Source organism: Brachyhypopomus gauderio, chromosome 20, assembly GCF_052324685.1.
Source record: "Brachyhypopomus gauderio isolate BG-103 chromosome 20, BGAUD_0.2, whole genome shotgun sequence".
NCBI classification, from domain to species: Eukaryota; Metazoa; Chordata; class Actinopteri; order Gymnotiformes; family Hypopomidae; genus Brachyhypopomus; species Brachyhypopomus gauderio.
In genome coordinates, this window is record NC_135230.1 from 4,374,544 (window position 1) to 4,434,693 (window position 60,150).

The following is a 60,150-nucleotide window of genomic DNA, read 5'->3' on the forward strand; positions in this document are numbered from 1 at the left end:
AATCTACACTGGAAAAATTATGATAATATAAAAATATATTTTATGTAATTAATTAATATTAATATTATACCCCAAAACAAAATTAAGTGAAAGGGATTTTCCTTTAACATGTTTATTTAACAGAAAATCAACAATATGCAACAAACGTGAATTAACAAATTAAAAGATTAGCGTCTTGCTGGTGCCAGGCGGAGGTAGTCCTTTAGGCATCGTTCGGCTTCTGCATAAAGACGCATAAGGGCTACACATTTATCAGCTGTATTACCCTGAATACATTAAACTGCATATAAGAAATAAGGTATTAAGCTGGGCGTACACTGCGATTTTTGGCCCATTTTCAGCCGATTTTTCACTCGTGCGACTTTTTTGTCGATCGGGCCGAGTTATACTTGCATCGTATAGTTTACACAGGTAAACGAGGAGCGATTCACACCTCACGACCAACTCCCGATCAGAAATCGCAGCGTCGCAAGAATATCAAACATGTTTGTAGCTGCCATCGAAGTCAGAACAAATAAATAAATAATAGATCAATAAATATAGGTTATGTATAAGTATGGAGTTCATAAATACATACGTTTCTAGTAAGATATTTAAATATTTTAAGCATAATTTCATATATTTCATGTATGTTGTTTGTTTTGATAAGGGGGAACCAAAGTTTGCTGCCGCGGGTTGATAGGGTGTTACTTTTGAGGGTTACACTTGTGAGATGCTAGCAGGCAGACACCTCGCTGATTCATCTGTTTAAGATCAGCGGTGATTAAGGAAGATTTAATTCTTTCTCAAGGGAAAGCGGCCAATGAGGTACATTTAATGTTTTCTGTTACTGTAATTTTGTAAGAGTTTACAGTACGGCAACAGTACGGTTGCGTTGTTCCTTTGAAGTCTTTGTGTGGAAATAAGTTGTTTTTTTCGTATATCAGTTCCTAACAGTTCTCACGGCACACTATCATACTTTGTGTGATTAAAGCCCGTAATACAAAGAACAACTTGGTTTTGTGATCTCGACTTGAGAATGAGTTACAATGTTTGAAATTCAAATCGCTCCTCGTGAGAGTATCGCACTGTTGAAGCAGCTCCACGAGCCAACTCTCTGCGATTAAACCCTGCGATTTAAGGCCCATTCACACCCTACGGTAATTACGGATACGGACCCTTTCGTCCGGTTCCGGAGGTCGTTTCATCCGTCATTGGGTCCGTTGCCAGAGCGCTTACGAATCCGTAGCAACGGAGCAATATAACCCGGAAATCAGGGGGCAGTAGAGAGTCAGAAGCATCGGAAGTACACCAAATTCAATTCGGGAAAATCAATGAAGAAGTCAATGAAGAAGAGTACTGGACTTTTAAAAATGGCGCTCGAGTTAGAGGAGAAACTTTGTGAATTGGTTAGAGGCTACATTCACCTCTATGATGCTACGGTGCCAGGTCATCGCGACAAACAGCGATGTAAAAACAGCTGGGAGGAGATCGCTGGTGCGCTTGGGTTGTCGGTGAAGGCAGCCCAAAACAAATGGAATCTTGCTCGGGATAGGTTTGTCAGAGCGCATCGAGATGCTATGGAAAAGAAGAGTGGAGATGCAGCTGGGGGGTCAGAACACCCTGTTTTACACCGTTTGGCGTGGCTGAAGGTGCACATCCGACACCGAAACACCTCGACAAACTTCGATGTAAGTGTCTTTGTAAAATTATCAATGTTGATGAGCTGTAATTAGGTGGTAAAGTAGCCCAATTCTTCAAATTTAGAATTTATAGTTAGGCTAACTTCATACTTAAGTTACTAACAAGTACTGTTACTTCAAAATAATACTTCTTAAGTAAATGTAAAAAGTATGGAGCATTAAAACTACTAAGAAGTACAATTTATTAAAAAGGTTACTCAACTAAATGTAACTGAGTAAAAGTTAACTATTTACTAGCTACCTCTGCTGTTGAATGCACAATCTTTGTCATAACAGTTCCTGGCAAAAATTTAGAGATGATGTGATTCACATGTCTTGAAGTGCATTGTGTTTATGCATATTTTATACTACTTAAATCATGCAGTGTTCTTAAACTGAAAACCATTTGTGTTGAGTGTTGAGTTAATTATATATTGCACTTCTAGAGTCAAGAGCGAGCAGAGGCACACATGGAGGAGATAGAGGGGACGGAGGATGATGTTTCATCAGCTACAGAGCATGGGTCTTGTTCATCATCACCACCACTCCCATCGCCACCACCAACAACTACTACTGATGTGGGCAGCCTACCCCCTTATCAGAGTCCCCGGTCTGGAGCGTCCAAGAAGAGGAAACGAAATGCAGAGGTGGATCCAGTAGATACTGCATTGCTGGAAACATTGAAGGAGTTGCGGCATAAGACCCAGCAAGGCAATAATATGTTCAGCACATTTACAGCTTACTTGAACACTTTTCTTCAGGACCTCCCACCAGCAGATGCCAAAAAACTCGTAAAAGAGATCCAGCAGTTGATGCTAACATATAGCTAGTTATTGAGACATGTTAGCTGCAGTTAATTGTTCAAGAATGTGTGTTTTTGCACTGTTTTGTTTATCGTTTTGTTTTAATCCTCCTCGATCCTACCCTTAGTTTCACTGCCCACATTAACTCTGTTGTAAAAACTTCATTCTTCCACCTGCGCAATATAGCAAAGATCCGGCGATGCCTCTCTCAGTCTGCTGCTGAGCGCCTCATTCATGCTTTCATTTCAAGCAGGATAGACTATTGTAATTCACTGTTGGCTGGTATTAGTTCTTCCTCTGTGCATAGGCTTCAAATGGTCCAAAACTCTGCTGCTCGTCTCCTCACTTTCACCCGTATGCATGATCACATTACACCTGTTCTCCAGGATCTTCACTGGCTCCCCGTTACATACCGGATTCAATTTAAGATACTCTTACTGACCTACAAAGCTCTAAACAACATGGCTCCTCCTTATCTGTCTGACCTCCTACTTCCCTACAGACCTTCTAGATCTCTTAGATCTTCTACTGTTGGACTACTAAAGGTACCATCATCTAAACTCTGTAGCTTTGGTGATCGGGCCTTTTCTAGACTCGCTCCTCGACTGTGGAACCCCCTTCCAACTGTGATCAAACAGTCTCCCTCTCTTTCCACATTTAAATCAAAACTTAAAACTCACCTCTTCTCTCTCGCCTATGATCTCCCTGCTCCATAATTTTCTTTGTACTGTTTTGTATGTTTTGTATTATATGTTTCTGCTTCCTTATGTATTGTAAGCGTCTTTGGGTCTCAGAAAAGTGCTATATAAAAATAAAGTAGTATTATTATTATTATTATTAATATTATATTTAATGTTGGGTTAGATTTCAATTTGCACATTAGTTAGATATTGAGTAATACAAATACAGCCAGAGCTAAGACATGCTTTAGGACCATATTAAGTCTGTGCATACATGTAGGTAGTTATGTATGAATGTTTGTATTTGTGTAGGTAGATAAGTTTTATTTATGTATTTATGCGTGATTCATTAGCTCTATAGATGGCCACATTAGTGAACATTGAAACATTTGAGGTTCGAAAGAGAAAGAGGCTACTTTACCTTGGTACGGACGCATGAGATTAACCTTCTGGGGAAAGGCCTCATTGGCCACAAAAACAGGCGGTGTCAGCACATTTGTCCCAGGAAGAGGTGCGTGTGGTGGCAGCGGGAGTTCTCCTTTGATGAGCTGCGTGCCAAACGCAGTCCGACCAAAAATCCCAGCATCACTTTCCTTTCCAAAAGCTCCGATGTCAACAAAAGTGAAGCGGTAATTGGCGTCACAGGCCGCCATCAGAACAAAACTGAAAAAGCCTTTATAGTTAAAAAAGCTGTTGCCACTGTTGGCTGGCGCTTTAATGCGGACGTGCTTTCCGTCAATCGCTCCAATACAATTTGGATAGTCCCACTGCATCCAAAACCCGCCACGGACAGCCTCCCATTCATCACCTTCTGGAAACTTCACCTCATCCTTCAGCGCAATCCACAAAGCTTGACACACTTCTTTAATGATGTTACTGACTGTGGCTGTCCCCAACTTGTAGCTGGCAGCCAGGGCTTGCTGGCTAATCCCTGCTGCCAGAAAACGCAGTGTGACTGCTAAACGCTCAGCATCACTTACGGGCGCTCTGTGGGATGCGGTGTGTTGAATCAATGGTGCTACCCGGCGTAGAAGATCATCAAAAGTTGCGGGCGACATCCTAAAATATTGAAAGTGTCTTTCGTCATCAATTTGCCGCATAGGCAAAACCAATGAGAAAAATTCTCCATTGATGTGGCGATTTTCATTAAGTGGTCGCACATGCCACCGCCGCATAGACCGTGTTTTTTTCTGCTTTTGTCTTTTTCTATTAATAAGACACAGCAAAACCAACTTGTTTACCGACGCCATTTTTCTGAAAACCGGTGCCGGAAAATTGACTATACTGCCCTCTAGAGGATGTATTTTAAAAAATCATAACGTTGGAACCGGAAAGAGGTATAGTGGCCCCCTACGGAAGCTACGTTTGGTACGGACAGACGAAATTCGTCCGTGTCCGGAGGTATAAAGCAGGCTTTGGTCGTACAGATTGAGCTGGAGCTGAGTACACGATTTAAAATATCGTAGTGTATGCCCAGCTTTAGGCTACAAGCATAGTAATTAATTGGAGGGGGACTAGTATTTTCCAAAATATACAAAGGTGTTATTTACCGGTCATTTCGTCATAAAACTTTTAAAACGCATGCAAACCACATGACCTATATGCGTCCATAAACGCTATGCACTTCATGTTCAAGCTAATAATGTAACATATGTAAGTCGTTCCGATATACTCACCAATAATAAGCTGTCCACAAGCTGTCTGTTTTAACCCTCGCTTGTGTCCCCTGCCACACCAGTTAAGGCTTTTTGCCAAATTTGGGGTGAAGACCTTGCTGGCAATCCGCCATATGGTTTTTTAAATTGTGTGGCCTCCACTTAGTGACAGCGTGTTAGTCTGAAATAATGCACAATAAGAATATAAATGGATAAACAGCAATCTCACTGCACTAACTGCACTTCATAACATATGTCCTAGGACATGTGCATTATGTTTTGCATTTAGTAATCAGGGTTCTTATTTAAAATCAGTTAATATCTTATTTATTGTATTGACTAAGTGATTAGACGTTTTTTTACTAATAATAAAACTGTATACAATCTTGGCTAAAAATATTTGCACTTTTTATAAAATGTTTAGATATTGACAGATATTCTGCAGAGATATAGAGATAGATAGATAGATAGATAGATAGATAGATAGATAGATAGATAGATAGATAGATAGATAGATAGTCAATTCAAATTTATTTATATAGCACTTTTTACAAAACATGTTACAAAGCAGCTTTACAATCGTATGGGTCCAATTCCCTAAATAGCAAGCCAAAAGTGACAAGGAAAAACTCCATATGATGGTGGGGATTAGGAAGAAACCTCGGGAGGACCAAGACTCAAAAGGTAATGCATTCTACATTGGACGGCCAGTTAGCACAAGTCCATATTTGTGGAGACAGAGAGTTGGTGGTAGCTAGATTTGATTTACAGTTTTTCTCAGTCAATATTCTGTGGTATATCAAATGAAACAATACATGTTACACAGAACACAAAAGTTACACATGACTGTATGTGGGAGACTGATAGAAAGAAATTGGCCTGGAATCAAGTTTGTATAGCAATATTGTTTGACTGTATAGTTTGCACTGCAATTTGTTGACAAAAACAAATCTGATTGAAATTCAGAAAAGACCGACAACTGAATGGAAAAACTGCAAAATTAGGAACTTACTCTACACATTCAAAACAACCTGAGCACATACAACCTCCAGAGAAAATACAGAAAATGGAACCTCTGTCACCCCTATGAGCTTATTTTGATGTCCTATATGGTATAAGAATGCAAAAATGCAATACACAAAATTTAATAATGTCGGAATTACTGTAATGTCAGTGCAGCATTACAGCAGAGCGCACATTTCTGAATTTACATACATTTTCTCTATGAAATGTTTGAACGATTGAACACAGATACAGTTGTTCTTCCAATATTCAGCTGCACCCAGCGACCAGCTTCAGCCATTGTGAGACCATGACTTACATGTACAACATGGTCCACAATTGTTGCCCTTATTTCACTGTTTTGTCCCCTCAGCCTTACACCACAGTCTTAGTCCTCTTTTTGGCTGTTCACCCTGCACATGGCCTTGTGTTTCCATTATGAGACTTTGTGATACTGCAGTGTTTAGCATCTATAAATGTTTGCCAATTACAGTAAAGGTTCATGAGACGCACCTCTGGCCTGTGGTTGAGACCATTGGTTGATCTAAACCTTCACAAATTCCCTTTCTTACTTTAACTGAATGTTCACACGCGAATCATTTAATCAAGTTAGGATAAAATTAACAAAATGTAACAACAAAAAAAAAGTTAAATGATGCCTTAGATTATGACAACATGTTCAGCACTTTTGCATGCAATGACCAAGGCAATGACCTAAAGATTAAATGTTTTGGAGAGTAAGACAATTCAACAGACAATCCGTACATTTTGATAAACATAACATAAGCAATTGATGATGTAAAAAAACAGTGTTTATTTATACATACTGACAAATATCTATACAAACTATACCATGCTCCAAAATGGAGCTGATAAAATAGACAGTAAGCATAGATACAAGGAGGTGCATGTGTGTATATGGCTTGTAAAGTTTAAGGTAAACTCACCATTTGTATGATAAAGAACATCCTGGCCTTGTCTTGTGTCCTGAGATGGCCATGTGTATGTATTGGGCATGTTCCACCTTGTTTGCCCTTGTTATGGTGTAGGTGCTGTTAACATGGAAATGAGAGAGATAGAGATAGAGATAGACATAGAGATATAGAGATACAGATAGAGAGAGATACAGATTAGATATAGATAGAGATGGATAGATAGGACACAATGGTTATAGATAGAAAGAGAGATGTAGGTAGATTAATAGGTAGATAGATGGTTAGAGTTATAGATAGGTTGGTAGATAGTTAAGGAATAAGGGTTACAGATGGAGAGATAGAACATGAAATGGAAAGGAACAATGACAACAACTTTTGAAACGCATTTAACATTTTATGAAACTTACTCTGTGACATATGATGGCCTGAGTGTTCCTCCCATGGAGAAAGTGGACTTCCTAAATATAATGTTAAATATATTGTTAGTAAGTAATATTTTTGTGACTACACTCCAAACATGTACAGATTAAAATTGATGATCTCAGTATTTCTAGTGTTACTTAATGATTGGTATTACCTTGCATATTTAACAAATCTGCATAAATATTGTCTCCCTGCTGATTGGGCTAAAGATGAAACAATTTTGGTAAGTTAACTGCCATACAATAAATTGACATTGTTTGCTTAGTTGTTTAAAGTGCTTTTTATAATTACAGGAAATTGTTTAAATGATTGTTCATGGCAATTGGCCATGTGCTATAGACGCTGTAGTATTTATTTAAATACATCCTGCATTATACCATCAACATCTGATGGTTTGTGCTATAGACGCTGTAGTATTTATTTAAATACATCCTGCATTATACCATGAACATCTGATGGTTTGTTGCACCACTCTTGCTCTGCTCTTGCTCCTGACTGGAAGGTGCTGCCCAATGCTGAGGATGCAGAATAAATTAAAAGTTGAAGACCTTCTGTAGTTGTTGCTTCCCAGTTCAAATGATCTCAAACAAATCAGATGTAATTAAAGTACACATTCCAGACTTACATTTCGGTTTCACTATGTTGAAATTAGAACTCTTTTTAACCCAGTCCCCCCTCATTTCAAGACACCATATTATTTTGGATAAATGGCAATGATAGATACATTAAAGCAGTCACATTCAGTATGTTGTTGCATATCTCTTGCATGTCATGCTCATTTGAAATCTGTGATTCATATTGTGAAGTCAAATGCAGTACCATTATGTGTTGGTCCAGACTGTCTACATGTCTGTGGTGGGGCTGGTGGTCTTGGGGCAGAAGGAATTTGTTTTCTCATAGGTGGCATTTCATCTTCGTCCGATGAAGAGTATATTTTTCTTCTACAAGTAAAAGTATGTTAATAATTGATTCTATCACAGAATTGTTTTAAAACATTAATTGTACAGAATGCATAGCTTACTTGCTGACTCTCTTTCCTAGAACCTCTGTGTCAGAGTTAAGATCTGATGTATAGCATGACTTTTTCCATTTAGAAAAAACCTTATCAAATGATTCTGGGGGGAAATAATGACAGCCATGAAAAAGAACCATCTGTCATGCTATGATAAGGTCATAATAATATTTTGTATTGTATATGTTAACATATGCATGTCTTTATTACCTGATTCATAAAGGATTCGCACACTGTGTTTTTTCCACCCTTTATCTGGCTGGGGAACCTCAGCTTTTTTAAACACTTTTAAAAGTCGGCTTTGATCTTTATAGGGAGACCAGGAGAACCCATCCATGTACCAGGACTTTGCCACTGGTCCAGTTTGCCCCTCCTTAACAAACTCCACTATGAGGTACATTGTAAGCTGTACTGTGAAGCCAGACCCCAGACCCGAAAATTAAATGTGTTCTGTCGGATAATACCTAAATAAATAATCTTCCATCTAGACAGCCATTCAAAAGCTTGAAATCAATGTTTTCATTTTAAAAAATGGATGTTCTAGATAATCATTATTCTTGATGCTCTACAGGGTATGGGCCCTCTGTACCGTGACATGTAGCGCATCAAGAATAATAATTATCTATAACATCAATTTTTCATTATCAGATATTGCGGCATAAAATTAGGTAATAAGAAAATTAGATTTATGATCTAATAAATTATTTTTGATCTCATTGTTTAGAACATATCAGAACCTTTTGATGTGTAGCTTGCAGTACTATCTACAAATAACCTTTAAAAAATGTGTATATATTATATATATATATATATATATATATATATATATATATATATATATATATATATATATATATATATGATTCCAAGTTCTGAAGGGTGATTTACTGCTTTTTTGCATGCAAAAGTGGAATTGACACAAATTTGTCTTTGTATGGAATAACAAAGGCTTTCCCCTCTATTTGATTTACTTTGCAGTAATTTATCATTCTTGTCTGTCCATGGACCAAATGTATGCCAAATGTCGATGATGACAGTGGATATTGAAAGAATGGTTCATGCTGCTCAAATGTACTGTATGCAACATATACTTCATTCCTGTAAGACACAATATTTTTAACCTTGACAACTTTTCCTCCCAAATAAAGATGACTGTTGGCTTGGTCAAGTTTGACAGTGAAGAGTGAGGTTGCCAGCTCTTTGTACTGTGTTGCACCACAGAAAGGTGGTGAAAGAGGACCAGAGGTGTGTTCTTTTGTCACCCTTGTCTTTTTCTCCATGCTGTCACTCCATGGCTTCTCTGATAGTCGCTTTACAATCTGACTCAGAGGGCAGCTAGGTTTCCTAATGAGCTTTTTAATTTTATTCAGGTGGTTTTCATATTGGAAAGCACTGAAGCTGTCGAGAGCGCCATGGTTTTTTACATCTTGTGCAAGATGCACTAAATTGTGAACATTGTAGGAGACAAATTTAGGGCCATACAGCTCTCCAAAATGAGACACAAAAAGACCCAATATGTCATTGGCGTAGCCCAAGTAGTCCTCGATCAGGCTATTATTGCTAAGTATGAGAATTCCCACAAACAGAAGCAGAAAATGTTCATACACTGCGGTGTGCAGTACATCTTTGAGCAGAACAGGACCTGTGTACAATAAAAATTGCCTAAATTCTGTGGCTTTCCATCTGTCAATTTCTCTGAGAGACCTTGGTCTACGTGCAAACTCTAGAGGCACGCAGCTCTGAGCATCCAGCAGTCGTTCTGTTAATAGATTTTGCTGAAACCCAGACAGCCTGCAAGTGAGAGGACCTAACTTCAGCCACAGGTGAAGAAGTCGACGCATGACACCTAGGCACACAAGGTGCATATAATCAAGAGGGAACCCAGATACCAGTCCTGAAGATGTTCTTTCTAAAGGTGAAATGCCAAGGTGGTGATCTGAATCTCTTATTTTTGAAACTTTCATCGGTTCTGAGTGGCATGTCTGTTCTTGGATATGTCATTCTGTTGTCCATGTAAACTCCGTCCTGTGTGCATTTCTCACACCCATGGTACCCTGTGTGACCTTTTACACACTTAACAAAAGCACGTGCTGGTGCATCGCAAACCACAGAGGAGACCTTTAAGCGTAGCCCTCAAAGTCAAACCCATCTTCCAGTTTAACTATCTCTGATACGAAGTCATCCAGAAACGCACTCGCAGAATCAGGCTTTCTTGCACCACAGAACAGTCCAATTGTGACAGGCTCATGGTGTGGTAAGTTTACAACAGTTACAAGAATCGGCCATAGTTGTGTTGGTGAACTTTTGAAAAGTGGCAGCCCATCAATGTTGATTTGAAGTTTTAAATGTTTGCTACTGATCAATAACCTCTTGTTTTTTTGTAGAATGTGCATTATTGAGTGAAGCACACCAAAGTAGCAGTACTGACCACCGGCTTTCTCCTGAATTGCAAATTCACCTGACCTCACTGTACCTAATAGTGTCCTAGCATCTCTAGGTAAAGTTGGGTGATGCTTGCCAAGGACAGATAGCAGGGCATTTATGGCATTGTGCGTAATGTGGTGCTCAGCTGCCCATTTCGCAAGTTCATCCTGTAAAAAGTCACACTCCGTTTCAGAGTCAGATCCAGAATTAAACTCAGATAAATCATTAGTACAGGAACCAAAGTCACTGTCACACACAGTACTTTGGCAGTCCATGAATTCCATGTTATCATCGCCATCTAGACCCATTGTATTGTTTTCTTTTTCTAAATTTTGCTCTGCCCCCACCCCGTTGTCTGAATTGACTGTATGTCTCTATCAACCCATTCTTTCGCTCTTCGTTTAATTGTCCAATAAGATGGTTTTCTGCAAGACATACTACACAATAAAGCAACATACAAAACATTGTCATATTCAGTCTGTTTTGTCATAACCATTTAAAGGAACTTTTGTATTTTCAATTCATACCTTTTTTGGATAAAGGTGGCACCTGTCTTGCAAGTCAACCTGCACAAAAAGAGACAATTATTGAGTGTTAGAAAAAAGTACTTTGAGACTTGTAGTTAATAATCTTGCCATGTTAGACTTGGTGATTACTTTAACTTTGAAAAAGAAATAATAAGTTTTATGCATCTTGATCTTCATTCTGAACATTTAGTCACTATAGCCTACCATGAAATGTTTGGAGTCAATTGTCATATGCCAGTTGTGATAATCTTGTTTATAGCTGTATTTTGAGAGGGATCCAGAATATTTATGGTAGAGATATATAAACAGTTTGATCATATACTTTTGTCATATCAGTTTGTCTGCCTCAATATTTAATATATGCCATTCTAGATAATGAACTTTAATATAATCATCTTTGATTGTTAACTACCTGACTGGCAGACCACAGTCTGCACAGTCAGGTAGTCTGCAGTCTGCAGCACTGTGTGTCAGACAGAGTGGTCAGCAACACGGGAGCCCCACAAGGAACTGTTCTGTCTCCCTTCCTCTTCACCCTCTACACCACTGATTTCAACAACTGCACAGAGACCTGCCACCTCCAGAAGTTTTCTGATGACTCTGCACTAGTTGGATGTATCAGCAGGGGTGATGAAGATGCTACTGGCCAAAATACTGGAACTGACTGAAAACCTTACATGAAAGACCACACACACAAAGCTAATCTCAGCATGTGATTTAGTTCTATGATCTAAATCATTTTGCCAATACAATTAATTTTGATCCTTTTGGCACTTTAGTGCCTCAATTGAGCCTGCATATTTGTATTCACGGCTGTTCAAACTTATTCACAACAGGCCAAGACAAGCCAAGTGTGTTTCCATGAGTATGTTTCCTAGCGTTAGCCAAAGCTAAAATGAGGCTAGGTTAATGGCTAGCCGGCGATAACCATTCTTGAGGCAGTATATAAACCAGGCTTAAACCAGGCTTAACAGTGACGCTAACGTTGTTATGAGTTACTTGACAGTAAATGTTAGCCAGTTAGCAAAGTTACTTACTTGTGTAAACGGAACAGGTCAGGAGTAGTCGGTGTCGTCGGCTGTAGCTCACAAAACCGTTGAGCGTCCTTTAATTGGTTAGCTCGCGCTACCTTTTTAAATTCGCCACGGAGATTCCAACAATCTTGTGGTGTTTCGCTGCTACAATACGAAAGTCGGCGGCGTGGTTCAATTCAAAATGGAACACGATGTTACGACCGTTTCCAGATGTATTGGAGACGTAAGTGTGCTAGCTGTCAAATTGCAGATCGGGTGAAGATGATAATAAGACCAATGTAAGATCAATCCAAATGGAATAGACGCATTTAAGATGTTACGACCTTTTCCAGACGTCTCTGAGACGTATATGTGCTATCAGGGATCTGTCTAACTGAACAGGGGTGAGTTTCCCAAAACGTTCGTAGCGCTAAGTACTTCGTAACCTCTTATGAAACGTACGAGGTTAAAAAGTACTTAGCGCTACGAACGATTCGGGAAACCCACCCCAGTTCTCTTGTATTAGGTTAACAAATACGAGCCTCGTAATTCCAGGACGAAACATGAGAGAACGTGAAGACATGAAGATTGGGCGTTTTGAAAATAAACAACCATTAAATAATGTGATTAAAAGCGAATTATTTCGAACCATTTCGAGTATATGTATAAATGTTTAACTTATTTAAGTTTATCGTGCTGGGAAATATTGAACTGGACCTTTAAAGTGATGTACAAGTGTTTGAATTCCATCTTATAAAGGTGTATGAACACTGCAAACATGACTTTGTTCATTGCGCTGAGGCGCGGCGCAAAGTTACAAAATTCGAGAGGCGCACGGGCGGAGCCACAGCGATTACGTCATTTTCGCCGCGCGGACCCTCAAGTATAAAGAGTCAGTGATCTCTACCAAGACGATATGCCATTAAGTAAGTAAGTAAAATTCATTTATATAGCACTTTTCACAGGCACAAGCCACAAAGTGCTTTACAATGGAAAATAAAATAAAATAAATCAAAAACACACACTATAAAACAGAAATAAAATACAGTGCACAAGGTCAACGGCTGCAACCTCCACCACTAACTAAACGCCTGCGTAAAAAGGAAAGTCTTTAGCTGTTTTTTAAAAGTATCCACAGTGTCAGCTGATCTTAAATGTGGAGGAAGTGTGTTCCACAGTTTTGGAGCAACCACCTCAAATGCTCGGTCTCCACGAGTCTTTAGACATGAGCATGGCACAGACAGTAAACTCAGGTTGTTTGACCTGAGTGATCGCGATGAAGTGTAGGGGTGGAGCAGGTCAGCGACATACACAGGAGCTGTGTTGTGTAGTGCTCTGTATGTTAAAGTTAAAATCTTGAACTGGATCCTGAATTCTACAGGAAGCCAGTGTAAGGATTTTAAAATGGGTGTTATGTGAGACCGTCTGCTTGACTTGGTCAGTAACCTCGCTGCAGCATTTTGAATTATCTGTAAACGACCACGAGCTGATACACTGAGAGATGAAAACAAGGCATTACAGTAGTCTATGTGAGATGAAATAAACGCATGGATCAGCATCTCTAGATCTGCTGTTGAAACCATAGATCTCAGTTTACTGATATTTCTCAAGTGGAAGAAACAGGATCTTGACAGCTGTTTAACATGAGAATCAAATGCTAAATTAAGTCTTAAGTCATTAAGTCTTCCAGAACCTTGAAGCTGGTCAACAAAGTCAATAACTTCCTCTATGTTAGCTATGTTATAAACCAGGCTTTATACTTGACGCGTCGCGAGTACTTTTCAAACCTGAAACACAAAGCAACATTAAAATTAGTCAAAAATGTTCATTAAAAGACTTAGAATTCGCTTCAGATGCCGTTTACTGATTGTGATTCCCCGTTGTGCAAGGGAAGCTACAATGTCCTCATGACGCATAAGCAAATAAGACCTAATAAACGTATCTCTGTTCATTGTGGCATAAATATAAACAACCAAAGTATATACAGTTTCAGGGAACTGTTACTGCCTCTCTCCTTGTATCTGCAATGTATGCGCTTAGGCCAGTAGGGTTTGCAAATGAATAAATGAAAACGTGCGCACGTTTTGTTTTAATCGTGCGCACATTTTCATTTATTCATTTGCAAACCGTGTTAATCGTGCTCACGAATTACTAAATCGTGAGCACGAGTTTAATTAAAACGTGCGCACAATTAAAACAAAACGTGCGCACAAATTGTTAATCCCTCGTTTAATTTTTATATTTTACCCATGTCCCCTCCCGGGCTCCGTATTCGGGGACCGTAACGTGACAAATATCTCATTGTTTTCTGATATAACTTGTTGTTAAATGGTAATATAGTTAACATCACTTCAAATTATATTATGATTATGAATAATTATTAATTATGATTAATTAGAATTAGATTATGTGAATTTCAGTCATATGACTTCTATTGTAATTAATGTATTATATTTTTATGTGATACATATTATAAATATCATAACTATATTATAAATATCATAATAATATCAATTCTCAACACACAGGTATCATTTCAGCTCTGTCTAGATATGTGATTCTTTTTAAGCTTGGGGCTGTTTGAAAATACCTATATTTTATCATCTTTATCTCTGACATGATAAACACATTCTTGACTGATCACTGGGAGATGAAGATAGATTTCCTTAAACTTCTCTTCCTTCTCATAGAGTGGGGGCTTCTTTACTTGATCTGTGTGTGAGAAAGGTGTCTCAATTTCTGTCGTCAGCCGTTCTGTTTCTCTTGCACTTTTTGCTATATCTTCTGCACTCCTTTCTCTTGTCCTTTGAAACTTTTATCATCTTCTGTCCTTCCTTTTCAAACAACTGGAGAAACTCAAGCTCTGCTTGTCTCTTCTCTTTTACCTTTTCTGCCCTTCTTTTGATTTGCCTTGTATGTGGACACAAGCACTTGCATTGTTTTAATCACATCCGGGTTAAGGGTCCCCTCCAGTGGCCATGGTTGATCTATATCAGGCCAACGCTTATTCCATTTCTCTTTGCAATACCTTTAACTAAATGATTATTCTTCTGCACTACATCAACAGGTGTAAGTACTTTTACCACTTTGCTGTCTTTATCTGACATTGTAATAGCTCCCTTAATTCCCTTATTATAGGTTAAACTAATTACAAATACTGAGACTCCTTTAAGACTTATTTAAAAATTTTGTGACTTCCTCCCTCTCTTTTTTTTCAAATTAATTTAATTTATTTTAATTTATTTATGTACTTATTTAAGAATCTTCCTTTTTGCAATAAGTATTTATAACTAATCAGTTAACCAATCAATATATTAAATTTATTTATTTACCACTATTTTGCTGCAATCAAAGAGAAAAAACACAATTTGCCAACTCCAGAGGAATCAAACCACATTAGTGTACATTTACAACACTGAGGCTTCCTACCACGGACGTAATTTTGGGGGGGGACGGGGGGGGGGGGGGGGGACATGTCCCCCCCACTTTTTCAAAAGCTGGTTTTGGTCCCCCCCAGTTTTTACGGTTAAAACCAAATATTTAAATAGCGACTAATCCATGTCCCCCCCACTTTTGAAATCAAAATTACGTCCATGCTTCCTACAATATTTATTAAACACCCAAGCACTCTATCAACCTGTAAATAAAAGTACTTAAATATCCTGGAAAGTAAAACAAAACCCAAGGGAAAAGCATAGACTCCAATTACAGACCAAGTATCACCTAGGGTATTCTTATCTGCTGCATGACAATCACCTACTGATTACCAATGCACAAACCCATACACTTCAAATCACCAAATAAACTCAAATGGATCTCCAATACAACTCAAATAAGAAGTAACCTGCATGCACAGAGATAATCTCTCACGTACAACTCCTTACAGAGTCTAAATCAGTGTTTCTCAACCTTTTTTCAGTTGTGGCACCCTTTATATGCATGCAAAATTTTAAGGCACCCCAGTTTACAATGCGTTAAAAACACAGGCTTTGGGGGGTGGGGGGGTGGAGACGTAAGTTGTTGACGGGGGGGGGGGGGGGGGGGGTGTGAACGTAAAATGGACACAAATTAAGTATTATATCGCAATCTATCGATCGCGGGTGGTTGGCGCCAAAGCGAACTAGTAACTCATTGAATCATAGATATGGATCAGATAAATAAACAAGATTTTTTTTTCGGATGTGAGATATCGGAAGTGTGCCGTGAGAGCGTGTGAAAACGGTCAAATGCGTGTGTCTCATGCTCAATGCGTGAGCGTTCGCAACCCTGAAAACATACTCTCTGCAACCATCTCCCGGCCAACATAACACAAAAAAAGTGATTATTAAGACAGAGAGCAGATAAATATTTATTTATTTTTTAAATAATCTAATCGCCGCACACCGCAGCATATTCAGCCAATCCATCGGTTGTATATTATAACAGGTTGAACCAATCAGAATATAGATCGCGCTGTTTCTTTGTAGACTTTAGCCAGCCCGCCAACCACACACACACACACACACACACACACAGCCGCTACACTAACCATCGCGACAGATTCCAATCCCCCCCGCCTGAAAAAAAGCTCACGCCCACCAAACTTGAGAGATCTGGTCATATGAAACACATTTTAATGATTTTTAAAGCGTATAATAACTTCAATTTTTAAAACTATAGTTTTTTATTTCACATCAGAATATTTTGACGGCACCCCCGATGAAGACAGACGGCACCCCGGTTGAGAAACGCTGGTCTAAATCAAAGTAGCCTCAAGTAACTAAACACATCAACTAGTCAATCTGTTGCCAAGGAGTGCTCTATAAAAGGACTACACAGCATGTAGTATCTTACACAGAGGCGGACGGAGTACTCAATTTCATTACTTGAGTCAAAGTACAGATACCACTGGTCAAATGCTACTCCGATACAAGTGAAAGTTGCATGTTCAAAATCTTACTTAAGTGAAAGTACTGAAGTACTTGCTTTTAAAAATACTTAAGTATTAAAGTACACCTTCCGTCACATTTGTAAAAAAGTTATAGTTTAAAAGTATTATACATCCTACCAAATCCTCTTTGGGCATAATATTCATACAGTCTTTGATAATAATCCATAAGGCATATTCCAATGATGTACATCATTCAGGTAGTGGTAGCAGAAAAGTTTAACCTACACTTTAGTTTAAGGAACAAAAACATTTTCTAAAACCACAATTCACTGATTAGCCTAGCCTAACCTGTTTAAGCAAATTATGTTACCATATTAAAAGTCAATAATAAAATGACGGTTTTCTCTCTTTGCTAGTTAGGTATTCAGTCATCCAATACAACATTATGCTACAGTCAATATAAACAAAGACAAAGTAAAATTAGCAGTGTGGCATCTTGGTAGTCTAACCTTGCTACAACCTTTTGCAGTATGGCTAAAGCCCACCAACTCCATGCCACCCAACATGCTAACAAACTCTTTTCAAACTAGAAATCACAGCCACATTAGAATTATTGACATTAATTCTACACTGACATTAGAATGGAAACATTATTTGACAAGATTCGATTAACCCACACGGTTTCCCTTATTGATGTTTCCGTAGTTTGAATTACTTGCCAATATAATGTTAACATTATTTATAGTGATCCTAGCAGACCTAGCAGTGGAGTGAGCAGGCAAAGTCATTTCACTAGCCTTACTGCAAAGCTCCTCTGACTACATAGTCACTTAACAAAACATTTAGGCTGCATACCGCAATATACTTCCTCAGGTGGGACGGTGAATTTTGGTATGCAGTGATATAGTTTGTTTTTGGCAAACAAAGCATGCATTTAAAACGATAGGAATGATTCATCCGTTCAGAAAACTGGAACATTTTGTCGAGATACGGCCATGGGTGCAAAAGAGCATGCCAGGTTTGCCAGCTCTCACGCATTGAGCGTGAGACACACGCATTTGACCGTTTTCACACGCTCTCACGCCACAGTTCCGATATCTCACGCCGAAAAAAAATCTAGTTTATTTACCTCTGATCTATATCTATCAACCACCGGCGATCGCGATATAATACTTAATTTGTGTCCATTTTTCACCGCCCCGGTAACGTTCGCCACCCCCAGATCAACAATTTACACTCGCCACCAAGTCCAGGTTCAAATCTCCCTCCAAGCGATCTTGAAAAGTTGGCAACCCTGGCATGCTCCATCACCGCCGTCTCCGCTCATGTTGCTGTTATTTAGGAAAAGAACGACTAGCGACACCGAACTTGATTTTACACCTCACAGACACATGATTGCTGATAGGCTGTCACCTGTGAAAATACTATCGGGGGAGGGGAGGAGAGTTGTGTGTGGAAGTAACGAGTAACGAGAGCTGGACAGAAATGTAGTGGAGTGATAAGTACTGTATTTGTTATTCAACTGTAGTGAAGTGAAAGTCATAAGTATTTAAAAAAAATCAACTTAAGTAAAGTACAAATACTCAAGAACTGTACTTAAGTACAGTACTTAAGTAAATGTACTTCGTTACTGCCCACCTCTGATCTTACACAGAAACAAGAGATGCATCTATTAAACTGAGAAATGTTCCTTTAACAGCTTAAATGTTAAACCGGACTAGATATATCAACATTAGTGACTTTATAGTGACATTATATTCAGGAAGCAGGTATTGGTCAAAAAGCAACATCACGGGAGGCAAGTGGGCAGTAGGCCAACCTCAGGCATTCATCCATGGCCTCTTAATTAGGGAAGGTTTTCACCTCACAACTGTAATGTTGGTATATGTGAGGTTATAGAGATATGAAAATGTGATGTTTGTAATTCATTTCTCAAAGTTGTTCTCAGATATAAGGTGTGTGTGTGTTTATACATTAGGATGTTTGAAGAAAGACGCAGTGCAGCAATAAACAGTAAATTCTTCTTTCAGGAGCTCTCCCCCTCTTTTCTCTCCTCTTTTCTCTCATCTCCTGTATGGTCCATGTCAGGAATGGCAATCACACCCGTGACCACCAGAGGGCGCCATCGCCAGAATATTGACCAGCACACCTGACTCCGATTTACCACTCACCATACCCTACTTAAGGACTCTGTGCACAACACACCAGTGTGAAGTATTGCCTCTCCGAGTGTCCCTGCCAAGCCTTATTCTTGTATACTCTGTGATTCTGGTTTTTTGATCCTTGCATTGGCCTTTTGATATTGTGTCAAAAAAGAAATTAAAAAATGTAAAACTAAACAGTAAATGGACCATCTGGGGCTCAGTTATACATGTACATTACAACATCAAGCATCTCATGGAACTGATTTGTAACAGACACGTTCACATTTATATAAATACACTCACGCATTTATATACTATCAGTCAAGTTCAGTGGGGTGAACATTCTCCAATAGTGAACTGTTATCATTCATGTTTGATCACTGGTCGGCATTGGTTACTGTAATACAATATGGAACACCTCTGTTAGGTCGGTCAATTATATTATTGTTTTTGAGATTTGTTCCTACTGTAACACCGTAGTTTTATTGTGCAGTAGGCTGCACATTTCAGCACGTATCGTGCGTGTACAGGTGCGTCCCACGTGTGTTTTAGTTCACGTCCCTCTTTTTTAATGCCGGCAGTAGGGTTGCAACGGTATGAGATTTTCACGGTATGAGAACCGTCTCAGAAAATATTGCAGTATCACGGTATCACAGATTGTTACATATATTATTAAAAGATACACTGACCCTTAAAGAAATTACAAAAAAAGTTTTTTTGTTCAATGATTTATTGTAAAAACCTCAACTATTGTATACAAAATGTCTCCTTTAAAAAAATAAGCTGTACACCTGTTTATATAAATACTGCAATTATTTAATTGTTTAAAATGTTTCGTCCTGGAATTACAAGAGGCTCGTATTTGTTAACGTAATACAAGAGAACTGTTCAGTCAGACAGATATTTGTTGTGAAACGAAGTAGTTACAATTTCAAGCATTTTCAAATATTTTAGCCTAAATTCCAACACTTTTCAAATCTGAAAAAGCAACATTAAAATTGTTTTTTCTTTATATTACCACATATCGTTTCGGATAACACTGCGCGGCAAGTATTTAGGAGAACCAAGTTAGCCTAACGGCTAATAAAATAATTTAAGCAACACCTGTGTAAGAGGTGAGTAACATTAAAGCAACGAAAAACCACAGTTAAGCAAATATTACCATGTGGAAGTCAGTTTAAACTCAGAAGAGTGTTTACCAGTATACCTGCCTTTCACTCACACTAACAGAACACATACAGAACTCAAAGAGCCAATCAGGAATAAGCAAGGAAATATCTTCACGCTATAATAATGACTTTGCATAATTGTTAGGTATCATATGACTTTCATCTAGTGGTTTTTCCAGCTTAGAGTACCTTGTGTTCAGGACTATCTATGGGTCATTCCAGGATTTTGGTACATTTCAGGGGTGGTAACTTCTGAAAATTTGATCTTCAGTTTGATCATTTTAAATCATATATTTATAATCTCCAGGGTATAAACTATCAAAAAGTTTGATTCGTCAAGCTCAGATATGGAAGAAGTTTTTTCTTTATTAGATTGGTGTGCAGTAAATTGGTATGAAGTAACAGGGTTGCGACTAACAGGGTTGCAAATTTAGGCTAAGTTGTGGTCTACCCCAGGAACAGATGCTCACTGTAAAATTTAGCTATGTATACAAGATCAAGGACAAATATGGTTATATAAGTATATAAAGTAAATTTTGACTCTACTCAATATTAGTCTTACAATATGAGGAACAGGGTTGCATTCACTGAGTGACACACACAACTTGGACAAACATATTTGGAAAAAAACCTTGAAAATTGTTAGAGCACTTACCATTTTTCTTGCCATGTGGGCAGGAAATGTCCTTGTGATGCAAATTCCTTTGTGCCAGTACACAAATATTTTTAACCCTTTCTCTGCCAGATAAAATTCCTTATGGTAACAGGGCTGTGCGCATGTTGTGGGACACAACTTAATAGTGTAAAAACTGTGACATGCAATACAATGTAGACCAAAGAAGTTGTTTTCATAAGTAAAGGAGATGCATATCAACAATATATAAGAGGAAGTAATTTATTTAGAGCTTATTTTAATTGTTAAATTTGGCAAAGGAGTTGGTCACCCAATGTGTGGGACAAGAGAAAATGGCCATTTTTTGAGGTGGTTCAAAGGTATTCGGTCTTTTGAATAATATCTAAGGCACTTATTTTTCCACCAAATTTTACAGTTTGTCTTATAACAAGTACAATGTTTAAAAAAAATAGTCATTTAGATATTTTGGATATGTACATTTGAAATTTAAGTGGTGGGACAGGAAATGTACCAAAATCCTGGAACTACCTTGGAGATTCCAAGTAACTACGTAACACCTTTGTAAGTCGCTCTGGATAATAGCGTCTGCTAAATGCCATAAATGTAAATGTAAACTAGAATTACCAAACCACTGCCATTTGGCGGTTATACCTTTAAATTTTATGGTGTACATGCGTGCGTGTGTGTCCAGGTTGTGTGGTGTTTGTGTAATGTTTGTCAGTTGTGGTGCACTGTGGGTTACTGTGACCAAACACAAATCCCTTGTATGTGTGAAATACTTGGCAAATAAACTCCGATTCCAACAGAGTCTCCAAAACGGACTCAATTTTCTCTCACGAATGGCAGTTTGAAGAGGCGGTGACGTCACCGCGCATGATCCTACGGAAGCCCCGCCCACCGTCAGCGTCATCCGGGTCTTTGGAACACAACTCCCCTGGACAGAGGAAGAGGTCTCCATGTTGCAGCATTCACACCCGGTTTGTGTGCGTCCGTACGATCAAAGTAAGTTCAGCGTTGACTGTAGTACTGGAGCGGACATTGTTGTGGTTGTATTTGATGTGAGAGATGTCGATGTTGAGATTGTTCGTCCTTTACTGGCTTGTAGTAAAATGCAGATGTGCACATGTAGCCTAGCCTGCTTTGTGCTGTGTTTACATGTAAGAGAATTGCATTAGATGTTCGTGAACGTGTGAGGAGGAAGTGTACGTTGTATATGCGTATCGGTGAATAATTCTCCTGGTTACCGATCATTCTCTGATAATCAGTAATTTACTACTCGGTTTCCTCAGCGGATTAGTCGCATATTGAATGTAAAAAGTGCCTCAGTTTGTTGATGTAAATCTGGTGGTGGTTTGAGGGTGTAATTGTGTTCCTCGTTTAAGGTGGAACAAAGCAGAAATATCCATCTCGTTCTCCTCTACAATGTTCTGCCCTAAAACTATGTGGATAAAACGCACATTTTTGTCCAAATTCTTGGAACGTTGTTGTTCACAGTCCAGCTCTCACCATCCCAGATACCTTTGTTTCTGTGGGGGTCAGAGATCCTGCCGGACAGTTTGTTACACACTTTGGGCCCTACCAGAGAGAACAGACCAGACGAGGTAGGTTTGTTTTGTAATGTTATCTATTAACACATTCAGAAGTGTCTTTGAAAGATATAGAGAGAGATGGCAACCAGCACGTGCTCAACACTCAGCTTCATACAAGTGCTACAACTCTGGTACATTGGTACGAACACATTTTGATGCCATTTCTGTACTGTTGTCAGGGACAACATGTCACCAGCACCAGTTGAATTTAAATGTTCAATCTTACTTTAATAGTAAATCACACTCGGCACAGTAGTTCTTGTGAACTTACTTTCATTTGAATGCATCTGTTGTACCGTATTTAAATGTTTGTATTTCCTTTTCTATTCATGCAATTACATTTTTTATCTTAATTTCATTCATTTTAAATTTATTTTTCATAGGTACACAAAAGATCTTGGCATCATATTCGACTTCCTCAGGAGGAAAAAGTGCTCTGCACAAGGTAAAGTCCAAACGTACTTTATTTCGCTGATTTAAGCTTTAAAATAATGTTAGTATTTAAACGAAAACGTTTCATATATCATTTTACATGACATACACTACCATTCAAAAGTTTGGGGTCACCTAGACAATTTGGTGTTTTCCCTGAAATCTCATACTTTTATTTATCAAATGAGTTGCAAAATGAATAGAAATATAGTCCAGATATTGACAGGGTAGAAATAATGTTTTTTTTTTATTTGAAATAATTTTCTACTTTAAACTTTGCTAAGAATGCTCCCTTAGCAGCAATTACAGCATTGCAGACCTTTGGCATTCTAGCTGTTAATTTGCTGAGGTAATCTGGAGAAATTTCACCCCATGCTTCCAGAAGCCGCTCCCACAAGTTTGATTGGGTTAATGGGCACTTTTTTTGTACCATACGGTCAAGCTGCTCCCACAACAGCTCAATGGGGTTGAGATCTGGTGACTGCGCTGGCCACTGCATTACCGATAAAACACCAGCTGCCTGCTTCTTCTCTAAATAGTTTGTGCATAATTTGGAGGTGTGCTTTGGGTCATTGTCCTGTTGCAGGGTGAAATTGGCTCCAATCAAGCGCTGTCCACAGGGTATGGCATGGTGTTGCAAAATGGAGTGATAGCCTTCCTTATTCAAAATCCCTTTTACCTTGTTCAAATCTCCCACTTTACCATCAGCAAAGCAACCCCAGACCATCACATTACCTCCACCGTGTTTGACAGATGGTGTCAGGCACTCATCCAGCATCTTTTCAGTTGTTCTGCGTCTCACAAATGTTCGTTTGTGTGATCCAAACACCTCAAACTTTGATTCGTCTCACTTTTTTCCAATCTTCCTCTGTCCAATGTCTGTGTTCTTTTGCCCATATTAATCTTTTTCTTTTATTAACCAGATATGGCTTTTTCTTTGCCACTCTGCCCTGAAGGCCAGCATCCCAGAGTCGCCTCTTCACTGTAGACGTTGACACTGGCGTTTTGCGGGTACTATTTAATGAAGCTGCCAGTTGAGGACCTGTGAGGCGTAGATTTCTCAAACTTGAGACTCTAATGTACTTGTCTTCTTGCTCAGTTGTGCAGCGGGGCTTTCCACTTCTCTTTCTACTCTGGTTAGGGCCTGTCTGTGCTCTCCTCTGAAGGGAGTAGTACACACCATTGTAGGAAATCTTCAGTTTCTTGGCAATGTCTCGCATGGAATAGCCTTCATTTCTCAGAACAAGAATAGACTGTCGAGTTTCAATTGAAAGTTGTATTTTTCTGGCCATTTTGTGAGTTTAATCGAACCAACAATTGTAGCGCTCTAGATTCTCAACTAGCTTAAAGGAAGGTCAGTTTTATAGCTTCTCTAATCAGCAAAACCTGCTAACCTACTTGCACAAGGGTTTTCAAGGGTTTTCTAAATAGCCAATAGTCTCCTTACACAGTTAGCAAACACAATGTACCATTAGAACACTGGAGTGATGGTTGTTGGAAATGGGTCTCCATACATCTATGTAGATATTGCATTAAAAACCAGACATTTGCAGCTAGAATAGTCATTTACCACATTAAATGCATCAAAAATACACTCTATACATTATTAATGTTAGCTACATTGAATAAAAACTACTTTTCTTTCAAAAATAAGAACATTTCTAAGTGACCCCAAACTTTTGAACGGTAGTGTATATACATATATCATGTGATGTATGACCCCCAGGGTCTCTGCGAGTTCTTAAAAAGTGTTACAAGTTGATCAATTGATTCAGGACTCAATCAGGAATTTACATAAACAACCTGGCTGCAAAAAGAATGGATGTTTTTATTTTCTTTCTCTGTCTTCTTATTTAACTTTTAAATTCATTTTCTGAAACCTTTATGTTAGTGAATCTGTTCTGCTGGTGACAATTAACACATTGCAGGCTGAACACATTTATAATGCTGCTTATTAAAGTTGGTGGCTATGATCTATTGGCGCATTTCCACTAGGGCCTACTTGGCGTGGTACGGTTCGATTCGCGACGGTTTGTGAGTGTTTCCATTAGTACCAGTTCCCAGTTAGCCGGCCCCTTCGGGTACTATTTTCGTACCGACTCGCTCGAGGTTCTAACCGTTCCGAAGCGGTACAGTTCTGTGACGTGGAGGAACAGCATGACACTGATTGGCCAGGGAGTGTCGTCACAGGTTGCGTCAGGAGAGCGACTCCTCCGCTATGCTATGGACTCCTCAGCCATTTTTAAAACCCAAGGAGCGAAGTCTGTTCCCTGGTCAAACGCCGAGGTACAAACCTTTCTGTTAATAATCAGCGATCAAAAAATCCAGGGCGAACTGGACGGGGCCACTAGAAATGTAAAGGTTTTTAGCGAGGTTTCCGCACTAATGGCCACTCATGGCTACCAGCGGTCCGTTCAGCAGTGCCGGTCGGTCCAAGCTAAAAAAGCTTAACGCGATTACCGGGCGGTGAAGGACCATAACGGACGCAGCGGAGCAAAACTGCAAAGACTGGAAATGGTTCCAGCAAATGGATGTCATATATGGTCACCGGCCAGCCAGTAACGGAAGAGAAAACGTGCTGGACAGACACGGCAATGTTGGTGCTGGAGGCCACGGAGAATGGTGAGTGTATTGTGATTTCAGTTTTACTACTAGGCTCGTAAAAGATGTAATATGAACGTAATATGAACGCATCTATTGTAAACGCAGGAATTTAGAGCTGTGTTTGTAGTTAATGTTACCACCACAGTCACTACTGTACAATAGCTAGCTCTTAGCCTTGCTAGTTGCTAGTTAGCTGTAGCCATAAACATGAGCAGCGATGACGTGCTACACATTTTGTGCAGTTACGCTATATCGTTGTTGCTTTCACGGGAATGCTTGTGTTTAATATTTGTTATTTTTTACGTTCAAGATTCCCCTTCCACTGACGAGGCGAGCAGAGTTGGCGGAAAATGTTTCCTTCAACCGGGCTTTCCTCGGGGTGCTTGGCGAACTTGTGAACACCATGCGAGACAGACGCCAGTAAAAGCACACAAAATGTTGCTTGTAGTACTATAAATATTTATTTCATATAAAGCTATACGTTATTTTTGAGTAATTTGCTTTTTTGCACTTTTTAAAACTATATATTATTTACATATGTTGTACTTTAAATATCTATATTTCATAATAAAGTTTGATTTCATTTGATTGTATGACTGATGCTTTTTATGCAGGGTGTGTTCAGCCTGTTTGAGTAATACCAAATTATTATCAATAATTAGAGCAACCACATACAATAATGAAGATAAGATACAATAATGCTATGTGTTAAGGGGCATCGACCGGTGTTGTGGTCGCATACAAATGATGTCACGACACTACAACCCGCGCGCCAACAGCGACTCCACCCACATTGTGTTGGTCCACCACTGTAATGGAAACATAACGCGACCATACCGTTCCGTTGCGAATCGATCCGTATCGAACCGTACCGCGCCAAGCAGGCCCTAGTGGAAATGCGCCATGTGTCTGAAAATGATTTCAAAACCTTTACGCTGTTCAACAATTCTTGTGAATAACACTGTAGGTTTCTAGCCAGAAAAAAATGTTATTATACAGCATCTCTTAAAATTTTTCAGGAAGGTTTTTAAAAAGGTATTGAAATGAACTTCAGTATTTCTGCATGTACCCTGGCCCCACACTGACACACCTGATTTCACTCTGTATTCTTCACTGGTGAAATACCAAGCGGAAGATGTGAGTTTGGGGCATTTGACCCAGAGAAGCTGTTCGTGTTCATCATCAGTTTGCATATATAAGCACAATTGAAAATGTACAAAATTAATATGTAAAACAAGCCACATTTTTGTTTGTTAAATATTTGATTTAACCTTAATATGAATATTGTTTCCAGTAGTTCTGCGTATTTGTATCTCACCCTGTTTTGTAATGTCTCTTTATTTAAGGAAAAAGACATGGAAAAGGAGGGACATCACTCAGATTGTGGAGAGAGTTTTATTAAGCAGAGGGATCTCCAGAAACACCAGCACAATCACACAGGAGAGAAGCTGTATGGCTGCTCAGAGTGTGGGAAGAGTTTTACTCAACAGAGTAATCTCCACCAGCACCAGTGCATTCACACAGGAGAGAAGCCCTATCACTGCTCAGAGTGTGGGAAGAGTTTTAGTACACGGAGTACTTTACAAAAGCACCAGCGCATTCACACAGGAATTAAGCCATATCACTGCTCAGAGTGTGGGAAAAATTATAGTTCTCTGAGGTATTTCCAAGTACACCAGCGCATACACACAGGAGAGAAGCCATATCTCTGCTCAGATTGTGGGAAAAGCTATAATTCTCAGAGTTATTTCCGAATACACCAGCGTATTCACACAGGAGAGAAGCCGTATCACTGCTCAGAGTGTGGGAAGAGTTTTAGTACACGGAGTACTTTACAAAAGCACCAGCGCATTCACACAGGAGAGAAGCCGTATCACTGCTCAGAGTGTGGGAAAAATTATAGTTCTCTGAGCTATTTCCAAGTACACCAGCGCATACACACAGGAGTGAACCCATATCACTGCTCAGATTGTGGGAAAAGTTATAGTTGTCAGAGTTATCTCCAAATACACCAGCGCATACACACAGAAGTGAACCCATATCACTGCTCAGATTGTGGGAAAAGTTATAGTTGTCAGAGTTTTCTCCAAATACACCAGCGCATTCACACAGAAGTGAACCCATATCACTGCTCAGATTGTGGGAAAAGCTATAGTTGTCAGAGTTATCTCAAAATACACCAGCGTATTCACACAGGAGAGAAGCCATATCACTGCTCAGAGTGTGGGAAGAGTTTTAGTACACGGAGTACTTTACAAAAGCACCAGCGCATTCACACAGGAATTAAGCCATATCACTGCTCAGAGTGTGGGAAGACTTTTAGTACATGGAGTATTTTACAAACCCACAAGCGCATTCACACAGGAATTAAGCCGTATCACTGCTCAGAATGTGGGAAGAGTTTTAGTTCTCAGGGGTATCTCCGAATACACCAGCACATTCACACAGGAGAGAAGCCCTATCTCTGCTCAGAGTGTGGCAAGAGTTTTCTGTGTCAGGGTGATCTCCGAAAGCACCAGCGTATTCACACAGGAGAGAAGCCGTATCACTGCTCAGAGTGTGGGAAGAGTTTTAGTACACGGAGTATTTTACAAAACCACAAGCGCATTCACACAGGAATTAAGCCGTATCACTGCTCAGAATGTGGGAAGAGTTTTAGTTCTCAGAGGTATCTCCAAATACACCAGCGCATTCACACAGGAGAGAAGCTGTATCACTGCTCAGTGTGTGGGAAGAGTTTTAGTACACGGAGTACTTTACAAAAGCACCACCGCATTCACACAGGAGAGAAGCCGTATCACTGCTCAGAGTGTGGGAAGAGTTTTAGTTCTAAGAGTTCTCTCCAAAATCACCAGCGAATTCATACAGGAGAGAAGCCGTATCACTGCTCAGATTGTGGGAAAAATTTTAGTAGTCAGGGTAATCTCCAAAAACACCAGCGAATTCACACAGGAGAGAAGCCGTATCACTGCTCAGAGTGTGGCAAGAGTTTTAGGAATCGGAGTAATCTCCGACTGCATCAACGTATTCACACAGGAGAGAAGCCATATTACTGTTCAGAGTGTGCAATGACTTTTTCTGATCGAGGCTGTCTCCGCCAACACCAGCGGATTCACACAGGAGAGAAGCCTTATCACTGTCCGGAGTGTGGGAAGAGTTTTCGTACTCGCAGTACTTTCCGAAGTCACCAGCACATTCACACATGAGAGAATCTGTATCACTGCTCAGAATCGATGGAACAGCACTCATTGGAGTGTTTAAGATGAATGTACTCACTAGCTATGAACAAAGTGACTGATATAAAATCAGTCATGGTTTGTGTCTACACTGTCTGTAGGTTTCTGATGCATGAAATTGTCAATTATGTTTTTCACAGACTTCATACGTGATGGATACTAATTGGAATTATATTATTATTAGTGGTGGGCTGTTATCTGTGTCAACGGCGTTTGATGCGAGAACGAGTTTTCAAACCTGTGAATTACAAAGACTAACCCAAAACAAATCGCACATGTGCTTACATGGATGCAGCCACAAAGCCGCCAGGTTTGCTTCATGGAAAATTCATTTTTAAGAAGTTTCCTAATGGAGACATTGACAAGACTAAAGTTGTTTGCACCTTATGCAATGCAGAATTAGTACTGATGCAGCCCAGGGGAAGAGTCGCCACTGCCGAAAACAGGTTAAATGTACTGAATGTTGGCTTACATTTCAAATCTCACGTTTAGCTGAATAAACATGTTATCAATCCCTTTATAATGTACAGTATGTAGGCTTACAGATTCATGTTTGACTGAATATGCCTTCTTATGGTATGTAGGCTTACAGTTATATTTTCATGTTTAATTGAATAAACCGTTGAACACGAGTAGCCTACATTTTATTGAGCATGTTTTTTTCTTCAAGTATCAAAGTTGTTAATGCATTTTGGAAACAGGAGATGAGCCCCTGGTTTAATGCACCCTTAGTATTAAGAAACCCTATCTCAAAGACTGACTTTTAGTCATTACTTGGGTAGCACACATATTCTGAATGAGCCATATTAATCTTGATTGATTTCAAGATTTCTGTGAGATTAATCTAGATTTAAAAAATATGTATGCCCACCCCTAATTATTATATTGTTATTTGTTTTCTTAATTCTTTTCATGTATATATTTTTATGGTATAATACTGAAAACATTGATGATAATCTGTGGCTCTGTTTTCGACTGCCAGACCTTTTCAGTGTTACATTCATACTTTTATATTCATAAAATCACATTCATCAAACAATTTAGTTCAGTTGGCTGAACATTCCACAATAATGAACAATTATGTTATCATTCATGGTTGATCAGTGGTGGGCTTTGGTTTTACCAAAGTAAAATATATTGCGTCCTACTTTCTTAATGCCGGCTGCAACGCGTCACAACATAAAACACCGCTTTTGGACATTAGCTAGTGATCCATGATTGTCCCTAATCAGTAAAGATTAGCCATTAAAACAGCAAAAGGTTAAAAGTGTCAAATGAATCTCAATATAGGTGAATTATAGTCCGCTGTCAGTGGATTTCTTTTTCATAGGCAAGGCAATTTTATTTATATAGCACCTTTCATATACACTGGCTGTGACGCCGGGGGCGTTGGGACAGAGGTAGCCGGAGGCACAGGTTGCAACGAAGGGAGTTTATTCTCCATGTCAGTGGCAATGAAAACAGACAAAGAAAATCAGGCAAACAAAACAAAGGACGTAGTCAGTTTGCAAAAGAACAGCTAGAGAGGTCCAGTGTGGCTTCCAGCGGGGCAATGTGCAGCACTGGACCGAACGACCTGCGGGCTTAAATAAGAGACACATAATTGTGTTCAGGTGTTAATACTCAGGAGAACGGGATGGTGGGAGTGGTTGAGTGCTCGGGGGTGTGTGCTGAGATCGGCTGCTGGCCGAGATATGCGCCCTCCGGTGGCGACCCGGCCCCCAAGGACCCCTCCCGTCGACTCCCACGTGGTCTTCCTCGTTGGAGTCAGGGAGCCGGCCGATCAGGATACTCCCTGTGGAAGTCGGCGATAAGGGAGGGGCCTACCACTTGAGAATCCGGGATCCAGGAACGCTCCTCCGGCCCGTATCCGACCCAATCCACCAAGTACTGTAATCCTCCTCTTCTGCGCCGCGAGTCCAGTAGCCTCTCCATGAGGTATGCTGGTCCATCCGATAACTGCAGCAGCGAGGGCGGCCTTGTGGTCGAGGCCTCCCCCAGCGCACCCTCTTTGTAGGGCTTGAGGACGGACACGTGAAAGGCGCGCCTGTCTTCGGGCGATAGGTAACTGGGTTTATGCGCTTCAATATGACGTACGGGCCCGCATATTGCTCCCCCAGCTTACCTCTCTTGCCCAAGCATCCGTCTCCGGTGGAAACCCACACCTTATCTCCCACCTGATAAGATGGGGTCTCTCACCTTCGACGGTCTGCCTTCAGTTTGAACCTCCTAATCGCCTCGTTCAGTCGCTGATGGGTGTCCTCCCACACCCGCTCACTTCTCCGACACCACTCCTCGACGATGGGCTGGTCTGAGGAGGCGACGTTCCAGGGGTAGAGTGGCGGCTGGCGACCGAGCACGCACTCGAACAGTGTCATCCCCATGCTGGAATGAGTAAGGGAGTTCTGTGCGTACTCGCCCCAAGGCAGAAGGGCGCACCACGTGTTTGCGTGCTCGCTGCAGTACGCGTGCAGGAACTTCCCCACCTCCTGGTTCACGCGCTCCACCTGTCAGTTAGCCTGCAGATGGTAACCAGAGGTTAGGCTAACTGTGATGTTGAGCTTGGACAGGAACTCCCGCCAGTAACTCACGGTCTCCCACCCCGTAGTTACGCTCGGCAGCGGTGAGCTTTTTAGAATAGAAGGCTATAGGGCGGAGGGAGCTATGTTTCTTTGGCCGTTGGGAAAGCACCGCACCTACTCCCACATTAGAGCCGTCCACCTCCACTATGAAGGGACGGTTTGGATCCGGTTGGTGTAAGACCGGCGCCTCTATGAACGCTTGCTTCAACTGGTTGAACGCTCTCGTAGATCTCTCTGTAGGTACCATGCTAAACTTGCAGGTGGCAGTACCACTGGCAACACATGGAACAAGCTTGCTTTGACGGAAGAAAGGGTGTGTCTAAAGTACGTGGTATCCAGGTACTTAAATACCCTGATCAGCCATCCATCTCTCTCTCTCTGGTTTGACTGACACCGAGGTTAGACCTATTAAAGAGAGGCTCCGCCTCCTAATTCCAGGAGAATTCAGGGAGGACGACGAAACCACCCAAAAATCCTCAACACGTGAGACTCTTACCGCTGGGCATAGTTTATCAAAGGGCATAGTTACTTGAACTGTAGACTTATCTAAGTTTAACTAAAACCTTTTCAGTGTTTTGTGTTTAACTTTTGTTTAGATAGTCTTCATCAAGATTTGTATATACAAAGTTCTCTTTGCTGTGCATGCCACCATCTTTTACTTATCTATAGTTATTAAGCCAGCGCCATTACTCTTTGTTCTGACCACATTGGAATAAATCAGCTGAGCTCATTAACATAGTCGCGCTGCTCTACTGTTTAAAGTCGGCGCTATTTTAGTTGCTTTGTTCTCCATAGGAGAACTGAAACTACAACCCCCGCCTCCTCACATGCGCACAAGCGCGTGCACACATTACTCTCCTCCCCTTTTTACACACACACACTCTAGATACCCAGTCTTCACTGTTACCAGTGTTGGGAAGTAACGGATTACATGTAACAGCGTTACGTAATCAGATTACAAATTATGAGTAACTGTAATCTGTTACAGTTACTGCTTCAGAAAGTGGTAATCAGATTACAGTTACTCTGCTAAAATAAAGGGATTACATCGCGGTACTTTCCTATTTTTGGTCTTCCAATCCAACACTGACAAAACGCAATCACATTCACATAAATCACGACATCAGAATATTCTATGATTCACAACCTCCTGGTCAGAATGTTGGTGAGGCGTCACTCACGTCAGACACCCTCACCTGTTTACCAGACAGTATTAGTCCGCGCAATGGAGCCTGATGAAGAGAGCCTGCCATTTATATTTAAAGAGAAGGATGGGCGGAATTTGATTGTGCAATGCAAACTCTGTTTGCCAACAAAGAATTTGCTTTCAATGTCCAAAGACTCTACTTCCAACCTACGGAAACATCTATTGGTAAGTACAGTGCAATATCTGTTTTTGGCGCCATCCCTTACCATTCCTTGTCCCGCCGGCGGGCCAGAATTCGTCATGATTAATATTTGCCAGTGTTTATGAATAATTACAGGTTCAATATAGACACCCAATATGTCATATGAAAGCTTAGAGCTTAGCTGCTTTCCAGCTATCTAGCCAGTTTAGCTGTATTTCCTTTCAGAAAAGAAACATAATCGGCGAAAATTATGTTTTATTAAAAATATGATTAATACATTTCATATTTGCAGTTTTTATAAATACATATTTTATCCAATGTGGACATATTATATACCATTCAAACCGTCTGACTCTCCAGATTACGATGCGATAATCCGTTTTACTGTAAACGGAAACCGGTGCCTGGCGACCGCTGACGCTATGATTTCAGGTGGAAAATGAATTATGAAATGTTTCTGTAAAGGCACTCGGGTTCACATATGAACTTTTTATGTGTCCATAAAAAGAAGAGGTACCTGTGGCGTCACAGTAGTTAATGTAAACTTAATTTGTTCTAAATGTTATGCCAGTTAACAGTGGGCTGGAGGGTGATCTCTCTAACATTGATATTTTGTCTTTATTTTATTTAATTTTTTAGAGGAAGCATCCCAGAGTCATGGTCACCCAGGCAGCCACATCGCGCCTCACGGAGTCCAATGACTCAAGCAAGCCACCCTAACCACCACTTCTGTCATCACACAAAGAAAAGTCAACTCATTGGTTTTTGACTACTTCGTCAGTGAGGTTCAGCCCTTTTCCATCGTGGAAAAAAGCACCTTTCGCAACTTGGTGGAAGGACTAAGTGGGGGAAAGAACCCTGTTTGCAGGAAAACAATAATGGCCCAAATGGAAGAAAACTTCAAGAGGATGAAGCTGACAGCAGTTGAAGTTCTTCAACATATTGAGCATGTGTGCACAACAGCAGATATATGGACAGCCCATCACCAAAGTTTCATTGGCATCACATGCCACTGGATTGAGCCAGACACATTGGAGCGCAAATCAGCTGCTCAGGCATGTGAGAGAGTCAGAGGACGTCACACCCACGATGTCATCGCTGCCAAAATAAGCCAGGTGCATGCCGAATATCAGATCCAAGGCAAGGTTAGAGCTACAGTCACTGACAATGGTGGAAATTTGTCATGGCTTTCAATGAATTTGGAGATGCAGACATGGGGGATGATCTGGAAGACACCGATGACGTGCAGTTCGCTGATCTCTCTGCAGCACTTGACGAGGAGCAAGAACAGGAGGAGCTCAACTTCTTTTTGCCACCACACCATTGATGTGCTGCGCACACATTAAATCTCATTGCCACAACCAACCTTGATAAAGCTGCTTCTGAGGGGGGTTCCAGAAAGTTGTACCGGAGTGCAATGGCAAAATGTGCTGCCATCTGGAACAAATGCCATCGCTCATCAGGTGCTGCTGACATAGTTGGTAATTGCCCAGATGAGAGTTGTTGTCCCTTCTGTGATGAGGTGGAGCTCGGAATTCCGTGCCATTGAGAAGTTGATGAGCCTGTCTGAAAGTCAGCTCAGTGAGATATGCAGCCAACTGAATGTGGCAAAGCTTCATCCCCAAGAGACAATGTTTCTGAAGGAGTACACGGCTATTCTCAAACCCCTTGCTTACTCTGTCAACCTGCTCCAGGAGGAAAAGAATTGTTTTCTTGGTTACGTCATTCCCACTCTCCTCAGTCTAAAGGCCAAGTTGTCTGAAAAGCTGGCACAAGTGCAGTACTCAGCTCATATCCTCTTGGCAATCATCAAAGCTGTTGACACCCGTTTCGAGGCCGTCTTGACCTCCCACGAGGCAAGGATGGCTGCTTCCACCATCCCCAGATTCCGTTTATGGTGGCTTGGTGATGAAGACAGAGACACCATGAGAAGAGCAATGGTCCAAGAGGCTTGTCTCATCAACTCAAGCCCATCCAGCGAACACCGCATCGCTGGACATGACCCAGTGAATAGTGAGGGAGAGGATGGCGACGAGGTGTTCTTCACTTTTGACACTCCACCGATGACCAGCTCCACGGCAGAGGATGAGATACAACGCTATCTGCAAGATCCAGAAAAGAGCTTGGCCGCACTTCAGGCATATCCCATGATCAAAGCCCTGTTCCTGAAGTTCAACACCACTCTGCCGTCAAGTGCTCCTGTTGAAAGGCTTTTTAGCCATGGGGGACTGATCTTCACTCCACACCGCAACCGGATGACGGATAAACACTTCCAGCAGGCTCTGTTGCTACGTTACAACCGCCATTACTGGGCGGATTAAGTGGACACTCCTGCATGCGCACACACATACACAGACAACAGTACACACATGCGCGCGCGCACACACACACACACACACACACACACAAGATAATCAAAGACTAAGTCGGTGCACATTGCCATGATTCAGCATCATGCCCCACCTAAGCGAGCCTGCAGCATTGACTTGACCTGTTCATGTTTTTTTTCTTTATTTTGTCTCCACCTGACTAGAATAGAAGTGTTTCATAAAATTGTTTCATGAAATGGTTTCTTAAGTATTTTAATAGGGTGATTGAAAAGGCTGTTTTATGTGTTAATCTATTTGTTCACTGGAAAGAAAAATAAAACAATAATATGCATTATGTGGTTGCTACATTCATTCAGGCTTAAAAAATGACAATATTGTAAGTAATCCAAAGTAATCAGATTACAGTTACTCACTTGAAGTAATGTAACTGATTATGTTACAAATTACATTTTGAGTGATGTAATCAGTAATCTGTAAGGGATTACATTTTAAAAGTAACCTTCCCAACACTGTAGGTATCATATGACTTTCATCTAGTGGTTTTTCCAGCTTATGCCCGGTTCACACTACACGATTTTAGGCTGGTTTTTCAGTCGCCGACTGTTTTTTGTAGATCGCTGACAGAAACCTGTGGTCGGAGGCAAATCGGCGATCACTCGGCGCTCGCTCAGTCGTGTAGTGTGAACTGCTGAAAGACGCTCGCCGAGTGGTCGCCGACTCATCGCTGAAGATATCTCTGAAGAATGTAAAAAACTTTCAAGAATGCTTTCAAAACAGTAACCAAACACACAAAATCCTCACCTTTCTTACAACTTTACTACAACACTGTGTTTAAGTTATTGTGACAGCACTGGAGAAATAGTGCGATTGATTATATCTATGTTCACTGCAACGGAGAGATGAAATAATTCTGGCAACTTGGGACTATGGAGTGTTTAAACGGTAAAAAAAAAAGAATAATAACGAAAATGTGGAGTACATGTACATTGTTTTTTTCTTCTATGTGGTGTTGCTGGTTCTCGCGAGAGTTTCGTTTTCGTGTTCTCGTGTTTTTGGACGGCAGCCAGATGAGTCGGCGATTCCCCAGTCGTGTAATTCGTGAGCCCGCGTCGCCGATCAGTCATGTAGTGTGAAAGCCACAACAACTGAAAGACTCGCGATTACAGCACGACCAGTGTAGTGCGAACGGCACAAAAACCTGACGACTGAAAAGTCGTGTAATGTGAACCTGGCATTAGAGTACCGTGTGTTCAGGACTATCTATACTGCCTTGGAGATTCCAAGCAACTACGTAGCACCTTAAGTCGCTCTGGATAATAGCGTCTGCTAAATGCCATAAATGTAAATATAAACTAGAATTACCAAACCACTGCCATTTGGCGGTTATACCTTTAAATTTTATGGTGTACATGCGTGCGTGTCCAGGTTGTGTAGTGTTTGTGTAATGTTTGTCAGTTGTGGTGCACTGTGGGCTACTGTGACCAAACACAAATTCCTTGTATGTGTGAACATACTTGGCAAATAAACTCCGATTCCAACAGAGTCTCCAAAACGGACTCAATTTTCTCTCACAAGTGGCGCCGCAGTTTGAAGATGCGGTGACGTCACCGCGCATGCTCCTACGGAAGCCCCGCCCACCCTCAGCGTCATCCGGGTCTTTGGAACACAGCTCCCCTGGACAGAGGAAGAGGTCTCCATGCTGCAGCATTCACACCCGGTTTGTGTGCGTCCGTACGATCAAAGTAAGTTCAGCGTTGACTGTAGTACTGGAGCGGACATTGTTGTGGTTGTATTTGATGTGAGAGATGTCGATGTTGAGATTGTTCGTCCTTTACTGGCTTGTAGTAAAATGCAAATGTGCACATGTAGCCTAGCCTGCTTTGTGCTGTGTTTACATGTAAGAGAATTGCATTAGATGTTCGTGAACGTGTGAGGAGGAAGTGTACGTTGTATATGCGTATCGGTGAATAATTCTCCTGGTTACCGATCATTCTCTGATAATCAGTAATTTACTGCTCAGTTTCCTCAGCGGATTAGTCACATATTGAATATAAAAAGTGCCTCAGTTTGTTGATGTAAATCTGGTGGTGGTTTGAGGGTGTAACCAGGGGCGGTTTGTTCATTAGGGCGATTGGGCGACGCACCACGAAAGGATGAAAAGGAAGTTTTTTTTCTCTCACATTCTATCACGGTATTTAGCTATGCCCAGAGCCGTAGAAAGAGAGAGTTGCGACACTCTGTGATCTCGCCGCTCAGAGGTCACGTGGTTCATGGAGGACCGTATAGTTCCAATCAAACACGAACACTGAACGGTTTTAAACGGGAAAGACATCAGCGGTTACCGTATTTCTTGTAAATATTACAACATACAGGGTTGCCAACACGCATTTGACCGTTTTCACACGCTCTCACGCCACACTTCCGATATCTCACGACGAAAAAAAATATCCAGTTTATTTACCTCAGATCCACAGATTTGATTCAATACGTTACTAGCTCGCTAGCTCTGGCGCCATCCACCGGCGATATAACACTTAATCTGCTTTATATCAACTTAATATTTATATCAACTTTCAATAAATATTTATTGATATAATTTTTATAGTATCTTTGAACAAAACTAGAGTTACAAATAGCCTGTTGAAGCAGCCTGCACTATTAAAGGTTCAGGCATAGATTTATTTAGTCCACAAAGCAACACTAAAATACATAGATTTATTCTGTAGTCTACACTACAACACTAAAATAACATCATTAAATACATAAATTAATTCATTAGCCACATTACAACACAAAAATAACATCATTAAATACATAAATTAATTCATTAGCCACATTACAACACTAAAATAACATTATTAAATACATAAATTAATTCATCCCTAACATTTTCGTTTCACATCAAACTTCTACAGATTGATTTCTTATTGAACATGGTTGGCTGTGCAGCATTTGGATGTTTAGCTGCATAAGACAGAGGAATCCAGTCCCAACTCCTGTAGAGTTTCACCAGGCACTAAGATCAATATCAGTTGGACAGTTTCTTATTACACTAAAATCAGGAAGCTATCAGGAGGATGACAGTAGCCTATTGGCAGACTTCCTGGATGCTAAAGAGGAATTTCCCAGTCCTGGCATCAGAGTGGATGACCTGTTGGAGCACAACCCTGTGACTACACCCTCACCTGACTACACAAAAATGGAGACCTGTGCTCTCTATCATCTGACAGGGTACATTGTGAATCAAGTAATCAAATATTCCAAAATTTGTAATGAATGTCAAATTGCAATTAAGCACAGAAACGAGAGCCCTGAAGAAGAGCACAGTATTTTACTAAAATTGAAGGAATTCAAGTCAGGTGCACTTTGTCGGCCATCACAGGAGGCTTTTGATCTAGTTCGGAAAATCGATCAATTGTTTCGAACTAGGACCAGTGCCTCACTTATGGCACTCCCTAATGCAAAACATTTAATGGAGATAGAGGCTAGGCTCTTAGACAGTAGGCTTCCCTCATGCCATGATGTTAAACAAAAAATAGCTAACAGATACATCAGGCTGAGATTGAGAATCGCAGCAAAGCACATCCAGGCTGAGAGGAAGAAACACACACTGTCCAAAACTGGCCATTTTGGAAGTAAAAGCCAGATGAAAATGTCTAAGAAAAGCCAGCAAAGCCATGTAACACCTGTAAATACACCCCCATCAAATACTTTCATTGTTACCATGAATGTGCTTGGTCTGTCTTTAACTCCTACAAATGTCCTGCCACCCAGTGGTGCTTAAACTTCAGTAGGTATGGAGGATCTGTTTTTCTCATCCCCACTCCACCAGCTACTGCAGTAATCACCAATCTACATTGCTCCACTGGTCTGGTCATCACACCACTGGCCTAAAAAAAATATTTTAAATGTTATGATGGTAATGACAATCCTAAGCATCATACGTAATTAAATAAAAAAAAAAATTGTTACTAAATTGTGTTGAGATTATATATAGACCTGTTGATTGTTGCATCCTGTATAAATAGTGGTCGTCCATGTACAAGCAGCTGGTTTTATCACCTGTCACTGAAACACTAGCTAATTAATTAATCAACCAAAGAGTAACTTCATTACAATCCAACCATCTTTTCTACTTCAGATAGTTACCATTAATTACAATATGATCAAATCTATATAGGTATTACTGAATTTAACAATTATCCTAATGACCGAATACTCTGAGGCTAATGCACCGCTAAGCGATTCCTGCTTTTAATAGCATAGCTAATGCTAGCGAAGTGTAATTTAAGCTAACGGCATTTAAAATGCAGAAATAAACTAACAACAAGTGACCACTTAACTATAACAGTAATACTAATCACATATATGGAGGATTATATAGGAAACGATGAATAATTCATTAACTTACCAGAAAAACAGCCGCGGAAATGCTTCAAATATACGCAGTTCAATGCTGGAACTATAGCATGTTTGGAACTATTGGTCTCCCCATGGCACGTTTACTTCCGCATTCCTGAATTACAATAGGAGTCTATGGGAGTGTCGCAACTCTCTCTTTCTACGGCTCTGGCTATGCCTGTTCTGGACGCAAGTATACGGAGCCCGGAAGGGGACATGGGTAAAAAATAAAAATTAAACGAGGGAACGTTTTCTGTAATTCGTGCTCACGATTTATTAATTCGTGCGCACGATTAACCATTCGTGTGCACGTTTTGTTTTAATCGTGCGCACGTTTTAATTAAACTCGTGGTCACGATTTAGTAATTCGTTCACACGATTAACAATTCTTGCGCACGTTTTGTTTTAATTGTGCGCATGTTTTCATTCATTCATTTGCAAACCCTACTGGCCTAAGCGCATACATTGCAGATACAAGGAAAGAGGCAGTAACAGTTCCATGAAACTGTAGGCTATATACTTTGATTGTTTAGATTTATGCCACAATGAACAGAAATACGTTTATTAGGTCTTATTTGCTTATTATGCGTCATGAGGACATTGTAGCTTCCTTTGCACAGCGGGGAATCACAATCAGTAAACGGCATCTGAAGCGAATTCTAAGTCTTTTAATGAACATTTATGACAAATTTTAATGTTGCTTTTGTTTCAGGTTTGAAAAGTACTTTTAAATGCTTGAAATTGTAACTACTTCGTTTCACAACAAATGTCTAACTGAACAGTTCAAATCAAATCAAAAATCAAAGTTTATTTGTATAGCGCTTTTAACAACTCAAGTTGTCGCAAAGCAGCTTTACAGGATTTACAAGGTTAACAATACTATGGGTCCAGAACCCTAATGAGCAAGCCAAAGGCGACAGTGGCGAGGAAAAACTCCCTATGATGGTGGGGAATAGGAAGAAACCTCGGGAGAACCAAGACTCAAAAGGGAACCCATCCTCCATTGGGCGGCCCGTTAACAAACAAATACACAAGTCACACACAATTCACACAATCAGACTAGGTAAAAGGTAGAATAGAAAGTTCTGGGTTTTGATATTGTCACTGTAAATGTCTGTTGATGAATGCCAGGCTTTCATTCCGTGTCGGAGCAGTGATGCTGGTATTGTAGGCTCCGACTGCAGTGTTACTCCCCAGGTGAACCCCGGCATCAGCACATCCACCGGCAGCCAGACCATCCCCCAGGTGCCTGCAGGTGCCTGTATCCAATCGTCTTGGGTAAAGCCATGCAAGAAGATAGATAATACAGACTGAGTGGACATGAATTTAAACCACCATTGATTTAAATGTACGTAGCTAACGTGCCAGTGATCAGCATGTGGCTCCGGCAGACTAATCTATAGCAGTATAACTAAAGGGAGGAGTTCAGAGGTGACCACAGGCATGAGGGCTCACTGAGACATTGCTTTCCAGTCAAGTCATTGTCACAAATAGAGTGATGCCAAGACACAGCTGGATGACAGCATCCACATCTCAGATCACCAGAAATCTCAATGTCTGGGGGCCCCCAAGCCCCTACACCTTACAAGGGGAATTTTAGCTGAAGGCTTGACTAAACAGGTGAGTCTTAAGTCTAGATTTAAAGATTGAAACTGTGTCAGAATCTCGGATTGGACCTGGAAGGCTATTCCATAATTGAGGGGCTTTAAAAGAGAAAGCTCTGCCTCCGGCTGTAGTTTTACTAATTTTTGGAACTAGGAGAAATCCAGCATTTTGGGAGCGCAAAGGGCGAGATGGGTTGTAGTAATCAATGAGTTCACTCAGATATTGTGGGGCAAGACCATTTAACGCCTTATAGGTTAACAGGAGAACTTTAAATTCAATGCAATATTTAATCGGCAGCCAGTGTAGTGCGGCGAGAGTGGGACTAATATGATCGAATTTCCTAGCCTTGGTTAGGACTCTAGCTGCGGCATTTTGTACAAGTTGTAGCTTCTTTATGGACTGTTTAGAGCATCCAATTAGAAGACTATTACAGTAGTCCAATCTCGACGAGACAAAAGCATGAACTAGCTTCTCTGCATCAGCTAATGAAAGTAAGTGTCTCAGCTTGGCAATATTACGTAAATGGAAAAAGGCAGCCTTAGTGACATTGCATACATGTGTGTCAAATGAAAGATCAGAATCAATAGTGACACCTAAACTTTTTGCAGTAGATTTTGGTGTTACTGAAAAACCATCTAGGGTAAGGGGAATATCAGCCCAATTGCTTCTAACAGCTTTAGGCCCAAGAATCAGTACCTCAGTCTTGTCAGAATTTAGTTTAAGAAAATTAGACGCCATCTAGTTTTTAATATCCTGGACACAGTTCTCAATCTTGAGAGTTGTGGTGGTATCATCTGGATTAGAAGATATATACAACTGAGTATCATCTGCGTAGCAATGGAAGCTAATACCATGCCTATGAATGATAGTGCCCAGTGGTAGCATATATAATGAGAATAATATGGGGCCCAGATCCTTGTGGGACACCATACTTTACTTTAGAATGCTCAGAGCATTCGTTATTTACTAGCACAAATTGGTAACGATCTGTCAGATAGGACCTGAACCAGGAGAGTGCTTGACCTCTTATGCCAATGAGTGTCTCCAGTCTATTAAGTAGAAAATTATGATCAATGGTGTCAAAAGCAGCACTGAGGTCTAGCAGTATGAGAAACGAAATGTGTCCTTTATCAGAGGATATTAAGAGGTCATTCAGTACTTTAGTTAGTGCTGTTTCAGTGCTGTGATGAGCTCTAAATCCAGACTGAAATAACTCTAAGACATGTTCTGTCTGTAAGAAGGAAGAGAGTTCTGAAGAAACTACTTTCTCTAAAATTTTGGATATGAATGACAGATTAGAAATTGGCCTATAGTTGGACAGTTCTTGGGGGTTAAGACCAGGTTTTTAAATTAGCGGCTTGATGACTGCAAGTTTAAATGAACTGGGAGCGTAGCCCAGGCTCAGAGAATAATTTATTATAGTAAGCAACGGTTCTACATTGCTGTGCAGTAATTCTTTAAGTAGATGGGTTGGTACAGCATCTAGTATGCATGTGGAGGGTTTAGCAGATTTCACCAGTGAAATAAGCTCCTCACGACTAATTGGGGAGAAGGACTCTAACAGGGCATCAGAGCTGACCAGACAGCTGTCAAGGTGCATTGGCATGTTGACAGGCTCTGAGATAGTACTACTAATGTTTTCCCTAATTTTATCAATCTTATCATTAAAGAATTTCATAAAATTGTTACTGCTACACTCTAGTGGAATAAGAGAATTGTTTTGTTCATGACTCCTCGTAAGGCTGGAAACAGTTTTAAAAAGGAGTCCTGAATTGTTTTTATGTTTTTCTATTAAGGCCGATAAGTATAAGTACTTTGCCGTATGGAGGGCATGCTTATATTCAATAAGGCTGCTTTTCCATGATAGTCTATACACTTCAAACTTCAAATTTCGCCATTTACGTTCCAGGATCAGTGCGGCTCGTTTGAGGCTACGCGTGTGCTCATTGTACCATGGCGCTATTCTTCTCTCCGTGGCTCTCTTATGTCGTAGTGGTGCAATTTTGTCTATAGCTGTACGAAGGGAAGTCTCGACGTGCTCGGTGAAACGCTCTAGTCCTTCCGGAGCTACAAGTGGATCAGTGTTTGTCAGACCCGGTAAAATATCAGTGAGCGCGGCTATGGTGCTGGGTGTTATAGCTCGTTTAATTTGATAGCGGGGTGGCCGATGAACACAGTCAGTTAAACACAACTCGTACGTTATGAGGCTGTGGTCAGAAACAGCCTCACTGAGGAAGAATTGCTAAACTGGATATGTCAATACCAAATGACAAGACCAAGTCTAAAGTATGACTACAGTTATGCGTAGGACCCACCACATTCTGAGTGATAGCCATTGAATCAAGAATTGCTTGAAAATGAATGCTAAAAGAGTCACACAGATTTTCAAAATGGATATTAAAATCACCCACTATAATCACCTTATCGGCTGATAGCACTACATGAGACAGGAAGTCTGAAAACTCCTGCAAGAACTCAGAGTATGAACCAGGGGGGCGGTAAATAGTAATTAACATAAACGACTGTGACACTTTGTTGCTTGTTAAATTTGAAACATTTGATACAGTGAGGATGAGGTGTTCAAAAGAATTAAACTTGAAGCCAAATTTTTGAGAAATGCCTATATCAGAGTCATATATTGTGGCGACCCCACCTCCTCAACCATTTGGACGGGGGTTATGGACATATCTATAGCCAGAGGGAGAAGCTTCATTTAGGGCCATATAGTCGTCTGGTCGGGTCCAGGTTTCCGTCAAGCAAAGCATGCATAGATTATGATCGGTAATCATTTCATTAACAAGCAATGCTTTAGATGACAGGGATCTAATATTTAGTAGTCCTAGTTTCAGATTTAAACTGCTCTCTGAGGGAGCATAGTTGAATTTAACATTGATTAAATTTTGTCTACTAACTTTACGAGAATTATTTTTTGGTACTCGAGGAACAGACACAGTTTCAATCTGGTGTGACCTAGGTGACGTCTCTTTGCAGCTCGCAGACAGTTGGCTTAGCCTGTTTGTCTGCTGCCTGGCCTCGGCTCTGGTTTGTCAATCCCCATTAACTACACCTACACTACCACTATTAAGAAAATAATAGAAATGAGAGCAGCACCCTCCCAAGAGGGGTGAATGCCGTCTCGCTTCAAAAGGCCAGGCCTGCCCTCAAAACGTGTCCAATTATCTATATAACCCACTTTGTTATCTGAGCACCATTTAGACATCCAGCGGTGTAACGCCCATAACCTGCTGTAGGTTTCAGCGCCACACCGAACTGGAATGGGACCAGAGCATATTACGGCATCTGACATCGTCCCCGCTAACTCACACACCTCTTTAACATTATCCTTGGTGATCTCAGACTGTCTCAATCCCACATCATTGGTGCCGACGTGTATAACTATCTTAGAATATTTACGTTTAGCCAGCACCTTAAGATTAGCCCTGATGTCAGGCGCTCTAGCCCCCGGGATACACTTGACTATGGCCGCTGGTGTCTCTAAACTAGTCGCTACGTTCACGTGTCTGAGCTGTGAATCTCCTATCACCAGAGCTCTTTTAACAGGTCGCTCAGTCGGTGTATTACTGAGTGGGGCAAACCTGTTTGACACGGGAACCTGAGAAGGACGGTGCTTAGCCCTACGGTTATGCCGCCGAGACGTCACCCATTCGCCCCGCTGCGAGGGCTCTAATGCCGGAGCTGAGGGCTCGCTAGCTACAGCTGTGCAACCCGGGCCTGCTATGCTAGCTGCGCTAGCTGCTACAAACTCTCTAGGACTTTCTAATGCCCGGATGCGCTCTTCTAAAAGCGAAATCTTCTCCGTCATACTAATAACTAACCTACACTTCACACAAATAAAATTATTATCACTACTGACGGAAGAAGAGTAGCTATACATGCCACACTCAACACAAGCAACAAGCGACTCAGACATGATGAAATACTTAGCTTCGGTTAAGATGTCGAAATGTCGAAGTTGTTTCCAGTCGAAGAGAGTAGTCAACTGTCTTGATAGTGGAAGCACTACCTGTAATAGTTGTCTAGGGAAGCAAAAAGTAAAGATTAGTATGTAAACAGATTATCACACTTTAGAGAAACAATCAAAATTCGCTCCGCAACAGCGTCGGCAGGAAGCAGCGTCGGCAGGAAGCCAGTTCTCTTGTATTGCGTTAATTCCAGGACGAATTTATTAATTCGTGTGCACGATTAACAATTCGTGTGCACGAATTAAATAAATCGTGAGCACGAATTACAGAAAATGTGCGCTCGAATGGTAAAACGTTCCCTCGTTTAATTTTTATTTTTTACCCATGTCCCCTCCCGGGCTCGGTACAAGTACCCGTCGCTGCAGAAGCAAAAGTCCACAAGTACCCGTCGCTGCAGAAGCAAAAGTCCACAAGTAGCCGTCGCTGCAGAAGCAAAAGTCCACAAGTACCCGTCGCTGCAGAAGCAAAAGTCCAGGGGGTGGAGCTAGATCTAGATCCAACTCCTCCCGCCGTTCATAGTTTCTTTTGGTCGGTCCAGGGGGTGGAGCTGCATCTAATCCAACTCCTCCTACGTGTCGCTTATGTTTTCCGACCAGGAAATATAAATCCAATAAATTCACCCTTAAGACTTTTACCGTTTAAAGATCAAAATGTTCTTTAAATGTTTTTTAAATAACACAATACACGGTTTTTTAGTTTACAAAAAATGTAAAAGTGGACAGGAGTAATGATCTGTGATTGCCAACATAATAAAGTACAGTACATTTCTTAAATATGTACAATTTCATTTTTTTTTACCTTTAATAAAAATTACTTTTTTCGTTAGGACAGTACACTTCAGGTGTACAAAATGGACAGTGGTATTTACTGCAACATGTAGTGCACTGCACAACTGAAAGCGTCTGTCCTTTTTTCAAAACTGTGATATGCATCTATAGATGGATGGAAAAATATAAATAGCATTATATTAGTTGTGAAGTTTTTCAGTGAACTGGTTAATGAGGATCATGGCCATTACATGCACACACTACTGAATAACAATCCCCTCGCAAGTGTCCATGTGGTACCGAACAGCACAACCATTACAAATTATAAGTAACTACAGCAAACACTAATTAATTTAACAGTGTATGTCCAATATGAAGAACACAACATACATAAGTATTGAATACATCTGTATTCTGTTTAGCTAACCGCTCGTCTTCTAACATCAGTTTTTACCGTCACTTACTTAGTTTAGACACCTAGATTAGATAAACTTAACAGTGATTGTTCGTGCAAACAGAAACAGTTCAATTTAGTGTAATCACCAAAGGAAACCAGGTACTAGCATTAGCGAGATGAAAACTGGTTTATTATGAACTTTCACATTCGTGATTGTTCACAAATGAACGGCAAGTGAGTAAATAAGAATAGCAATTTAGGACGGCAACAGTGATTTGAATGGCTGATATGATACAACTCCTCGTGTGTAGTGAAAGTACTTCAGACCAATGAAAACACCACGGTGGGAGGAGTTGGATCTAGATCCAGCTCCACCCCCTGGACTTTTGCTTCTGCAGCGAGGGGTATCTCTCTGGACAGCGTCTCTTGCCTCTGAATGCCATTGTCCAATCAGTGTTGAGGTGCATTCCCTGTAGTACCGCCCCTTTTGGGGCGATTTGAGTCTAACTGAAAATCGCCCCGACTGCTCTCATAGACTCTCATGTTAAATGTTTTTTTTTCTAAAGTGTAGGCGCTGCAATGCATTGTCTATGGGTTCCGGGAGGGCTCGCGCTTACGTACTTATGTCAGACGTAACGGTAGGGAAAATAATCTGCTCAACACTGCCAGCGTTCCTTCAACTCAGAACAACTCAATTGTTTCATTAAGAGAAGTGCCATTCTGTCGTCGTAATTCTGTCGTCACAACAATTGCCCCCCCTGAGATATTTGTCAGAGGCCGCCACTGGGTGTAACTCTATTCCTCATTAAAGGTGGAACAAAGCAGAAATATCCATCTCATTCTCTTCTACAATGTTCTGCCCTAAATCTATTTGGATAAAACACACATTTTTGTCCAAATTCTTGGAACGTTGTTGTTCTCTTTATAATGATGTATATTTTTGCAAAAGTAATTTAACATCACATTTACAGTATAGTAATATTTTTTTATAACAGTATAAACATATTTTTATTGTAGTTTCCAAGTGTAAAAGGTTTAGCAGTCATAAATTCCTGTTGTATTTTAAAATGAGGTCTCTGGTCATGAGTTCTTGTTTCTGTTGTTCTTCCAGTCTGAGGAGTGCAGATCTTTCTTCATAAGTGTGAGGTTCACAGTCCAGCTCTCATCATCCCAGACACCTTTGTTCCTGTGGGGGTCAGAGATCCAGCCAGACAGTTTGTTACACACTTTGGGCCCTACCAGAGAGAACTGAGAGACCAGACGAAGTAAGTTTGTTTTGTAATATTATCCATTAACACATTCAGAAGTGTCTTTGAGAGAGATGGCAACCAGCACGTGCTCAACACTCATACAAGTGCTACAGCTCTGGTACATTGGTACAAACACATTTTAATACCGTTTCTGTACTGTTGTCAGGGGCAACAGGCCACCATTTGAATTTAAATGTTCAATCTTACTTTAATAGTAGGCCTAATTCACAGTCGGCACAGTAGTTCTTGTGAACTTTAATTTGAATGCATCCGTTGTACTGTATTTAAATGTTTGTATTTCCTTTTCTATTCATGCAATTACATTTTTTATCTTAATTTAACTAATTTTAAATTAATTTTTCGTAGATACACAAAAGATCTTGGCATCATATTTGACTTCCTCAGGAGAAAAACTGAGAAAGTCCAAACTGACTTTATTTTGCTGATTCAATCTTTTAAGTAATGTTAGTGTTTAAACAACAGGAATTTACCTAAACAACCTGGCTGCAAAAAGCATGAATGTTTTTATTTTCTTTCCCTCTCTCTTCATATTCAACTTTGAAACTCTTTTTTGAAACCTGTATGTTAGTGAATCTGTTCTGCTGGTGACAATTAACACATTGCAGGCTGAACACATTTATAATGTTGCTTATGAAGGTTGGTGCACTGTAAAACATTTCTAGTTGGTAAAACTCACCAACATAAGTTCCCCTGCTGCCTTAAAAAGCTGAGTAAACTCAACTTGAAGGAAACCTTTGTTACAACTCAAAATGTTAAGTTAAACAAGTTGTTCAAATACTGATTATTCATTGTTTCAACTTGATGCACTGAATTAAAACAACTTACTGTAAAAATGATCCATTTAGTTAAATAAACTTGCATTCCTGACTGGTTTAACACATACTTTCAAGTTATTAAAACTTCAGCAATATTCACATAACTTATTATTTTAAGTTAAACATGCTTATGTTTTTAAGTTATTTCTAACATTCTTGTTACTTAATGTTACTTAAGCTTTCACCTTGACTGTTGGTACATCTTTTATTTAAAAAAAAAGGGAAAATGTGACAGATTTTGTATGTTCACTTCAATTCTTTATTAACTCCTTTTTAGACAGTAAGGAGAGGGTCACACAGAACAACATTTTTGTTGTTCTTTTACATACGCTGCTCAAACTAGATCATCACTCTTCCAACATGACATGAACACAGTGAGCCTAACACTGCTAAAATAAACACAAGTGACTGTACGGAACAAACACGTATGACCAAAACAAACCACATAATAACATAATCTATCACATTTAACCAAACATTTACTCTTTTAGCATACTCCCTACTGCTGCAAGTGCTCATGGGAGGTAGCGTACTCCATGCTCCACCCCTATACACCAGTGGCAACGCCACGATAGTTTAATAATTTAAGAGTAAAAGTCTAAAGACACCAACAGATAAATAGAGTGTTACAATGCACGACATATGTTTAAAAAAAGCAATTTTGCAGGTTTTGAACAATGAAAACCCATCTGCTGTCGCTGCTGTGTGGTTCCGTTGTAAATGCTACTCCAGCTTGCCAAACTCCACTTGGTGAATCACGCTGTATTCAGATTGCCATCCGGAGTCAGGCGTGTCCCTCCGCCGCTGAAAGTACTTCCCTATAGTTGATGTTTTGTCGCTCCTTGTTAATATTAATTGCTATGCCGCTGTAAAAAAGTGGTTAGCCCAATGCTCCCATGGTTTTAAAGTTGTGAAAAGTATTCCAATATTTTCTAAATTCTAAAATGGTGCCTACATCTCTGCATATTCCAATCTTCCCACTTTCCTTTTTTTAACCAATAACTTGCAAACATAAGTTAAATAAACTTGGGCAATTCTAAAAAACTCACTGGAAGTTAAGACAACGTGGTATTTTAAGTTATTTTTATTTAAGACGAAGGAACTTGAGTTGAATATCCTAAACTTACCATGGCAATTGGAACTGAAAAGAAGAAGTGAGTTCACATAACATAATGTGGCTGTAATGTTTTACAGTGTGGCTATGATCTATGTCTGAAGATGATTTCAAAACCTTTACGCTGTGCAACAACTCTTGTGAATAACACTGTAGGTTTCAAGCCAGAAACAGTGTCTACAGTATCTCTTAAAATATTTCAGGAAGGTTTTTAAGAAGGTATTGAAATGAACTTCAGTATTTCTGCATGTACCCTGCACCCACACCGACACACCTGATTTCACTCTGTATTCTTCACTGGTGAAATACCAATCGGAAGATGTGAGTTTGGGGCATTTGACCCAGAGAAGCTGTCCGTGTTCATCATCAGTTTGCATATATAAGCACAATTGAAAAAGTACAAAATTAATATGTAAAACAAGCCACATTTTTGTTTGTTAAATATTTGATTTAACCTTAATATGAATATTGTTTCCAGTAGTTCTGCGTATTTGTATCTCACCCTGTTTTGTAATGTCTCTTTATTTAAGGAAAAATACATGGAAAAGGAGGGACATCACTCAGATTGTGGAGAGAGTTTTATTAAGCAGAGGGATCTCCAGAAACACCAGCACAATCACACAGGAGAGAAGCTGTATGGCTGCTCAGAGTGTGGGAAGAGTTTTACTCAACAGAGTAATCTCCACCAGCACCAGCGCATTCACAAAGGAGAGAAGCCCTATCACTGCTCAGAGTGTGGCAAGAGTTTTAGTACACGGAGTATTTTACAAAAACACAAGCGCATTCACACAGGAATTAAGCCGTATCGCTGCTCAGAATGTGGGAAGAGTTTTAGTTCTCATAGTTATCTCCAAATACACCAGCACATTCACACAGGAGAGAAGCTGTATCACTGCTCAGAGTGTGGTAAGACTTTTACTCAACAGGGTACTCTCCACCAGCACCAGCGCATTCACACAGGAGAGAAGCCGTATCACTGCTCAGAGTGTGGCAAGAGTTTTAGTTTTAAGAGTTCTCTCCGAAATCACCAGCGAATTCACACAGGAGAGAAGCCGTATCACTGCTCAGAGTGTGGCAAAAGTTTTAGTTATCAGGGTAATCTCCGAAAACACCAGCGAATTCACACAGGAGAGAAGCCGTATCACTGCTCAGAGTGTGGCAAGAGTTTTAGAAGTCAGAGTCATCTCCACCAGCACCAGCGCATTCACAAAGGAGAGAAGCCCTATCACTGCTCAGAGTGTGGGAAAAATTATAGTTCTCTGCGGTATTTCCAAGTACACCAGCGCATACACACAAGAGTGAACCCATATCACTGCTCAGATTGTGGGAAAAGTTATAGTTGTCAGAGTTATCTCAAAATACACCAGCGCATACACACAGAAGTGAACCCATATCACTGCTCAGATTGTGGGAAAAGCTATAGTTGTCAGAGTTATCTCAAAATACACCAGCGTATTCACACAGGAGTGAACCCATATCACTGCTCAGATTGTGGGAAAAGCTATAGTTCTCAGAATAATCTCCAAATACACCAGCGTATTCACACAGGAGAGAAGCCGTATCACTGCTCAGAGTGTAGGAAGAGTTTTAGTAGACGGAGTACTTTACAAAAGCACCAGCGCATTCACACAGGAATTAAGCCGTATCACTGCTCAGAATGTGGGAAGAGTTTTAGTTCTCATAGTTCTCTCCAAATACACCAGCACATTCACACAGGAGAGAAGCCCTATCACTGCTCAGAGTGTGGCAAGAGTTTTAGTTTTAAGAGTTCTCTCCGAAATCACCAGCGAATTCACACAGGAGAGAAGCCGTATCACTGCTCAGAGTGTGGCAAAAGTTTTAGTTATCAGGGTAATCTCCGAAAACACCAGCGAATTCACACAGGAGAGAAGCCGTATCACTGCTCAGAGTGTGGCAAGAGTTTTAGAAGTCAGAGTCATCTCCGACTGCATCAACGTATTCACACAGGAGAGAAGCCATATTACTGTTCAGAGTGTGCAATGACTTTTTCTGATCGATGTAATCTCCGCCAACATCAGCGGATTCACACAGGAGAGAAGCCCTATCACTGTTCAGAGTGTGGGAAGAGTTTTCGTACTCGGCGTAATCTCCGAAGTCACCAGCACATTCACACATGAGAGAATCTGTATCACTGCTCAGAGTCGATGGAACAGCACTCATTGGAGTGTTTAAGATGAATGTACTCACTAGCTATCAACAAAGTAACTGATATAAAATCAGCCATGGTTTGTGTCTACACTGTCTGTAGGTTTCTGATGCATGAAATTGTCAATTGTGTTTTTCACAAACTTCATACGTGATGGATACTAATTAGGGTTCACACACATAGTGTGGGAAACCTATTGTAATTGCTCGGATTTTTCTTTCTTTTTAGGGTTCACACACACATAGTGTGGGAACCCTATTGTAATTGCTGGTATTTTTCTTATTTTTCTTATTCTTTTGCCCATTTTTTGACATAAAATGCATCGTGCAGCCTAGACCGTAATGCCTAGAAAACCCAATCTTGGCAAAAAGGTTCAGTTACCTCCAAGGACCAGATTCCCATACAGGGACCCCAAATTGGCCTGATGGTGGCGCTATAGCAGACCATATTGACTTTTTGTCCATATCTCCTACACCGTAGGTCCTAGAACCAAAATTCCAGTTCCTATGCATTCCTTGACTAAATCCAATAGGACAATTAATATACAACCATTAAGCTCCGCCCACTTAGATTTCGAGTTAATTTGCATAATGTGCAAAATCACACACATCTTTGAGCGCGAACTAGTCCCTGGATTTTTCACATACGTGCACATATGTGGTATCAAAACGTTCAGAAGAGTCTGAACTTTAAAATGTATCCAACAAAAATGCTAATTTCTTCACTACCTAGTCAGTATAAGCCAATCAAATGAGGGGGCGTAAATTCAATAGTAAATTTTGCACATATGGAACTCTAACTTAAGAAAACTTGCATGTAATGAGATGGCACTTCACAGACAGCTTCCGTGTGAGGGTCTGGGGCAGCTCGCAGTGGTTGCCATACCTCACCTGCTAGGGGGCGCTATAACATGCAAAAATTTGCCCCATGCACTCAGATTGGCCGATCCACATGAAACTTGACAGACATCATCTATGGGCCTCTGGAAACCAGGTCCTAAAGCAAACATGCCATACTTCCAAAATGGCTGACGTAATCGGCCAATCAGTGATCGGCACGCGTTTGACAGGCTTACCATTGGTCGATCTGCACGAAACCTCTTGGGTGTGGACAAGTGCACGCCCCCTATGACATAATCCAGCCGGGTGTCGATTGGCCACTGGGGGGCGCTATTGCAAAAAAAGCAAGTGTATCCCCTACATAATTCCACTTGGGAACATGCAATTGGACTCTTTTGATTCCTTGCAGTAGTGCGAACAACTTTCCCATTACATGTCCTATTAAAAAATGCACAGTTTATTTACAGTTAATAATAGTTTGAAATCATCATTTTTCATACTCCTCCTAGGATTTTCATACTATCATGTCAAGCAAAGTCTTATAATACTCTACAGAGTGTGAAATCAAAAAACAATCCAAAGATTTTGAATTTGAGGACACTTATACCTGCTAAATATTTTTTTAATGGACAGCATCGATACATATAATATTCATATTCTTAAAGCTCTTTCATATTTTACCCAATTCTGACCAAAATGCACAAGCCCATTCAGAATCCCATCCTGAACAAATTTGTCAAGTTTCATCTAAATCGGTTATCGTATGGCTCTACAGTGCAGTATTATATACAATGCATAAGAATGCATGTAAAGTCCCTCTGTCACCTTCTCCTTCTCACACGCACGCAAGCTGAAACTCACACTCTCAGTCTCTCTCACACTCTCACCCACATTCCCCCTCCCATCTCTGTACCCTAAGTAAACATTGCTCTGGCTACCTAGATCTCTCTGTGTCTATTAACCAGGCACACACACATACAGGCACAAGCAGGCCTTCCTATAGCATTCACAATGACACTTCCCTAGCCATACCCACCCATATCTCAGTGACTAACACATGCTCATACAAACTGATATTTGGCTTCTTTTTTGTCTCTCTCTCTCACACAAACACACAGACACACACACCTTTATACCTATATGTATGTATAGTTTCTATGTATACTTATGTATGTATGTATTAGTATATGTTGTCATAGTTTCAGTACATACACTACCACACACACACACACACACACACACACACACACACACACACACACTTCTACCTAAATGTATGTATAGTTTGTATGCATATCTGTCCAGTCATAACAGTCATGTCAGTCCAGTCATGTCAGTCATTTCAGTCCAGTCATATCAGTCATGTCAGTCCAGTCATGTCAGACATAAGTCATGTCAGTCATATCAGTCATGTCATTACAGTCATGCCAGTCATGTCACTCATTCCAGTTATGTCAGTCATATCAGTCATATTACTTTTGTTCATCATGCCAGTGATGTCATTTCAGTCATATCAGTTATGTCAGTCATGCCAGTCATGTCAGTCATGTAATGCCAGGCTTTGCAGACTACATTCATACTTTGAATACACGGGCAGTCATGTTAGGCGTGCAAGGTGTGCAAGGAGTGAATTAACAAAGCATAGTCTCTGGCACCCTCAACCTCTCTCTGTCTGTAATATACAGGCCCAATCATGTATAGACACAATATAGGCCTTCCTATATTGTTCACATAGATGCAGCCCTAGTTATTAGGGTTCACACACGTAGTGTGGGAAACCTATTGTAATTGTCGGGTTTTTAGGGTTCACACACACAGTGTGGGAAACCTATTGTTATTGTCGGGTTTTTTCTTTCTTTCTTTCTTTCTTATTATTATTTTTCTACTGATAAAACGCATACTGCAGCCTAGACCGTAAGGCCCAGGGAGACCAAACTTGGCAGGATGGTGTAGTCTCTTTGCGAGACCGTGCTAAAGCACAGAGACCCACATTGGCCTGATGGTGGTGCTATAGCGCACCATTTTGCGTTTTGGTCCATATCTCCCAAACCGTAGGGCCTAGAAACAAAATTCCACTTCTGATGGATTCCTTGGCTCAAGCCAAACAAAAAAGCCTCAAGAACCATTAAGCTCCGCCTACTTAGATTTTTTGCTAATTTGCATAATATGCAAAACCTACTTTTTTATACTAGTCCCTGGTTTTTTATCGGATCACCACAACCTTGGTGTCAAAATATTTAGGAGAATCTCATTATCAAAGTTGCTTAAAAACATTTTGAGATTTGCATATAGTCTGGCTGTCACATGTCAATCAATAGCTCCGAGGCGTGGCCAAATTTACTTAAACAGCCATATCTCAGCAACGCTTTGACCGATCTTCATAAAATTTAAAAAGTTGTTAGGGCACATGACTCCGAGGTCACAGGTCAAAGCTGGCCACGATTGTCCAATAGGGGGCGCTATAACATGGGAAAAACTGTTTCTCAGAAACCATTAGTCACATCAAGCCAAAACTTTACAGGCATCATCAGGGGCCCAAGTGATATCAAGACACACAATGATGACATCATTACTCAAAAAACATGGCCGCCATGAGCCAATTAATTTTTATTTGAAATAATTGGCCATTTGACAGACTTACCATTGGCCAAACAACATGAAACCTCACCACTGTGCACATCTCAGGACTTTGTGTCATGCTGTGCAGTTTTGAAACTATTGGCCACTAGGTGGCGCTATTTGTGAAAATCATGCATAACTCCTCCAAATTTTCACTTAGGAACATGCAACTTGTTTCTTTTTATTCCTTGCAGTAGACCTGACAACTTTGCAATTACAAGTCCTATTAAAAAATGCATACTTTTGTCACAATTATCAATTGTTTGAAAATAGCTATTTACAAACTAGTCATAGGAATTTGATCCAATTATGGAAAAATTGCTATAAGCATAATCAGTAGACTCTGTAGGTAAAAAGTGATTAAAAAAATTTTGGATTTTTATTTTTCTGATTGGTCCATTTACCCATTATATCATTGTGGCCATGCCATTTATGACCTATATTGCTATAACTCATAAACCATGTATGCAATCAACTCCCAATTTGAATGGCTTTTATATCCTGAAGTCCTTGTGAGGTATGCCAAGCTTGGTTCAAATTGGCCTGTCGGGGGCGCTACAGTACCCAAAAACCTAAGAAGACATAAAAACTCATGCTGCAATCTTGTTATGCAGAATACAGACAATTAATTGGTCTTGTATGATCCAGATCAATAAGTTCTATAACATTGCAATTACATCTTATAACAAAAAGTGCACTGCCTGACCAGAAACGAACCTTTTAATTCACCAAAATATCCTATTTCATTACTGACATTAATGAGATATCAGTATGGTAGTACTTGGGCTCCATCTAGTGGCCAAACACCGAAACTGACTGAAAACTATTGCTCACATGAAATACCACACAAACACACACAAAGCTGATCTCAGCATGTGATTTAGTTCTGTGATCTGACTCAATTTCCCAATACACATTATTTTGATCCTTTTGGGCCTTTAGTGCCCCAATTGAACCTTTTTTTGCACATTAATTTATTTGTGCATTTTTTTCCACTCAAACAGCTTCTTTTCACATTTAGGGTCTAAAGGACCTTTTGGGCCTCTGCCTATTGAGGCCAAGAGGCCTATTCGTGTGTGAACCCGCCAATTGCCGCTTGCGGCTATATTTTCTTCTTATTATTATTTTTCTCCGCATAAAACGCATACTGCAGCCTAGACCGTAAGGCCCAGAGACACCAAACTTGGCAGAATGGTGTAGTCTCTTTGCGAGACCGTGCCAAAGCACAGAGACCCACATTGGCCTGATGGTGGCGCTATAGCGCACCATTTTGCGTTTTGGTCCATATCTTCCAAACCGTATGGCCTAGAAACAAAATTCCACTTCAGGTGCATTCCTTGGCTTCAGACAAACAAAAAAGCCTCAAGAACCATTAAGCTCCGCCTACTTAGATTTTTTGCTAATTTGCATAATATGCAAAACCTACTTTTTTGTACTAGTCCCTGGTTTTTCATCGGATCACCACAACCTTGGTGTCAAAATATTCAGGAGAATCTCATTATCAACGTTGCTTAAAAACATTTTGAGATTTGCATACAGTCTGGTTGTCACATGTCAATCAATAGCTCCAAGGCATGGTCAAATTTACTTAAACAGCCATATCTCAGCAACGCTTTGACGGATCTTCATAAAATTTTAACCGTTGTTAGGGCACATGACTACGAGGTCATACGTCAAAGCTGGCCACGATTGTCCAATAGGGGGCGCTATAACATGGGAAAAACTGTATCTCAGAAACCATAAGTCACATCAAGCCAAAACTTTACAGGCATCATCAGGGGCCCAAGTGATATCAAGACACACAATGATGACATCATCACTCAAAAAACATGGCCGCCATGAGCCAATTAATTTTTATTTGAATTAATTGGCCATTTGACAGACTTACCATTGGCCAAACAACATGAAACCTCACCACTGTGCATATCCCAGGACTATGTGTCATGCTGTGCAGTTTTAAAACATTTGGCCACTAGGTGGCGCTATTTGTGAAAATCATGCATAACTCCTCCAAATTTTCACTTAGGAACATGCAACTTGTTTCTTTTTATTCCTTGCAGTAGACCTGACAACTTTGCAATTACAAGTCCTATTAAAAAATGCATACTTTTGTCACATTCATCAATTGTTTGAAAATAGCTCTTTTGGAATTAGTCCTAGGAATTTGATGCAATTATGGAAAAAATGATATGAGCATAATCTGTAGACTCTGGAGGTAAAAATTTTTTTAAAAAATGTTGGATTTTTAAATATTCAGGCAGGTCCATTTTTCCATTATATCCTTCTGGCCATGCCATAAATGACCTATATTGCTATAACTCATAAACCATGTATGCAATCTACTCCCAATTTGACAGCCTTTTATAGCCTGAGGTCCTTCTGAGGTATGCCAAGGTTGGTTTAAATTGGCCTGTCGGGGGCGCTACAGTACCCAAAAACCTAAGAAATCATAAAAACTCATGCAGGAATGTTGTTATGCAGAATACAGACAAGTAATGGGGCTTGTATGATTCAGATCAATGAGGTCTATAACTTTGCAATTACATCTCATAACAAAAAGTGCACTGCCTGACCAGAAATGAACCTTTTATTTCACCAAAATGTCCTATTTCATTACTGAGATTAATGAGATATCAGTATGGTAGTACTTGGCCTCCATCTAGTGGCCATATTCCAGAACTGACTGAAAACTATTGCTCACATGAAATACCACACAAACACACACAAAGCTGATCTCAGCATGTGGTTTAGCTTTTTGATCTGACTCAATTTCCCAGTACACATTATTGTGATCCTTTTGGGCCTTTAGTGCCTCAGTTGAATTGAATGTTTTGTCACATTGATTTATTTGTGCATTTTTTCCACTCAAACAGCTTCTATTCACTTTTGGGTATAAAGGACCTAATGGGCTTCTTTTTGCCTATTGAGGCCAAGAGGCCAATTTGTTAGTCTAAAAGACCTTTTGGGCTTTTTTGCCTTTTTTGTGTGAACCCGCCAATCGCCGCTTGCGGCTATATTTGGAATTATATTATTATTAGTGGTGGGCTGTTATCGGCGTCAACGGCGTTTGATGCGAGAACGAGTTTTCAAACCTGTGAATTACAAAGACTAACCCAAAACAAATCGCACATGTGCTTACATGGATGCAGCCATGAAGCCGCCAGGTTTACTTCATGGAAAATTCATTTTTAAGAAGCTTCCTAATGGAGACATTGACAAGACTAAAGTTGTTTGCACCTCATGCAACGTGGAATTAGTTTATTGTAGGAGTTTTACCAGTCTGAAGTACCATTTAAACGCAAAGCACCCGTTTGCTAATGCTGCTGATGCTGGGTCAAGCACTGATGCAGCCCAGGGGAAGAGTCACCGCTAAGGCTGAACGATTTTGGAAAATAATCTAATTGCAATTTTTTATCTATAAATTGCGATTGCAATTTAAAATCGCAATTTTTTTCCACTGTTTTCAGGAAACTCTATTTCGGCATTTTTAAAAATACAGCTCAGATACAGGGTTGCCAACTTTTCAAGATCGCTTGGAGTGAGACTTGAAACTGGAGGGGGTGGCGAACGTAATTTGTTGTTGGGGGGGGTGTAAAATAGACTAAATTTAAGTATTATTATTATATCGCGATCGATTGATCGCCTGTGGTTGGCGCCAGAGCGAACTAGTAACTTTTTAGTCTAAGACGCTCAATGCGTGAGAGTTGGCAACCCTGCAGGTATAGCAACTTGGCTAAAATTTGTGCGTGAGGGCATTTGGTAGCGCATATCCAGTGTGTTTAACAAAGCCATGAAGCTGGGCTTGTTCACTATATTAACGGACATCATGTCTTTCACTATGAACTCTGTTACTGCCCGAGTTATTTCAGCGTGCCGCTTCAAATTATATCCATAAGGAGTTACACTTTCAGACGGTTCGGTCAGTGAACCCTGTCGGCTGGACCGCGGTCAATCTATGCGCGCTTTCGCGATTCATCCGTGCTTTAAATCTTATTGCGCCTATATGCGTGATTTTACGGTATTTCGCTGCTCACCGCATACTAAAGCTGTATAAGCGCAGAGAAACACTTTTGGGTATTTGAAGATGCAGCACTGGTCGTTGGTCGTTTAGCCTTACAAATATCATACAAGGCTTTGTGGTGTTTTTTTAATGCTGAAGAAGGTTTGTAGTGTTACCTCGCGTCATAGCGACAGTAGCAAGGCACGTTTTACACAGTACCTGACGTTGAACAGCATCTTTTTAAAAGCCAAAGTAATTTCACACAACTGATGTGCTGCCCCTCTTTGGTATTAGACTTTCAGTTGTGTCAGCTTCTGTCGAGCCTGAAGCCATTGTGCAACAAGTTAAAGTGCGCTGTGTTAACTTCACTTCTCCACCTCCCTGCCTCCTGCTCGGGTTTGCTCCGTTCGTCCTCGGCTCGGCTCGCTCCCAAGTCACGTGACCAGTTTAAATCGCAGCCTGTGCGATTAGAGAATCGTGTTTTCAAATATCGCGAGATTATCGCAAATGCAATTAATCGTTCAGCCCTAGTCACCGCCGCCGAAAACAGGTAAATGTACTAAATGTTGGCTTACATTTCAAATCTTATGTTTAGCTGAATAAACATGTTATCAACCCCTTTTAATGTACAGTATGTAGGCTTACAAATTCATGTTTGACTGAATATGCCCTCTTATGGTATGTAGGCTTACAGTTATATTTTCATGTTTAATTGAATAAACCGTTGAACACGAGTAGCCTACATTTTATTGAGCATGTTTTTTTCTTCAAGTATCAAAGTTGTTGATGCATTTTGGAAACAGGAGATGAGCCCCTGGTCTAATGCACCCTTAGTATTAAGAAACCCTATCTCAAAGACTGACTTTTAGTCATTACTTGGGTAGCACGCATATTCTGAATGAGCCATATTAATCTCGATTGATTTCAAGATTTCTGTTAGATTAATCTGGATTAAAAAAAATTATGATGATAATCTGTGGCTGTTTTCGACTGCCAGACCTTTTTCAGTGCAGCTGCAGGTGTCAACGGAACTACTTAATACATTAGAACATTTGAAGAAAGATGCAGTGCAGCAATAAACAGTAAATTGACCATTCA

General features: G+C 40.4%; 3 protein-coding genes and 1 long non-coding RNA gene across 5 annotated transcripts; 3 read left to right on the plus strand and 1 right to left on the minus strand.

The window, feature by feature from the left end:
- Window positions 1-593: 593 nt before the first annotated feature.
- Window positions 594-3,257, plus strand: LOC143484219 (uncharacterized). 2 transcript variants are annotated; one of them, XM_076982856.1, is made up of 3 exons: window positions 594-807; window positions 927-1,670; window positions 2,108-3,257. In XM_076982856.1, exons 2-3 carry the CDS (start codon window positions 1,314-1,316, stop codon window positions 2,489-2,491), a joined length of 741 nt encoding a protein of 246 aa, XP_076838971.1. In that variant the 5' UTR covers window positions 594-807; window positions 927-1,313; the 3' UTR covers window positions 2,492-3,257. The 2 variants fall into 2 exon arrangements, with proteins under 2 accessions (XP_076838971.1, XP_076838970.1); XM_076982855.1 differs by lacking the exon at window positions 594-807 and having other exon boundaries at window positions 866-1,670.
- A 3,512-nt stretch (window positions 3,258-6,769) lies between these two features.
- Window positions 6,770-7,675, minus strand: LOC143484240 (uncharacterized). The gene is made up of 3 exons (XR_013122589.1): window positions 7,603-7,675; window positions 7,144-7,194; window positions 6,770-6,853 (listed from the first exon to the last, which is right to left on the minus strand). It is a non-coding gene; the product is annotated as an uncharacterized LOC143484240 (long non-coding RNA).
- A 14,184-nt stretch (window positions 7,676-21,859) lies between these two features.
- On the plus strand, window positions 21,860-29,453 carry LOC143484170 (uncharacterized). Its single transcript, XM_076982779.1, has 4 exons — window positions 21,860-21,954; window positions 22,467-22,553; window positions 22,925-22,986; window positions 26,924-29,453. The coding sequence occupies exons 1-4, from the start codon at window positions 21,909-21,911 to the stop codon at window positions 28,781-28,783; spliced, it is 2,055 nt and encodes a 684-aa protein (XP_076838894.1). The 5' UTR covers window positions 21,860-21,908; the 3' UTR covers window positions 28,784-29,453.
- On the plus strand, window positions 21,886-55,122 carry LOC143484183 (uncharacterized). Its single transcript, XM_076982801.1, has 4 exons — window positions 21,886-21,954; window positions 36,650-36,816; window positions 47,339-47,492; window positions 49,958-55,122. The coding sequence occupies exon 4, from the start codon at window positions 49,967-49,969 to the stop codon at window positions 51,563-51,565; it is 1,599 nt and encodes a 532-aa protein (XP_076838916.1). The 5' UTR covers window positions 21,886-21,954; window positions 36,650-36,816; window positions 47,339-47,492; window positions 49,958-49,966; the 3' UTR covers window positions 51,566-55,122.
- The last annotated feature ends 5,028 nt before the right edge of the window (window positions 55,123-60,150 follow it).

Bases quoted from the DNA above. Each gene is read 5' to 3' on its own strand.
- LOC143484183 (XM_076982801.1), top strand. From the start codon at position 49,967: ATGGAAAAGGAGGGACATCACTCAGATTGTGGAGAGAGTTTTATTAAG.
- LOC143484219 (XM_076982856.1), top strand. From the start codon at position 1,314: ATGAAGAAGTCAATGAAGAAGAGTACTGGACTTTTAAAAATGGCGCTC. The intron at 1,671-2,107 runs GTAAGTGTCTTT...TTGCACTTCTAG, and splicing joins ACACCTCGACAAACTTCGAT to AGTCAAGAGCGAGCAGAGGC.
- LOC143484170 (XM_076982779.1), top strand. From the start codon at position 21,909: ATGTTGCAGCATTCACACCCGGTTTGTGTGCGTCCGTACGATCAAA. The intron at 21,955-22,466 runs GTAAGTTCAGCG...TCACCATCCCAG, and splicing joins TGTGCGTCCGTACGATCAAA to ATACCTTTGTTTCTGTGGGG. The intron at 22,554-22,924 runs GTAGGTTTGTTT...TATTTTTCATAG, and splicing joins GAGAGAACAGACCAGACGAG to GTACACAAAAGATCTTGGCA.